The sequence below is a fragment of the Podarcis liolepis genome (genome assembly GCF_965112155.1).
Source record: "Podarcis liolepis genome assembly, chromosome: 3".
Taxonomy (NCBI): Eukaryota; Metazoa; Chordata; class Lepidosauria; order Squamata; family Lacertidae; genus Podarcis; species Podarcis liolepis.
In genome coordinates, this window is record NC_139557.1 from 42705898 (window position 1) to 42777986 (window position 72089).

At 41.9% G+C, this 72089-nt stretch overlaps 2 protein-coding genes and 3 long non-coding RNA genes across 7 annotated transcripts in view; 3 read left to right on the forward strand and 2 right to left on the reverse strand.

Annotated features, from left to right (window-relative positions):
- Positions 1-262: 262 nt before the first annotated feature.
- IBTK (inhibitor of Bruton tyrosine kinase) lies at positions 263-48951 on the reverse strand. The gene is made up of 29 exons (XM_083497452.1): positions 48719-48951; positions 38724-39392; positions 36709-36805; positions 35823-35947; positions 35202-35312; positions 34030-34200; positions 32118-32235; positions 28540-28720; positions 27782-27905; positions 26585-26759; positions 23687-23861; positions 22049-22657; positions 21785-21871; positions 20746-20828; positions 20620-20657; positions 15481-15577; positions 14036-14137; positions 13484-13601; positions 12123-12183; positions 11219-11346; positions 10424-10536; positions 8462-8610; positions 7511-7674; positions 6754-6846; positions 6342-6485; positions 3242-3376; positions 2466-2537; positions 2246-2378; positions 263-1284 (listed from the first exon to the last, which is right to left on the reverse strand). The coding sequence occupies exons 2-29, from the start codon at positions 39045-39047 to the stop codon at positions 1159-1161; spliced, it is 4053 nt and encodes a 1350-aa protein (XP_083353578.1). The 5' UTR covers positions 39048-39392; positions 48719-48951; the 3' UTR covers positions 263-1158.
- Positions 15586-20613, forward strand: LOC310704269. The gene is made up of 3 exons (XR_014524690.1): positions 15586-15859; positions 17525-19767; positions 20317-20613. It is a non-coding gene; the product is annotated as an uncharacterized lncRNA (long non-coding RNA).
- Positions 48952-49040: 89 nt separating the features above from the next.
- On the forward strand, positions 49041-50231 carry LOC310704265. The gene is made up of 2 exons (XR_014524682.1): positions 49041-49863; positions 49963-50231. It is a non-coding gene; the product is annotated as an uncharacterized lncRNA (long non-coding RNA).
- Positions 50232-59661: 9430 nt separating this feature from the next.
- On the reverse strand, positions 59662-60293 carry LOC310704266. The gene is made up of 2 exons (XR_014524683.1): positions 60078-60293; positions 59662-60043 (listed from the first exon to the last, which is right to left on the reverse strand). It is a non-coding gene; the product is annotated as an uncharacterized lncRNA (long non-coding RNA).
- Positions 60294-66363: 6070 nt separating this feature from the next.
- Positions 66364-72089, forward strand: part of TPBG (trophoblast glycoprotein) — a 10312-nt gene continuing 4586 nt past the window's right edge. The window contains exons 1-2 of one of the 3 annotated variants that reach the window (XM_083493941.1): positions 66364-66550; positions 67737-72089. The exon at positions 67737-72089 is cut by the window's right edge and continues 630 nt beyond it. In XM_083493941.1, coding sequence (XP_083350067.1) covers positions 68055-69233 — 1179 coding nt within the window. In that variant the 5' untranslated portion in view covers positions 66364-66550; positions 67737-68054 and the 3' untranslated portion in view covers positions 69234-72089. Of the gene's footprint in view, positions 66686-67736 lie in introns of all 3 variants that reach the window. The other 2 variants (XM_083493943.1, XM_083493942.1) reach the window with 2 other exon arrangements.

The window sequence follows — 72089 nt, forward strand, 5'->3', positions numbered from 1 at the left end:
CTGTGGCTGATGGGAGTTTGTAGGTTCTAGCAAAGAAGTGTAGCTATCACATACCTTTGGCCAAGGAGTAGTGAATGAGGAAGGGGACACCCACCTGGTCAATCAGACCAGTCAAATCAACCCTGTAAGTCAAAGGAGTGAAAGACGTTGCAGTCACATCAGGGAGGTGGAGATCAACAATCTCCAAAGCTTCCCCATCATTTCAACAAATGTTGCGATAATTGAAATTTGGCCTCCCCATACCCACATACACAAACTCTGATCGGACCAACAGCACTTTTAATACAGTTAACAAACATTCTTTTATAAGACTTTCCAATGACAAGAAAAATCATCCACAATCAGGCATAGGGTTTTGAACACAGAGTACCAACGCGTCTGTTACAAGTGAAAATTGTCAAAATGCAATGCTCATTTGTATGAATAGTTTTAATGCTTAATTAATAGCATGTGCTTTTCTGGAAACATTTTGCAGTTTAGCATGCTGCTACCTACCCCCATCCCATTTTTGCCATACAAGCCAAAATATGCCTTTTTTCTATTTGATCTGGACTCCCAGAACAGTAAAGTCTGCATTATTACAAGGGCAGTCTCAGAAGAACTTGAATACCTACTTAAACCAGCACAAAATGCCTACCCAGTACAGACTTGTTTGTATAAGGCATGATGGCAACAAGCATTGTCCAGAATAGCAAGAATGAGGCACCGAAACATACCAGACATTGGATACCATTGCTTCAGCAGACAGCTTTTTTTTTTCTTTTTCTCTTTTTACACACAGTAACAAAATTTAGGAAATCAAAATTTGTGGTATTCTGGCTGATCATTCATTTGCATTAATTCAACATGTATGCATGATATTGACAGTTCAGCTGTTGTTAACTGGAGAAAAAACACTTGGCTTTCCACCTTTTGCTAATTACTAAAAGGGTAGGCTCATACAGCCCTACTTATAACTACATATACTTAGTTTTAAGTATATGCAGACTTCATTCTCCATCTTCATAATATGAACCTTCGTAATATGAACAATTAGTAATGCAGTCGGATAAGGAAGATACATTTTCAAAGCAGGTATTATGTTGAAAAGAGATGGACACACGTTACTATCCTCAATCTTAGGGCACACATCTTCATAAAATCCAAGATTAGTCCAGATCAATGCTTGTTCCACATTGGAGCTGCTATTGGCCCTTGTGGAGACCTTTCAACCACAACAAACTCATCGGGGTTGCCAACTGCTTGATAGTGGATTAACAGGTCCTGGATAGCACGTTCTTCTATCTGGAAGAAGAGAGTAACAAAGGGGAGGGTGATACTTTTTGAAATCTGACAGGGCTAAGGATGATGTTTACACAAGCAGAGAAGAACAGATGTCACCAGACCCTTAAGCCTCAAAGTGCCCAAATCTTCTGGCAAACTCAGTAGCACGGCAAAGCCTCGCAAGACGTACCGGTAATTAACTGTAATCCCACATTATCCCAGATTCTTCCATTAAGAAAACAACACATCGAACTTCTCTTGAACCATGGCACAAGGGAACCATAAGCACATAGATCTATTGGTTAGGACTAGTTAAATCAAGGGAAGGGCCTCCAGTTGTTGTTGGACTGGCCTGTGCAACTGCTCCAGCGGAATCTCATACCAAACTGGGCCTGGAGCAGTTTAAGGCATTGGGTGATTTGTGAGTTTGGGGGGTGGACAGAATGCAGAGGATGCAGGAAGTCTGCCTGCATCTCCTTCTCCCCTGCCCCAACTGCATGCTTCGTTAGGCTTCAGAACCCTAATTAAACACAGTTCAAGGCTCCTGATTCGCTCTCTTCAGATTTAAGTTGACTAGATTAGAGATGCTCTGAAATGCCAGATCAGGCCCTAAATTGGATTCAGGGGGGACATTCCCAGCCCTGTTGTTAGACTCCCTACTCCAATCAGCCCCAGCCAGAATGACAAACAGTCAGGATGAGGTGAGCTGTAGTCCAACAACACCTGGAAGGTGGCGGAATTATGAAATGAGAAATAAACAAATAATACTGTACTGGCATTAAGAAAATACTTGACTTGAAGGCATGTGAATAACACAACATATCATAAACAACATAGCAGAATGTTATATCGGATTGTATTTTCAAAAAGTGGTTGTAAACAGCTTGTTGGGGCCAAAGGTCTTGGTAAAAATGTACTTAATAAAATAAAAAGAATGGTAATCAGCCACTCTTAACTTATTGTACTGAGCATTTTGCCTTACCTGGATCAAAGCTAAAGGTTTCTCTCTACTCCGGATGAGAGCAGCTTCTTGCTGGAGTTCTTCCTCGACAATTTCTGCAAATGTGATAGTTGCTGCTACAACTGGACTCATAACGGATGCTGCCAACCAAGGGCTGCAAGGTAGATTACCAAATGAAACATGTCACCACATCGCAGAAGACATTTTCCTACAAATACTTTTAATTACAAATCCAACTTACTTCAGATTTTCTGACAGTGTTGGTTCATTAAAATGTTGATTTTCAACCCTGACAGCAGTGGCAGTTGAGCATCTAGAGACACAAATAAAATATTAACAGAAGAACTGTTGATTAAAAACACCACCTAAGGAAGTAAAAAGGTTGCCAGCCAACATGAATTCTGATCTCTGGAATAGTATGAGGAATACATATTTTGACTAGAATTTGTTTTCTTTTTAAAAAAATAAATCCCACATTTTCCATTTTGATTAAAAACAACAACAAGGCAAGTTTTATTTATCTATAGAAACCAGGGCATCTATTTATGAAAAGTGGGGATAGAAGCCACCTACCTTCACTAATGGGATGGCATGGCTCAGGGTAGAGATTATTATTTTTAACAGCCACGCGGAAAGTAGACTATACCTCTCTCTCTATTGTTCCCCCTCAACTCCTTCATTTACATTAAACTGGTGTGCAAACCCAAAGAAGTAACATTATACACACATTGCACTTGAACTGCTTCTGAGAATAAGCTTCCTTAAGCCACTTCACTGATTAAGCTATCAAATTAGTCATATCTATACAATATTATGGAAGTACCGTAAGTGATCTATCATTTATTCTGTTCAGTAATTTATGATAGCTTTAAAACAATGAAATACAGCATGCTATCAGAACAGAGATTCAACTAAAATGAGATGCTCTGTATTTAAGTATTTAAATAGCTTTTTATATTGATGTGCACAACTTCCGTGCTCGCCAGAAATGTGCAAATAAATGTTATACTTTCTCACCTCAGAGATTTTTGATCTTGTGCATCGTCCATCACTTTAGCACAATGTTTTCCAGGACTGGCACCAACTGTTCTTTTCCCTTCCTCCAAGAGATTACGGAATGACTTTGGCGAAGCAGACTGCAATGAAGAAGCCCTTTAGGAGAAAAGAGGGATAAAGTCTCAAACCCTTGTACCTTTTGTGCTATATTTCAGTCACACCAAACTAAATGAATCAAACACTGCTATGCTGTAACTTCCAGAAGATCCTAGAGATTTTTCTGTCTGAAAATTATTTTACCAACAGACTAAAATTGTGTGAAAATCCTAATTAACACAAATCTGTTGCATGTCCATGGCTGTTTATTACTTACTTAAGAATATTTATATGCTACCAACCAACTGGAGTTATTGAGTCATCTTAAGTATACTGAAGACCCTACAAAACAGACAGGAGTTACTAGGCAAAAGTGCTTACTAGCCTCACCCAGCACTCCCAAACTTGAGTCCCTAGGTGTTGGACTACACATTCCATAGAGACTGGTTGGGGATGACAGGAATTGTAGTCCAACAACAACAACAACTGAAGACCAAAGATGGATGAAGGCTGCAGACACATACTCTAGTACTAATGCAATTGGGAACAGGCGGTAAAAGAAGATCTGGTTATTCCCCAACTATTCACAAACAGTGAGGCATCACTTTACCTTACCATTAGTTACACTGAAACATTGTTGCCCATTGGAGAGATTCTTTCAAGCATTTTTAACATTGTTGTAGATCTCTTCTGAGCACAGTCTAATAAATAACTTCTTTTTTAAAGGAACAAAATTTGATTTGCAACTCTCGTTTTGAGAATAATACTTGGCTTCAAGTTAGACTGACTACTGGTAATTGTTTTGCTGAACTCAGGACTGGGGCAGAGGTGGCAACTTGAATAAAATATTGGGCGGGCTAGATAAGCCTTGCCCTGCACAATCGATCACATGACATGGCACACATACCATTTGAATGACAATGGCTATTGACTTTGGAGGGCTCCGGCAGGCACCCTCAAATATTTTATGGGGGGTGGGGTGGCGGTGAAGGGACATTGGCCCCTAGAAGTTGGCTACTATGGACTGGGGAAAGCTTTTGCATGAGACTTGAAAGATCATTGAGGGCTGTAACCTGAGGTACCACTGTAATAGTATTTGGTGGGGGAATGCAGCATCTCTCAGCAAAGGTATTACTGCACTCCCCCACCAAATACTATTACAGTAGTACCTCAGGTTACATACGCTTCAGGTTACATACGCTTCAGGTTACAGACTCCGCTAACCCAGAAATAGTGCTTCAGGTTAAGAACTTTGCTTCAGGATGAGAACAGAAATCGGGCTCTGGTGGCGCGGCGGCAGCAGCAGGAGGCCCCATTAGCTAAAGTGGTGCTTCAGGTTAAGAACAGTTTCAGGTTAAGTACGGACCTCCGGAACGAATTAAGTACTTAACCTGAGGTACCACTGTATAATAAGTGCACCTTGAAAACCTGGTCAGAGGTATTTTTTGCTGGGAGTGTGTGCTAGTTTACCTTCAACCTTTTATTTGCTTGCCAACAATTGTGCTTCCAAAAATGCTCAACGCTGGGTTTGTTTTTATTAATTAATCTTCAAAGAACACTCCACAGTCCTAACTCCCCCCCCCCCCCGCAAACCATGAAACTAGAGGTTTCTTTTGGCAAGCATGGTTTAAGATATATTGAGTCTCCATGTCAACCAAAAAAAGAAGAAGAAGAAAGTTCCAGAAGGTCCCACACCCATCTGGCATGTTGTCTTGCCAGTAGAGCTGCTGAATTTCCAAGACAAGGATCTTGTTTCACTGCAAAACAAAAGTTCTGGAGAATGCCACATACTGCAAGCACGGAAACCACAACATGGTGCCAAATGTATGCATGTGAGTTCAGTTGGGCTTCAAAGCAGTCAGGGTTATACCAGAACTCAACAAGCTTAAGACAAATGCAAACTCTTTTCTGTCACTCTAAATTAGTTAAGTCAAGAATCCTTAATGAGAACCATGTTTGTTAATGAGGAATTGTCATCAATCCAGCAGTAGTGTTATTTTTATATATGGACATTAAAATAAATTCCATTATCCAATGAGCCATAATTCTTTTTAAAGAAAAAAATACTATAAGATTTCACACTGATGGTCTGCTTAAAGCTTTTAGGGGGTTTGCCATTTTCCATTTTTTGCAGCCAAAGGAATTTTATGAAGGAAGTTTGGCCATCTATGCCCACATTAAAATTAAACCAAAACTCATTCCACAGCTGAAGTACACCAATGTATGCCAGTGTAATGTATTGTAGTGGAAAGAAAAATAAATTTCCAACCATGTTGAAATGTCTGCTCAGCTATGGAGCTCACTGTGTAATATTGGCCTAGTCATCATCTCTCAGCCAATCCAAGTTCAAAGGGCTGTTGAGAATATGCAGTGGGAAAATGTCGTGTATCCTGAGCTCCTGGTAGGAAGCACAGGATACAAACATGACAGATATATAATGCAATTTTAAAAGGTGCCCAGTGTGTTCCCCCCCCCCTCACCTTGGGCTACTGTGGAAAACTACAAAACTTTGGAAATGCTTTGGAAAATGCAATATTCGCTTACTTTGTACAAGGTCCCAAATGCAATCTAAGACAACTCTAGTTAAAAAGAAAGGTGCAAAAGAGAAGGAAAGAATTCTGGCAAGACGGTGAACAGCACTAAGTTAGATGGGTCAATAGCATGATTCTGTAGAAGGCAGCTTGACCGAGAAAATATAGATGATTGCAATAGCCTGGTTTTCCAGACTCTTGAAACCCTACTGATCAGTTATTTCAAATTAACCTATCACACTTCATACAGAGTAGTCAACTCCTCAAAATTAACACTGCAGTTAGTCGTTTGTATATATAGGTTTGTTCATGAACCCTGAGAAAGCTTGCCCACACCAGAAAGAGACAATTCTGAAAATACTACTTGGGTTCAGATAAATTCCTCACTACTTAATAAGTTACTTAGGTGTTCTGCTCAGCTGAAACAAAGCTTATTTTAAAGACTGAAATAGATCCCAGCAAGCATTAACACTAAGGCATACTAAGAAACATACCACACATTCCCTGGTTTTGCAGCATTTTGGGGTGCTGGTGGCATGGCTGCCTCTGGCACAATCTCTGGGCTGTTATCCTTAGCAGCCATAGCAATCAGCTTCCTTTGCTTCTGAGAAAGCTTACTTCCATGAGAAGTGGGTCTACTAAAAATTACAAACAGAAACGTGAAGTAGTTTACTACAGCCTATCAAATCCCTCCTGATCTGTTTTTACACAATCATGCAATTAAAAAACAATATTTCTGAGGCAAGACAGGTGCTATATCATCAGGTAGATCAGAGCCCCATAAAATTATTTCCAAAGTTTCAAAGCCCCCCCTCAAAAATTAGGAATTTATAAGTAAGTTAAGAATTTAAATTAACACAAATAGATCTTATCATTTCTCTTATTAAATCATTTTCTTTTACCAACCCTGAATTTATCTTTGGCATGCTTCCACATTTTTGCATGTTTTCTTCAATTTCCATAATAGTTCTTAAATCCATAGCAGGGGGACTGGCAGGACTGAATGAAACAACAACAACACCACAACAAGTTGTTACTTTTCAAGACATCCATTTTTACTTATCTTCTGCTTGCCAAGTACCACTGAAATATTCTATATCTTGCATATATTTTGTAACCGGATGTATAATTTATGTCTCCTTCCTCAATTATGGCAAACCTCAAATAGAATGTTTTATATGTTTTTCAGGGAACACATGCAAACATCAGGGACACTTTTAGTTTCGCTGACGATGCCCAACACATTAACTTTTAGTTTGTGTGAAGTTTGGCGACTTTTCTTTCAAAGCCTACCATGAAGTAGATACTTAAAAGCCAGCACGTTTGGGCTGTAACTTTTACACAGATAAAGTTGTAGTAACTCCCAATGAAAAGGGGAAAGTAGCACTTTCAACACAGAGTCAATATAATTGCTTTTAACTTAATGTGCATAACTACCACTAAATAACCTGGTCATCTGATGTGTCAGAAAACATGTCAACAACTATGCAGGCCAAATGCCCTCTGGAATGTGAACTTCCCTTCCACAATGAAGACTCACAAGGATGGAGGAGAAATTCAATTCACATTTTAACTTACCTAATTCATGGTATCAGCAACCGACTCTATTAATACAGTTAATAACTCAGCACATGACACACGTGGGAACAAACAAAATATATACCTAAAAGAGCTGATAACCCAGTTGGAAGAGCTTGCGGAGGTGTTTTTGTTGTTAGGAATGCACTGTGGAAGAGATATTTTTTGCAACGATGTTCTCTCGGGTATTTTCACCTCTTTTTTAGCATTTGGAACGTGTGCACTGGAAACACACATTTTCTCTTTCACCTGAAGTCAAAGCACACTAAAATTACACAGTTTTAAGACACAATATGTGCATTTACAGACAAATCTGATGAGAACAAAACCAGATTCAGCATTTAATCCAAAGTAGATCCAGAGAGCTACTTCAGGCATGCCCAAGAGTTTGGCATGAATCTCATATTCTGTGGGATTTTCAACACCCTTCAGCTTTAGAAATGGTTTGCCATGCAACACAGTCTGGAAGGTCTGTGGCTTAACATGTCAAAAGCCCAGCATGGTGCTCTGGACTGCACTGTGAATGTATTTCAAGAGTGTAATCGTGTTCACAGTAAGTGGTGTTTATAAGAGCTACAGTCCTTCAAGTTTTAAGAGAATCCTTTTATAACTTATTCATATTACTGCATCCAATACAACTATTCAATTAAATGCAACAATGTAGCCATTTCGCTCCTTTAAAATTTATGCTACATTAAGCATAGAAGGTATTCTGTTATGTGGCATACATAAAGATTAGAAAGAAGCCAACTAAAGAAGAGACATAATATCTGCATTATTCAGTTACCAAATGAATATACATTAAATGTGTCTCATCACAGCCACACCAGAATTTTGAAGACCCATCAAGGTTTGTTTGCTGTTCAAGAAGATCCCCAAGCTTCTTCTTTTTGGGGTTTTTTTGGGTGTGTGTTTTTTTGCAAACTCAAAAGCAAAAAAAAAGAAAAGATTGGCATACATGTTTAAAAACATTAGATGCTGTGTTTTATTTAATTAGTAAACACTGAGGCAAACAGAGAAATTAAAATGCTCTAACCTCAACTTTATCTGCATTGAATCCTGCTGTGAAGTCAGGGGACTGCAAATCTCTGGGGCTATTCACTCCTACGTAGCTACCTTCAGAATCAGAGGTCAGCATTTCAGGGAGGGATTCAATGGAGTTGGTTTTATCTAGTTTCAGTATCCCTACAAGTATTAGGAGAGGAAGGAAAAAAGAAATGGTTAGTCTCTGTAATTCAAGCTTGATTAACACCATATCCTGGCAATGTAAGTTTCCTGAGATGCAAAAGTTTTTTGAGTTGGGGTGGGGATTGCTATCCTATGCCTTACAGCCCATCTGCTTGACTTCAAAAGATCCAGCTCTGATCTCACCCTTGCATCCAGGCGCATGCACACACCACCAACAGCTACACTTGCTACACCAGACAGTTTAGCAGATAGCTTCCTCACTCCAATCTCAGCATTTACTCCTCACTACTTATCTGTACAGGGACGCGGGTGGCACTGTGGGTTAAACCACAGAGCCTAGGACTTGCCGATCAGAAGGTCGGCGGTTCGAATCCCCGCAACGGGGTGAGCTCCCGTTGCTCGGTCCCTGCTCCTGCCAACCTAGCAGTTTGAAAGCACATCAAAGTGCAAGTAGATAGTTACCGCTCCGGTGGGAAGGTAAGCGGTGCTCCGTGCGCTGCTCTGGTTCGCCAGAAGCGGCTTAGTCATGCTGGCCACATGATCCGGAAGCTGTACACCGGCTCCCTCAGCCAATAAAGCGAGATGAGCGCCGCAACCCTAGAGTCGGTCACTACTGGACCTGATGATCAGGGGTCCTTTACTTATCTGTACAGTGGTACCTCGCATTAAGAACTTAATTTGTTCTGGAGGTCCGTTCTTAATCTGAAACTGTTCTTAACCTGAAGCACCACTTTAGCTAATGGGGCCTCCCATTAGCTAAACAGAAGAGTGTCTTCTGCTTCTCCTGATGCCCAGTGCTACTGCTGCCAGTGCTGGGGCAGCAGCCAAACTGGACGCTAAGGAATATGTATGCATGTATGTATTCTGACATCCCTTGAAGTTGTTTGTTTCTGCAAGGTCCTGTTGAGGCTCTGGGAGTCAACACCAGCGATCGGGTTATCTATTATGCATTTTATAGTTGTACTGTAATAATGATACAAACAAGCCATCTTGCGATACAGAATAACGTAACGAGTTTTTCAATTGAAGATTTCAGTTTGCTCTACTTTGTCATGGACTATTGAGAGGAAACTCTTGCTTAGAATGGAGAGAGTGAGAGAGACAGAGACAGAGAGAAACAGCCAGCAGCTGAATGCACCACATCTGACACAAGTGAACTGGCTTCATCACTTTTACTGCAATGAAGCTGCCTGCAACTGTCTGCAGAGGTCAGGGGAAAGCCCTGTCTTCTTTCAGCACAGCCCTTTGCAGCTTTGGGGTACAATTTACAGAGCTTAATCAAAACACTATGTATTATCAAGTCCACAGCCACAATGAAAGCAAAAACAAATGGCAATACAGTAGCAACAAGCCCCAGCAAGTCACTCACACCAACAACTTCTCAGCCTGGAAAACGATGGTCACATGATACAACAGATTTACAACAGATTTACAATATTACATGGAAAACAAAGTGGCAGCTGACACATGTGAATCAGAAACCTTCCGCTGATCCTGTCAGGTGGAAAGGGTTCTAGAGGAACAGGTAGAGAGCCACAAGTAACTCGACCATGGTATCAAGAAAGCATGCATACTAATTGCTTCCCACATGATCCATACAATATTCACAGTGTATTAGGTGACTAGTCTTCAACCATGTTGAGATCCATGCATCCCAGAGCTAATTCTGGCATTACAGAACTAACAGAAACCGAGAACCATACCTAGTACACTACTATTATGTGAGTATGCAGATTTACTTAAGTGATAAAAACCACTTTAAAAGCAATCTACAAATCAGCAGTGAAAACAAAGCTCATCTGCCACTAACCTGTAGAGGGTGGGCTCTGAATAATATCAGAAAGATTATACCCTCCTGAGCTGTCTGACCGTTTTCGTGGCTTCTTCTTCGCCTTTGCTTTTGCTTTTTTGAAAAGAGCTTCCCTGGTTTAAAGCAAAACACTTTTATTTAGATTCCACTTACTTTTTTTATTGTGACAAACAGAATTTCAACTTTTCTTACTACATTCTCCCAGGCCCAAGTTTTCCCACATTAAGGCCCGTGTCTTTTGCTAACCCAGTTTTTTAAAGCTATTTTAGACAGACCTTTTTTAAAAATAAAAATACAAGAATTTGTTTCCTTAAATTTAAGTGTCTGAGCTCTACAAATCATCCCCTGCTTTAACAAATACCGTTTCTCCATCTTTTCCTGCTCAGCTCTGAATTGGATAATGAGATTCACACTGGGGATTTACGATACCCAGGGAACATAACACAGTGCATTTAAAAGCAAATTACTCTCATAATCCTTTCTCCATCCCACCCCAGTCCCCCTTACTATTTGAACCAAAAGATGTATGGGCAGTAGTTTTTCCTTACCAAAGAAAATTCTGACATTTAAAAACTTTTATATGGAATGTGTTTACTGACACCAATCCACAGTGTTCCATTCTAGCTGCAGATTTGCTGCTTAGAATAACTGAAAACAAATAGGAACACAGCAGGTGAGAGGTGGGCAGAGCAATGCAAACCTGCCGCTGAGGCTCTGTGAAGCAACAGAGCTACTGCCACACTAGAAGCCTCGTCACTCACAGCAGTAGAAGGTGGAGGGCAGGCAGACACTTACTGAGTTGTTTGCTCTGCACTCAGCTCTTCTTTCAGGAAGACAAAGGTTTCTCCTTCCTCAGGCTCCAAGGAACTAATATCAGGGCCATCTTGGTATGGAGTAATTACCCTTCTGACCATAGCAGGAATCTACAACATCATAAATGCTTGTTAAGCTGTGCACTAGGAAAAACAGGTAAGAATTGAATGCATATTTTAAAAATCTGTGCTGTTGTGCGTTTTGAAATCCCATAAAATCCAGTTTGGAAGAAGAGTGACTAACCCCCAGTTTGGGGGCCTCGTTTCCCACTTGGGGGGGGTCTCCCTGCACCCAGACCCCACTATTTTTGGTGGCAGCAAAGAGAACAAACATTAAAGGTGACAAAGCACTGACGTGGACGGAGCCCAGGGCTCCCAGGTCATTGGACTGATTATTTCAGTCAAGAGGGCCACATACACTGCTGGTATATGGCTCCCAGAGGCTTGCCTCAGGGTAAATATGGTCCTCATACCAAAAATGAACAGTCACTCATCCCTTGTTTAAAGTAAGGCATGGTAGAGAAACCCTCCATACAATTAATCTAAGGATGTGTTGGCATATATAGATGATTCATAAAGTAACCTAAAACATTTGGCGTAATATAATCCAAGTAAAGTTGTAAATACCTGGTGAAGCCTTGACAAAGTTTCTAAACCTATATTTTATTCATTATAACGACAGTTCAGCAGACTCTGGAGGAGTCTTGCTTTAGTATCTGCTGGACTCTTTTTCTATTATGGCAATTTAAACCATGAGACAGATTATCAATGCTGCACAATTAGAAAATAAATTGGTCAGAATTTCTTTTAACAAAAGACATATCAAGACATTTCATCACTCAAGCTGCTTTAAAATGTAGCCTACTTAAATGAATAATAGTACTTACCATTTTTCTGTAGGAAACGGAAAGGTCCTTCAAAACGTCCTCACTTAAAACATCTAGAGCCCTAAGACAAACACACATTAAATGCAAATTCAAGAGTGGCTCGCTGATGACACTCAACATTTAGTTGTGCCCAAGCACAAGGAAATGAAAGGCAATCTTGATAAATTCTACTTAATTCATAAAGTATTTGAGTGTACTGATAACAGAACAAGATTCTAAAGTGCTGGGGATCGACTGAGTTGCTACAGACCTTAGACCTGTAAATGCCTGCTTGTGAACTGTCTCTTGGCTTAGTCCCAATTCTAGAATTTCCAGGTAATCTTTTTTTATTAATGGTACAAGTGTGAATGGGTGGAAAGAGTAAAGATACAACAGCCCTCCAGATAACAACTTCCCAAGACCAGGAATCAAGAAGAACTACAGGTGCTGCTGTGACGGTACAGAAAAGAGAATCTGCTGGTGAAGTATGCAAGGAGAAATGATGAAAGGAAAGAGAACAGACAAGAGCAGAGATTATGTAGAGCAACCTCTCCCAATCTGGTGCCCTCCATGTTTTTGACTACAATCCCCATCAAACCTGACTATTGGCTATGCTGGCTGGGACTAATGGGAGTTGTGGTCCAAAATATCTGGAAGGATGAGGAAGGTTGGTTTAGACATGGGATGCAGCCTGTCATTCAGAAGGCAGCAATAGCAAAATGGATCAAACAGAAGAGCGCAGAAGACTGTGAGAACAGGCAAAAGATCTGAGTGGTAAATATTAAGGGAACAGAACTGGGAAATCTAGAGCCTAGGCCCATGTAACTTGAAACTGATGTAGTAAAAGACAGGGATCCAGTACAGGCACAAACCCTCTTCAGGCATTACTGCTCCTGTGTTGAGTAACATGGCAGCAGGAAGTGGCAATACCATGAATAACTCCATCCACTAGCCTTCAGATGAATAGCACATCTAAGATGACAAAGCTTATCTGTACACAGCTGAATACTCAAAGGCCCTGTACACTACTTGGCGTGTCCCTGTTACTCAGCACATGAGCCTTAATGCCCGAAGGGAGCTATAGTTACTTTTGCCAAACCTCCAAAACCTATTAAATAATGGCTCCCTCACTCCATTCTGAAAATCTGTTTGAAATGTGACACAAGCATTCTCTTTAAAGAGCATGTGTTTATCAATGTCACTTGCTTGCCAGCTCTTTTATTTTAAAATGTTCATGTGTTACATTTTCAAACTGATTTTTAAAACTGGTGTGTTGATGTCAAAGCAGGAAACTCTCAATGCATGTTAATATACTACTCATTTCCCTGTGGGTTATGGTCTGAGACAGTAGTTGAGCATGGAGTGCCAGGGATTGCTTTTACCTTGTTTCAAGTATAGCTGCCATGTTTAGAACGATGAATTGCAAGCAAGATTGTTTCAATTGCTCAGCGTTGTACATAGCTGCAAACTCCAGAAGCTCAGCAGCATTCTTCAAAGTAACTGAAATTGGGGGGAAAGGAAGAGAATACATTTCCCAAGCCATTTCTGTTAAAATGCCACTTATCCACAATATAAATTTATAGTGCTTTGCGGTATGTTCTAGAGTATGAACATAGATCATCTGGGGCACTAACAAAGCCATTTGGACTTGCACAAATGGAATGCATTATCTAAAATTCCTCCATTCATGCTCCACAGGCACATACTGCAAAGGAAGATTTATAATGGAAACTTTATTTCAGAAAGTTTGTCCACCATTACTAGCGTTCCTTACAGCACAATTTGAACATCATTGGGCCTAAATGTTTTATTTTAACAGGCACACTACAATGATGTGCAATAAACAACATCATGTTTTGACATTCATGTGAGCTATTGTGTAACTTTAAAACAATAAGTAGCATTACTACAGGGTCAATCCAGTAACAACTCACGTTTTTCGGTAATGGCTACTTCGCAGATTTCTTTCAGTCGTAATGTAAGGAGCTGATCCGCTACCACAAGAATATTGCAGATGAATTCCACATTTTGAGATTCTGGAAATCATTGGAAAATTGTATCTTGAGCCTAGTTTCCAACTTTCTCTATTTATTGTCTATCTGTTAACTCAGCCAAGATTATAGTCTAACATAACACAGTATGAATCAGCCCACTCAACTGCAAACGGCTTCAGATGATTAGTTAGCCTGGAATGTGCAAGTCACTCTCTAGAAAAAAACCTATCCCTATTCTGTGTGCCATACTGAGGCTACCGAAAATGGTGCAGATCTCAGCTTTCTGCAACCTTAATCCAATGCCTTTGCAACTTCCCAGTACTTGTTCTAGTCCTAGCAGATCTAGTAGTTGCCTCAACCCTATTCTACCCTTTCGTATTTGTCTGGTTTAGGGAAGACAGGATGCCATTTTTACATAATCAGCCATCTGCATCTCTGTCATAAGGTGATTTGGAGTAAAGTGTTGTCAATATGCAGATGACACCCAGCTCTAAATCTCTGCTCCAATTAAACCAGGAGAGGCAGCTGGTGTGTTAGATCAGTGCTTGGAGAAAGCTCGGTCCTGAAAAGACATAGGTACTATGTGTCCCGACTGCTCGTGTTCCAGGAGGTGGGGAGATGACCGGCAGCTTAGGGGTGCTCCTGGATTTAACACTCTCACTGGAGGCTCAGGTGCTTAGGAGTGCCTTTTTTCAGCTACAGTGGTGGCCCCTTTTGTACAGAAATGACTTAGCCACTGGGCTCCATGTTCCGGTAACTTCCAGACTGGATCATTGTAATGTGTTCTACGTGGGGCTGCCCTTGAAGATGACTCAGAAACTTGATCCAAAATGCAACATGCAGATGACTGGGTGGGGCTCCTTCGGGTCTCATGCATGCCATTTTTAAATAGTTTCCCTGCTTACCAGTTCATTTCCAGGCCAAATTCAAGGTGCTCACTTTAATGTTTAAAGCCCTAAACCACTCAGGCCCCAAATACCTGAAAAATCACATCCTTCCCTAACTTCTCAAAGTGCTAACACAAGTGGAGGGTGCCCTCTTGGTTGCTCCATTGCCCTCAGAAGCTCAGGGCAGTCGCGGCAGCAGTCCCTTAGTTGTGGAATTCGCTTCCCACATAGGTATGTCTGGTGCCTTCATTGCACTGCTTTCAGCAAATGCTGAAGACAAACATCTTTATCCTGGCTCTTTACACTTGTTTCAAACTGTTTTTAATATTATGTAATACTATGTTTTTAATTGTTGGATTTACATGACATTATACCATTTGTGTAATTTAATCTATTACGCTGGCATTTTGCTACTGATACTATTTTCATCCCCTCCTCCTCCTCCTGTTCCCAGATTCCCAAACATGTAATTTATTCCCATTCTATTAACGTCCTTACCTTTTACTATAACAGCTTCGTCAGTGTAAATATAATCCAAGATGACCTGCAGGATGTCAGAGGGGAATGGCATTTCCAGAGCAGCACAACATGATGCCTAAATGGAAGCGGGTTTAAACAAACATTTCAAATGCCAGCCCACTTTAAAATCCAGTAGAAGCTCCTTGTGAACCTTTAGGGAAGTCATCAGATTTTAAAAATGATATATGCCATTACAAATAGTGCATGCAACAGAAAACTAGAAAAACTAATAGTAGTAGTAGTAACAACAGCAGCAGCAGCAGCAGAATACATAAATCTCAATCCTTTCCAAATAATCCAGATCACCATATATTGTGTTTACTCTTCTGTATTCTACTATATATGTGTGTGTGTGTGTGTATGTGTGTGTGTGTGTGTGTGTGTGTGTGTGTGTGTGTATATATATATGCAGGTTTTGGTGTCTTCGGGTGTCTTCCCGTGTAAGAGTTGGGGTGTCTAGGCGACGTTTCGACGAGGTCTCACTCGTCATCTTCAGGCTGGTGCTTTCGGCTTCTTGTTACTGGAACAGAGCAGGATCTCAGTGTTTGAGTTCCTATAAATACTGTTGAGGGGGTGTGGTGTATAGCCTCCAACGTTCTGGGCAGAGAGGAAGTTCCCAGGTTAGTGTGCCTTTTCTTCTTTTGTTCCTTAATTACTTGAGGGATATCTTGAGTGATTTCTTGAGTGATATTCTGAGTACCACTTAGGTGGGTCATTAAGTGTGGATTAGTTGCTAAAGCTTTCGTGTCTTGACCTCTTGAGCTTGTGAAGAGTTTTTCTGAGAAGATGGCTGTACTGCACTTAGTTGTGCTCTGGCTTGGCTTCGTGTATAGGGGCGAGCTGTGGTTTTGTGCCCTGTGCCAGCCAGATCTGTGTAGGGATAGCAGGGGGGTGCAGCATCCGGAGGTGCCACTATGGTTTGGCTACTGGATGGTGTCTGTAATTTATCTGTGGAGAGGGTCTGGGTTTGGGTCTGGTGTGGTTGATTGGTGATGGCGTTCTGTGTGCCTCTGGTTCTGGTGTCGGTTTTTGTGGGGAGGGCTAATTTCCAGATGTCTGGCAGGCGGGACGTGTCGTCACGCTTGTTCATGTTGTGAGGGTGTTTCTCTATCTCGATGGCTTCCATGATTATTCTCTTGTGGTGATGTTCCATGTTAAAGAGCAATTTGGAATCTGCAAAATTAATTTCGTGTCCTGTTTCTTTCATGTGTTGGAAAAGAGAGGAAGTTTTTTCTTCTTTTTTGACGGCATTCTTGTGTTCTGCGATACGTGCATTTATTCGTCTGTTTGTTTGTCCAATGTACGTGGCTGGGCAGACTTTGCAGGGTATTTCATAGACCCCTTGGTTTTCCAACTGGATTTTATCTTTGGGGTTTCTGAGGATATTGGCTATTTTTTGGTTGGTGCAAAAGGCTGTTTTGATATTGTGTTTATGGATCCCTACACAGATCTGGCTGCTATCCCTACACAGATCTGGCTGGCACAGGGCACAAAACCACAGCTCGCCCCTATACACGAAGCCAAGCCAGAGCACAACTAAGTGCAGTACAGCCATCTTCTCAGAAAAACTCTTCACAAGCTCAAGAGGTCAAGACACGAAAGCTTTAGCAACTAATCCACACTTAATGACCCACCTAAGTGGTACTCAGAATATCACTCAAGAAATCACTCAAGATATCCCTCAAGTAATTAAGGAACAAAAGAAGAAAAGGCACACTAACCTGGGAACTTCCTCTCTGCCCAGAACGTTGGAGGCTATACACCACACCCCCTCAACAGTATTTATAGGAACTCAAACACTGAGATCCTGCTCTGTTCCAGTAACAAGAAGCCGAAAGCACCAGCCTGAAGATGACGAGTGAGACCTCGTCGAAACGTCGCCTAGACACCCCAACTCTTACACGGGAAGACACCCGAAGACACCAAAACCTGCATTCCTGTACCCGTGAAAATCTACGAAAGCATATATATATATATATATATATATATATATATATATATATATATATATATATATATAAAGTGTCTTGGTAGCTTTCATAAAAATCAACATACTAAGAGGGTGGGTGAGCAGTGTTTCCAAAGGTTCCAATAGCCAGTGAACACTTTCCCCCTTCAATGACCTGAGATGCACATTTTACTAAAGGCTTTAGGGTATGAGTATGAGTGACCAATCCTCAAGGAAGCACACCTCCAACGTTTCTGCATGGGTCATGGTTCTGAGCATGCCTCTTGTTTGGAAGATGAAGGACTAGAAAGCCCATGCTAGGAATGATGCAATGGCACCCAATGGAGAGAGCTTGACCAAATTACCCACTCCCAACAGAAACTGATTAGGAGGAGACAGGCGAGAACAGTACATCATGCTGAGATGCAGAGGGTAAACCTCCTCTGCATTTATGCATGCTGGACTTATAAAAAACCTTGAACTTCTCGTGGTGCACAATGTGGGAAACACTGACATAGAGCACCCATCCCTAATCAACTGCTCTAAACAAACCAGCCAAATATAAACAAAAGGAAAAACTTCTTATGAAGATAGCATTCTGCAGTCATAACAGAATTATCTCAAGATTGTTGGCAAACGCCCCATTTGGGAAATAAAGTAGTAAGAGGTTCCATTAGATTATTCACAGCTATTAGTCATCCTCTGGCACTTTCAATATGCATAAACTTGAAGAGGACTTGATCCGACTTAACGTTTTCAACGTTTATTGGAAAAATCTCGTTTCAGACGGACTGCTGTAACATGGAAGGAATTTCAAGAACCAATTTCTGGGTTACTGTTACATACTTCAAACTCTAGTATTATGTGTCCACCAGTAAAGAGAACAGCAAGCCACAAACTTGTCATTCACATCTATCCATCGCCTAAAGCAAACTCAAACCGGCAGAACTTGCGCAAGTGGTTATTAATTAATTCTTTAAGTGTACAAGCATTACCTGTAACCAAAGAGGTCTATAACTACTAGCTACCAAAAGTCAACCCGCAGAATAAAATATCTATCCCAGCATGGCCAGTAGGAAGTCTAGGAGGACAGAATTCCATACACGTTAGATATCTGGCAGAGCATGTGGTAATATTCTGTTGTAAAGGTTCATTAGTTTCTAAAAGCATTTTCTATATGGCAAGGGATGGGGGAAGGGTAGTATGCAAAAAAATCTTGCTATTGATTATTTGGATCTTGATATTTGAATATGTGGTATTTTAGGAAACAACCAAGGCAAACACATTTCACAGGCATGGGTGGGCTTATTTCAATAAGAGCACAAGACAGAAAGACCCAGGGACCAAGAAGCCAATAACTTCAAGAAAGAATGGGGAAATTTTCTAATTTATTTAGGAGACCACTGTAAGCAGATGAAAACATTAGCAGGATTCTAACAACACTTGTAATGTAACTAATACAATGGACAATATAGAAAGATACAAAATACTGATTATGCAGTTGACAATAGGACCCATGGAGAGGAAGGTAGGAAGTCGAGGGATTCAGAGAAATCTGTATATATGGTTATGTATTTGGTAATGTGACAATTTTTTACTTCTAAAATAAATAAAAATTTTATTTCAAAAACGAATGAAAGAAAGACCCAGTTTGGACATAACAATAGGCCAAATCATGACTTGTTGTGAATGAGTGAGTCTGAGGGTTCCAGAGAGGAAATCAAGGCTCCTCCTCTGGTCCTGCTGCTGCTGCTGCTGCTGCTATGAACCAAGCCATAGCTTGGCTTAGTATGTCACCCAAACCTGGGCTTCTGGTTAATCTCACTCCAGGCAACCACAAGATGTAACCAAAGTTTGTTCTCTCTCTGGGAGCCTGTGTTTCCACACTAAGTTATGGTTTAGCTTAGAATTATGTGCAAACTAAGCCAAAATAAAAGGCTGCTGGGGTTATTTTCAAAGTATGGCTCAGAAATAAGGCATTTATAACTATTTCTAACCTACAAATTTATTAACTTCTGAAGCTGCCTTTTACCAAGCCAGGCCATTGCTCCATCTAATGATTAATCCATTATTATGTCTACTCTGATTGGCTGTGAAGCCTCTCCAATCTTAGGCAGAGAGGCTTCCTTACACAGAGTAAGACTGATGGTCCACCTAGCTCTGAACTGCATAGAAATTGATGTGGATCTCCAGCGTTTCAGCTAGGCATCTGTCCCAGCTCTATCTGCAGGTGTCTGGACTGAGCCTGGGACCTTCTGCATGCAAAGCATGTGTTCTATAGTCCCTCTAACCCTTTCCCCCCCATTTATTTTAATTAGGTAAAAGGTAAAGGTACCCCTGCCCGTTCGAGCCAGTCTTGCCAGACTCTAGGGTTGTGCGCTCATCTCACTCTATAGGCCGGGAGCCAGAGCTGTTCGCAGACACTTCCGGGTCACGTGGCCAGCGTGACAAGCTGCATCTGGCGAGCCAGCACAGCACACGGAACGCCGTTTACCTTCCCGCTGGTAAGCGGTCCCTATTTATCTACTTGCCCCCAGGGTGCTTTCGAACTGCTAGGTTGGCAGGCGCTGGGACCGAACAACAGGAGCGCACCCCGCCGTGGGGATTCGAACTGCCGACCTTGCGATCGGCAAGTCCTAGGCGCTGAGGTTTTACCTACAGCGCCACCCACGTCCCTTTTAAATTTTTGGTGTAGGGGAAAGCGCGAACGGTCCCCCACTACCACAAATTATGCAGTCGAGTTTCCTGCATTTGGGAAAATCGCAGGGGTCAGCACACCCGCAGTGCAATGGATGAGCCTCACCCTGGGAAAACCTCCTTCATGATCAAGGTGTCTCCCCTGCCAGGTAAGTATTATTTTAATTAAGCTGCCGTAAATAAACCACAATTAAAATCCCATCATCGAAGCAACATTCAAACTAATGTATCATAGCATAGCACACAGCTGCTATAAAAGGCCCCTTGTGCTCAATATCATTTATGTAATGAAGGGTGCACATGTAGAATTCACTGCTGGATAATTTTTATATTCTTGCCTTCTGCTTTGCAAGCCATTACAAAGTTCTCTTTCGTGAATAATTACTTTCTCCCCCACAATGCCTGAGTAAATATTTTTGCACAAATTAAAGACGAAGGGCAATGCATCCAAGCACTTATACAGGCACACTTACCTCAATCCAGGAGCTGCTCAGCATGCTGTGAAAATAGTCTGAAAAGGAGAGAGACCTCATTTTGACATGCATTAAAAGACAGATCTCTATTAATAACGTGGCCAAAGTACCTTACATTATACCTACCAAGTCTTGCACAGAGCACACATTTGTGACATGGGAATTCTTTTCCATCTACAGATTTCATGGTCACATCGCAGAGGTACGAGCTGCAAAACAATTAAAAAACCTACTATAACAAGACATTAAAATGACAAATGTGGTTTAATACAAACAAGGATAAAGTAAAGGATAAAGTAATAGGGGGAGAATCACCAGATTTTTTTCAGTGTTAAGAAACTGAACAGTTTATACAGGTTAGTACATATGGGGAAGGGTATTAATGACACAGGCTGGGACTCCCCCATGACACAGAGGACTCAACATGCCCCCACTGACCGCGGGAATGTGCAAGGGCCGACAGCAGCCCCGGCCCTCTGTGAAGAGGAGCGGCCTTAATGAACATAGAGACATATGGTCAGTAAGAGTTCAGCATATGGCCAGCTGCTTGGTTCTGTAGTGATTCAGACACATTTACAGTCATACCTCGGGTTAAAGACGTTTCAGGTTGAGCGTTTTCAGGTTGCGTCCCGCAGTGACCCAGAAGTAACGGAACAGGTTACTTCTGGGTTTCGCCGCTCGTGCATGCGCAGACACTCAGAATGACGTCACACGCATGCGCAGATACGGTGAATCGCAACCCGCAGAGGCAGGTTGCGTTCTGCTCATGATGCGTACGGGATTCTGGAACGGATCCCGTTCACATCCAGAGGTGCCACTGTATATACACTAAAGTGATGGCTCAGTAAGCATTTTACAAGAATAGGAGTAGCAAGGATTTTTCCTGCTTAAATTCATGGAGGTCTGATCACAAACATGTCGTATGTTTTATCCATGTGATAAAATGCACAACAATTATTCTCACTAAGAGAAATTTTTGAATGTATAGTTTGAAGTTTTATTTTACATGGTTTTCAAAAAAAACACAACTTCAGAAAAATGATAAGTTGAGACACTTGGGACTTCATACAAACTAGAAGACAGAATTATGTGAATTATTTGAATTGGCTTTCATTATATCCTATAGAAATCTTCAAGCTTCCATACTGCATCTTTTGAAACTCACCATTTTTTCTGGTTTAGCTTTGGCTTGTTGCCAGTTTTTCTGTTGGCAATGTTTATTCTTCCATTTTCTATTCTGACTCCATCTAGCCTGCAAGGAAAATGAATTGTTAAAGTGATAACAACGCTCCACTGTAAAAAGAATAATGCAACAGGATTAGGTGACAGGAAGAGTTATAGATGTTTATTCAACTTAACCTGAGGATCAACCCGTTAGAAAAAGAAAAAGCACGTGTGTGTGTGTGTAAAAGACTTAGCGATAGCATACCTTGAACTTAAGCTCCCAATTCCAAATTTCTTTGCAGCAACTTGCAACATTTTTATGAGATTCACTTCTTCCCCAACACTCTTACATTTCTTGGAAGCAGATTTTGGTTTGCTCTTCTGTTTTTCATTTCCCATGTATACTTGGTTACTTCTGTAAACCTCAAACGCAGACTTCTTATTAACATCTCCATTGATAGTTATTTTATTCAAGTTTGTAATTAAAGTGTTTTCATTCTCTTCCATTTTTTCTTTGTACACCGCTTTGAGCCTGTGACCATGAATGAGGAGATCACATGTATCCGTGTAAATGTACTGCAGAATGTACATAAACAAATCTGGGTGGAGTTTTTCTATCACAAAGAGATCACAGCCAACAACATCTTCATCTTTACGATAAATATCAGCAGAATCTATCCAATTGTGATCCGATTCAAAGAGCTTCCGGAAGAAGTCAGAGCGTGCTGCCAAAATGTACTTGTGCACAGGGAAAGTCCTGGAGCCAACTTGAAAAGTCACATCATGGATGTTGTCCGTAATGTCTGCTTCTCCCAACAATTTGCCAAAATCCTCAGAAAAACTAGAAGTCGAGACACTTGGGATTTCATACAAACTGGAAGAAGAGAGTTATAAGAATTATTTGAATTGGCTTTCATTTCACTTTCATTTCATTTCATCTTCATGCTCCATGCAAGAAAAGAAAAAGCAAGTTTCTAAGGCAGGAATTGGGAACTTGAAGATCTTCAGATGCTGTTGGACTAAAACATTAATAATCCCTAACCACTGGCCATACTGGCTGGGGCTGACTGGAGTTGGGAGTCCTACAACATATGGAGAGCTGCAGCTTCCCCCACCCCTGGTTCCAAGCAGTATTTGCTTTCCTTCTTCAAAACATTAAACGAAAGCCCTCAAGATGCATCATCACACATGAGTATGTAGAGCCCCATTGTGGTAGACTCGTAAATATATTGGATTCATGCCTGTATATTTTTAACAGTACCAGCAACGCTTCCCCAGTCCGCAGACTAATAGCTGTGGTTTAATGTAGCATATGGTGTTCCATTTGCAGAAGGCAAGACTGGGCATGTCATCCCTCTTTTCAGGAAGGCAAGAACATCTTCATCATAACCTCACGTGCTAAATATTAGTAAAGGACTGGCTTGACCAGAGTATCAAAAAGCACAAGTAGATCAAAAGAAAGAGCACTGCATCCAGGCACTAGTTTTAGAGGCCCTTGTGGTGAGTGCCCCTAAGGTCTATGAGGTGGGAGCCCTCGTGGCATTGGAACTCCCTTCCCAGTAAGTTTTCATAAGACTTAAAAGACCTATTTGTTTCCACTGGCTTTCCCTTGAGTTATTTTTGCTGGATTGAGGCTGGAGTGGAGAATGATATGGGAAGATTTGAACGGGTTTTATTCTTTTGTTTTTCAATAATTGTAATTTGTATTGCTATCAGTTAGTATGGATGGGCTTGGGCTTTGCCCAGGAAGACAGCACCGAAATGTTTTAAAATAAAATAAAAATATTGTTTTCAAAGCTTTTAGGTAAATTATCCCCATAAATTTCAGGTAAATCATTCCCAAAAAGGTAAATTATTCCCATAAATATCAGGTAAATTATTCTCATAAATAGCTGAACTATACCTTGTTTTAGGATCTGACTGTAAAACAGCAAAGTTGCACCCATTAGGATCAGTAGTAACATTAACAGCTCTGTGAACAAAAGCAAGCTTCTCAAGTCGAATTCGTTCATATACGTTGTTTGTATCGCAAGATGAAACCTCGGTTGAGGAATTCTGAACATTTGTCACAATCTCTGCTGTATTTGGAGAGATTAACTAGTTAGATAATCAGTTGAGGAAACAAATAGGAAAATGTTTTGCTGGAAGCATTGCACTAATTCCACTAAGGTTGAAAGGCAAGTATTTGGCTTTAGTTAGACATTTATTGAAGACTACTTTATACTTGATGTGATTTCCAGACAGTACAACTAATTTCATAAGAAGAGCCCTGCTGGATCAGAGAAACATCTACAAGTAGGAAAATAATATAGAACACTATCTCATTTAATTGCAGCATGAGTATAGGAAAAAGTTACAACTGAAGCTTCCATGAATAAAGACCCTGTGAAAAAAATAATCTCATCATCTTAGAGTGGAATCTTATATCCCTTTTTTAAAACAGATTCAAAATGTTCTGTTAATCGAATCATACAAATCCACCAATCATATAGTTTGAAGTCTGTACAGTGGTACATACACAAATTGTTTAAACTCCAAACTAATTTTAAGTTTTCTACAAGTTTTGGAAAATATTTTGGTACAGAACATCATTCAGTTGAACTTCCAGCTCTACTGAAGACTATAAAACATCCTGAATGTTGTATTCATATGCAGCAATCACTGTTTTAAATTTCATCAGCCCAACTACTCTACTGATAGATCTCTGGGTGATTTGCAATAGATTTGGGGTTCTCAAATTGTGGCTCATGAACCACGAGTTTCATCAGGTGGTCTGTCATGTGTCTGTGGATTTGTGGTTAAAAATAGGAGGTGGCACATCCATTGGACTGGATATTTAAACTGATTAAAACTGTATTTTTATTGCTTCTTGTATTTTAGTGTTTTACAATCTGAAGTCTATGGAATTCCAATTGCTACAACTAGTAGGGAAAAAAACATTAAAACTGCCAGTCTGCAAAGACCCTCAGCAATTTTGAGGTAGTTGAGAAACTCCTGAAATACATCCCCTCCTCACAAACATGCGCCTTGAACTAAATAAGCTTGGGGAAACCCAGAACGTATTTGTGTGAGAAAGGACTGGCTGCTGAGCTGAGCTCCATTTTGACACACAAAAATCCGTTTCTCAGCAACTGCTCAGAGCTTTTGCAGTGGGCTCACTTTGGTAAATCTTGTGGTTCTAATAAAATAAAGCTGATACCTGCCCCATGTCTTTATCATTATTTAAATAAGAATATAATTTCCCTAACATTTTTATGTAAGCTTGCATACTGCTCTGATGGCACTAGATGGCACTAGTTACTAGTATTTGCTCTGCGGAAAACAGTGTTTCCTTTTAATAGCAGATTTGGTGGTCCAGTGTCAGCAAGTAGAATAACTAAACACTCCAAACGAGATAGAGAATTCTGAAAATTCCTGAGAAATAGAGAAAGAAAAATGTTGCTGTTGGCTAAAAAAAAAAGGAACAGAATACCCTCAAATCCTTTCGTGCATGCACATGCACCTACCATAGGAACAGAACATTAGAAAGCCCTGTTAGTGCTACAAAAAGTCTACTGGATAATTAATTTGCTTCGACAGGGTGAATAAGAAGACATATACCTATAAAATAACCTGATGGAAGATTAAATCAGTGAAAACAGCAGGCAAGAGAAAATATTTAAAAGCTCCCTATTAGCCTGGAAAAGGCACAGAAGGTAGCTACTGCAAATAAAATTTTTGAACCTCAGGCTTTTTAATTCCTCCTTTTGCATGTTTTAAGTGGACCTGTGCCAGTCCTGATACTTCAGTCTTTGCAGTGCTACAGCGTTATGGCACTCAGGTTCACAGCTAACAATGTAGTTGGAGGAGAAGAAATTAAATGCCCCTCTTCGTGGTGTTAACTCCTGGGCATGGGACTGGCCTACCTCCTTCCCCCACAACCATTACTCTGCAAGAGGCTTAGTCCTCTGTCTGTGGGTCTTAGAGGCAACAAGCTTCTATTGTTAGAAAGCCAAAAGAAAGGACCGCCCAAAAGCCACAAGTACTAAGATCCTGTCAAACATTTTTTTAATAAAAAAACAAAACAACATAATTTGGTAAGACTCTAAAACCCATGACCACACAGAAGCCTTGTCTAGTGCTATAGAAACTTGTTTTTAAAATTCCATTACAAAAGGTACAAACGACAACCAAAATACTCAGTGATGTGTTTATTCATAGTTGTTATGGAGAAGGAGTAGGTAGGGAAAGCAACACAAGTTGTGCTAGATGTTGAATGTGATCCTTCCCCTACCCCCATGTTAAGGTTGGAGGTGTATGTGTCGTGTGTAGATTTCTCCCCACCATCCTCTGCTGGCAGAGACGAATGCTACTGATGAGGGAAGCTCTACTACAGCGAAGGAGCGTGGGTGGGGAAATATTGCCAGCAATTCTCTTTATGTTGGCCAGTGGAATCCCTGCAAAAGGGGCATTCTAGGACATGGACACAGCTTCCTTGGATCCAAAGCCAAGGGGTCCAAGCTACGTGAACCTAAAGTTGGCAGATCAAAAACAAAGAACTGCTCCCCCCCCCCCCCGCTTTCTGTCCTGGCCAGTGCAAGAAGCAGTGGTCAGCCACTCTGCACCTCTGTAGCCCCTTGTTAGAATTCCTGTGTCCTTTGAGTAGTACAACTGTAGACCTCTCCTTTTTATTTTTATGTCTTAACTCAGGGGAAAAATGTTGTGTGTTCACATTCACATTTACACTGATCGATCCAAAACTGCTCTCTCAACTGCTTCCGTTCAGCTAAAGTTAACACACTCAAAAGTCTACTTAAGTTACCTTTCTTCTCCGAATTTTTGTTCCCCTCCATCCACTTTCCTTTGAAAGCTTCACCGTCTTGTGTAACAAACATAATTTCATTCCTATTTAAAGAAATATCAGACATGTAGACTTGGCGGCCATACACCCATCGGCACTGCTTCAAAGGATTGTTGGCAGATTTCCAGCAAAACACCTAAAGATTTGTGGAGTGTGGGGTAGGGAGAGGAGAGAATGAGAGCAGTTTGCACATTTCTGCAATAATTTATCCCCCTGCCTTCTTTAATTGCTTTAAACTAAATTCTTTATGCACCAAGAAGCTACAAGCGCCTACTCCTGCTTCCGCAACCTATTTGGGGATTTGCTCACCATCTGTTTTGTCCTCATACAGATTTACACAATTTTAAGCGAGAGTTGTTCTGCTTCCCTAAAGCAGGTGTGGGGAACCTCTGGCCCAAGAGCCAAATTTAGCCTGGAACAAGTCCCAAATTGAATTTCCCCTAACCATGCCCCCCTGGCCCACACCTGATGACATTCGTGAGAGGTATGGGGCAGGTAAAGATGCTGCTGGATTGGCTGTGTGGCCAACTTCCTCATGCTAAACTCTACTGTGCATCAGATCCTTGAAGAAAGCAGCTTTGTCAGCAAGTCCCCCACCACCACCACCGCCACCTGAAAGTTTACAAAATTTGTTTGCTTTTTCAGTCTTAAGTAAAAGTGATCAAACTGCCTCACAGCTGAACAGCAAAAGGTTTTCGGTAGACAGAGATGCAGACTTGATCTAAGGGCCGAACTATGTGTGACATTAGTCACATTTAGACAAGTTTGTGTGAGAAAAAAGCCGGAGCAGATGAGGAACGCTTGATAATTTTGTTTGGTCCATTTAAGTCAAGGGCCCTGAATCACACTTCCTGGACTAATCAGATCAAAACACAGTGATGGGCTGAAAAATTGTGTATATAAAATGTATATTTTAGGATAAAATTCATTCAAAATTACCTATTTAGTAGAAAACTATACAAAAATACTAAATTTTGTGTGTGCTTATGTTTATCATTTGCAGAAGATGCAGAAACAGAATGGACTTAAGAATAAACATTTGTAAATCTGATATGGACTGAATAGACTGATCTGTTCATCCCTTGGAGAGGCATTCAATGTATGCCTTTACACTTTAGAAAGTGGGCAGCGGCGGCGGCACAGTACTGGTCAACTTACTCTTCCTGCTTGGTCCAGTGCAAGGATACAAATCCTCTGGCCTCCGTTTTCCTTAAGGTGTTCAGGAGCCACTCTGTAGTCCAAGTAGCCTCCACTAACAAGAACCTTCTTTAGATTTAGTTGCCTGGACAATCACAATACAATGAGAACTTCATTTACACAAAATACACACAAATCAAAAGTGTAAAGAAAATGAAACATTTACATAAAGAAAAAACCTAACAACTTTACTGTTAAAGAAGCTACAAACAAGCAACTGCTACCAGACTATCACAGATGCTAAAACCATTATATTGACCTTAGGACAAGATTCATCACAAGATTTTACCTTGCCCTCTTACTAACATGTTGCCCAATAGTTCATACAAACCATGTGACATGTGAAACATATTTGCCACATACATATGTTAGAAAGATATATTCATAAAGAACAAAAATAAAACCCGCTTTGCATTGTAAGACATAATAATCTATAAAAAAAGCACTGAAAAGAAGCAAAAAAGGAGGAAGGACAGCATTCAGAGTTTCCACCGAGTGCAAAATCAGTCCAAGAAAATAGACAAACTGAAGAGATTACTAGTAAAAGTAAATCCTTCCCCTTAACCGTACTAAGCTGGGAGTGGGTACCACTACTGAGAAAGCCGTCTGCCTGGTTCCCTGTAGCTTCACGTCAGAAGACCCTTAGAGCTGGACTTCAGTGTCCTGGCTGGACTAACAAGGGTAAATTCATAGATTTTTTTCTGAGGAAAAGCACTCACTTGGAAGCAATCTTCTTGCATTGATAGTCGGTGAGCAAATAGATATCTCCTCTTTCAGTAACACAAACTGTGGCACCATCACTTGCAGCGACAAAGGACATAGTAATGTCTTTGTGATGCAGAGCAGAGACTTGGCGAGGTGAAGTTACACACTTCTCTCCGTTAGGATCTAGCAAGTATCCTACAATGTAAGAGAACACTTTCAATGCCAACTTTTTCAGACCCGTAATTAATTGGCCCAATAGTTTTCCTGCTCAAAAGAATGATAGAAACAATTGCTGTCAATTCATATTTCCACGCACACACACTTAAAACTTCTGGAGCATCAGAAACAAGTTTATAAATGTAGGTCAACATATGAAGCTGCTTTACACTAAATCAGTGCATTCCCTGCCAAAGTACAGATAATTTGCAAAAAAGAGAACATTGAAATGGAACACTGGAAAATTTGGAGGATTTATGGGGTGCATGGCAGAAAGACCAACAAAATATATGAATGAATGTAGACTTAATTTAACCTGAACTAGCACATAACTCAAAGACAATGTGACAGCGAGGATTTTAAACAGTTAAAACCTTTTACATAGAAAATTAATACTTTTGATTCATAAAACATACACATAGCATCCTGGTGCATGTTTACTTGGAATGAATTCTTAATTTCGTTCTATTTGGATTTTCTTAGGATTACAGCTTTACAAGACTGAATCAGTTGTCATGGGGTTCATCCATTCTACATAAAGCACTTTTTAAAAAGGAATCTTGCTAATGATTCCAGAGATGGGGCTGCATGCCACTGATTATTAGCATCTTGAGTTAGCATAAGAATCGCCCTGTTGGATCAGCCCACTGGCCCATCTAGTCTGGCATTCTGCTCTCACAGTGACCAACCAGATGCCCATCAGAAGCCTGCAAACAGGACCTAAATGCAACAGCACTTTCCTCTCCTGCAGTTTCCAGCAACTGGTATGCATATTGCTTCCGATCATGGAGGCAGAGTATAGCCATCATGGCTAGCAGTCACTGATAAACTTACCTTCCATGAATTTCTCAAATCCTCTTTTAAAGCCATTGTTATAAGAATTCTAAAGAGCAGGTTTTTTTTCTTATAACACCATCCAAGTTGGCGGCCATCATTACCTCTTATAGGGAGTGAATTCATAGTTTAACTATGTGCTGTGTGAAGAAGTACTTTCTTTTATCTGTCCTGAATCTTCCAACAATCAGCTTCAACAGAATTCTAGTGTTATGAGGGGGAGGGGATATTCCCTTTTTTTGTATGTCAATAATAATTGTACAGTGGTACCTCAGGTTACATATGCTTCAGGTTACATAGGCTTCAGGTTACAGACTCCGCTAACCCAGAAATGTTACCTCGGATTAAGAACTTTGCTTCAGGATGAGAACAGAAATCATGCGGCGGCAGCGGGAGGCCCCATTAGCTAAAGTGGTACTTCAGGTTAAGAGCAGTTTCAGGTTAAGAACGGCCCTCTGGAACGAATTAAGTACTTAACCTGAGGTACCACTGTATACACTTCTATCATGTCATCTCTTTGTCACCTTTTTTTTCTAAACAAGAAATGTAACTGTTTTTCATAGGGAAGTTCCTTTGTCCCCTTGATCACTTTTGTTGCCCTGTTCTGAACTTTGTCCAATTTTGCAATATCACTTTTTTAGGTGAGGCAACAAGAACTGTACATCGGCAGTTTTGTTTGCATTTGCCTAATGATCCCTCGCATGAAATTTGCCTTCTTCACAGCTGCCACACACTGAGTCAACATCTTCACTGAGCTATCTAATATGAGCCCAAGGTCTTTCTCCTGATCACTCACCACCAGTTCAGACCCCATGAAATGAAGATTTACTTTTTGCCCCTATATGCATCACCTTACACTTCTTTGCACTGAAGTAATTTACCATTTTACCTCCTATACACTCAGCCTTGAGGTGCTTTTGGAGTTCTTCACAATCCCTTTGTTTTAACAACCCTGAACAGTTTAGTATTGTCAGGAAACCTAGCCACCTGACTGCTCACCCTTAACTCTAGATCATTTATGAAGCAATTTAAAAGGCACAGCTCCAATACCAGTCCTTGGGGAACTCTACTTTCGACATCCTTCCACTTACAAGAACTGTCCATTTATTCCTTCTCTCTGCTTCTTGTTACTTAATCAGTTCCCAATCCTCCAGAGGACCTCACCTCTTACTCTATGACTACTATGCTCACTCAGGAGTATTTGGTGAGTTCAGATGCCAAAGCCAATTTAGAACATTTCACTCTATGATAGGACTCTATGTCCTCACACCAAGCATTTTCACATTGTGCATAAAAATTACACCGTACAATTTTTGTTGTAAAACAAATTATGGCCTCTGCGTGTATGCATTTTAAAGAAGAATTTCAGTATCGACAGTGGAGACAGAGAATAAAGAGAGCTAGCAAGTTGCCACAGGGTGGAACAGAGAGTGCTGCCCAATCTTTTTCTGGTTTGAGCTTTTAACAGCATCATTTAGACCAAGGGGAGGTAGGGTCTGGATTCAGTTCAGCAACCCACAGGCAGTGCCTCCACCCCCACAGCTTTGGTTTCATTCTGGGTGATAAATCGCTCTGTTCTGCAGAGAATGATCTCTAGAGAACACAGAGAGCATTTTATCTCCTGTTTTGGAGATAAAAGATCTCTCTGGCTGATTTGAGAAAGCAGTCAATCTTTTCTCTGAGTGCTAATCACCACAGAACTGAAATCTGAGATAAAGCTCTTCACTTGGCTCTCTGAGAGTACATTGCAGGATTTCCCCTCCACCACCACTCAGGGCTGGAATGGTGAGGGGCAGAAATGCCAGGATTATGCAAGTGTGCGTGCATGTTTGACTTAACCATTCCGCTTTAAGGCATTTTTTAAAAAAAACTTCTGTGTTTTATCAGCAAAACTGACAGTCCAGCATTTACTAGTCAGCAAACCAACCACGCAAAGTATAAAATACAAAGCCACATGCTCAATAAAGCCAATTATTACAATATAAGCTAGCATAACAGATTTAACAGACAGGACAACATCCTGATATTTTGCTACCTATTCTGAATTATAATAAATTAAGAGACCTTGTCTCAAATTTTGAGATACCCATGTGGGCTGATAATAATCACTTTCCCCTTAAGATGTCCCTTGGTTTTTCGAAGGGATAAAACTCAAGTTCACATCATTTGCCCTCTAAAATGTTTAGCACCAAAGGAAACGAAAAAAGACTTAGCTGGTCCACTGTAACAGAGGATGCATTTGCTAAGTTCACTTATTCTTGTTGAAAAATGTAAATGTATTGACAAATAACAATGGGTTTTTCATATGAGTGCTGTATATTGAAGTCTGAATCCCTAGTACCCAAAATACATTTAACTTTACAGTCAATATATGAACTCCTAAATAGTCACTGGTGCAAAATACAGGTGTTTGACAGAGGGAGCTAATCTTAGTAAAGCAACAAGGAGATTTTAAGCTGCTTCTTAAAGGAATGGCAATGTTTTGTTTAAAATAATCTTCTTCCCCCAGCCATCACCTTAGATGTAAAACTCCCTCTCTCACCTAGCTGTCCGCCATTCAGTCCTATTGTGTATACCGCTTCTTTGGTCCATAGAACAGTATGGAACCTGCCTGCAGCCACACCAATCACTGTTCTGCCTTTAAGATTTTTTGCTTGAACCTATATGAAAAATCCAAACAAACACAGGTGTTAGTTTTTATTATCAAGTATTTACTACTATGCTCTAGCTATTGACAGAAGAGACAGCAATGTTTTTATTTAAAATAAAGAAATAAAAGCAATGTAACAATACAGACTACAGTTAAAAACACGACAACATAATCAGTGCCAAAATACTTAAAACCACAATGGCCGGCATCATAAGCCATTCAACACGAAGAGGAACAATATGCTTTTCAGCGTGTGCCAAAACTGTAACAAAGTCAGCACATGTTTTATTTCTAGAGGAAAGGTATTCCAGAGGATGGCATCAACACGGAAAAAGCCATGACAACCAGGAGGGCTTCCACTGTTGATGATCTCAGTGGCAGAGCAGGTCCTGAGTTGTTCAGAGCCCTGAATGTTAATACCCAAACTTTACACCTGGTCCAGTAGCAAACTGACAAGTAGTGGAGACTCTCCACCATCTTCTCAGTGAAAGTCACTCGGCAATGTCTCTTGAGTTTCAGGTGTGACATAAAAATGGTTCTCTTCTACCTGGCTTTTAACAGTTTCCAATGGCCTTCAGGTTGCTTAAGTTGTTACAGGCAGTTTTCATAGGTGCTTTGCCACAGTGTTGCAAGCACCAATTGTTTTGTAGTTTAATGTTTTGTTTTAGCCGCCTGATCTGCTCACTTTTAACAATGAAATCAAAAGCACACAGAGGTTTGTTTGGCAACTAGAATAGGACAATGCAGTAAAAATACTAAGTGTGTATCCTATAGCCTTGAAGACACTTTGAAACTGTGTTAGTTTGAACTGTTGCCCCCCCCCCCCAATCCTAAGAGCTTGAGATCGATAATACAATTAATTAGTTAGGTAACTTTTCCAAGATACAGTAAATTTTTCTTCTCACTCTCTTTGGAAATTCCACCTGCAGTTTCAGTTAAGCTTAGGAATAGGTCCACTGCTCACTTTCATTGATGCAGTCCCACAGAAAAAGGTAGAAATAAACCACAGCAAGGGATCAGCTAGTTGGCCACTTCTTGGCTGAGACCAGGGGTAACCAACTTGGTGTGCTCCAAGTGTTGTTGAACTACAGTGGCGCCCCGCAAGACGAATGCCTCGCAAGACGAAAAACCCGCTAGACGAAAGGGTTTTCCGTTTTTCGATGCGCTTCGCAAGACGAATTTCCCTATGGGCTTGCTTCGCAAAACGAAAAAGTCTTGCGAGTCTTGCGATTTTTTCCGCTCCCCCCCTTTTTCTAAGCCGCTAAGCCGCTAATAGCCTTTTAGCCGCTAAGCCTTTAATAGCCGCTAAAACGCTAAACTGCTAATAGCGCTAATCCGCTAATAGGGTTGCTTCGCAAGACGAAAAAACCGCTAGACGAAGAGACTCGCGGAACGGATTAATTTCGTCTTGCGAGGCACCACTGTACTACTTCCATCATCCCCAGCCAGCATGGGTGGTGGTGAAGGATGATAGGAATTGTAATCCAGAAACATTCAGGCTGCTCCTAGTTTGGACCGCCATGCAATGCTGCCAAGTACTGTTGAAAAATGCACATTCCTCATTTAAAGGATTGTGTAGGCTACGAATAAGTCACTGCCATGGAGTCGTCCAGGTGATTAATCATCTGATGTTTCTCTTAAGCAATCTAAAATATTTTTTTTCCAGCAACAGCAATAGAGAGCATGTATCAAGCAGCAGTATATCTAGCACTGACCAGCATGTACACATGGGAACATGTGCACACATCCATCCCTAATTTACAGGCATGCCAAAACTATCCAATTATTAAAAAGACCATTTTACCTGTCTGGGAACATTACAGTTAGGGGGAGGAGGAAGAACACCCAGCTGATGAAAAGTATTCAGGCCAAATGTATACACACATCCATCTTCTGTTAAAACAAGTGTATGATCTTTAGCTGCTGCCACCTGAGAACACTGGTGACCCATCAAGCTTTCCACAAGTCTGGGAATCTAAGAGAGATTAAGAAAATATTGCACCTGTGTTTCAGACATGCCTCCCTCAGTCAAGACCTACATCAACTTTGTCAGAAACAAAGCAAAAACATTTCGTAAAATATATTAGGTGACACACACAAACGTCTCTAATAAAAAGATCCTGAAGCTTTACTATTTATATGCACTAGAATCCTCCAGGCTTAAAAAACTATTTCCATTTTGAAATATTTATACACTTCAGCTGGCCATTATAGCCGTTCAAAATTTGTGGTCCCCACTAATCATGCTTCACACCCAACCACATGGTTCAACTGATGACAAGAGTTTGAATCCACTTAAAATCAAAGCCACTTAGGCTGGATCTAGACGCATCAAAGAAGTGTTTCAGTTAAACACGTTGTAAATTGAAACAGGGAAAACAGGAAGAGAAAAATGGGACTCCACAGCACCATCTGGTGACAAAATGTTATATCACATATACAAGGTATATAAACCGCCTTTTTTTTACCAATCTACACATATAAATCACTTTTCTTTACCAATCTAGCTGAGTCCTAAGTCACTCATGGTTAAACTCAAAACCAACACAACCCTCTTAACCAAGGGTTCAGGAGAATTTAGTTTATTTCTTGTGAAATTAAAACAATATGTTATCCTCGAGCATTGTTCCCATTTAGTTTAAATATGGCATAATTTAGAGGGTACTCAGTTGGAAATGTATAAGCGATATGATTTTCAGCAACATAGAACTCTGCAGAAGATCTGCACATGGAACAATTTGCATAGAAAATGATGCTTTTAGCTCTCTTGTTAAAGCAGCAGCTGCATGCTGCACTAAAGTAGCAGCTACTTCTGACAGTGTGTCAAAAGCAGTTTTTGAAGCACTGCAGGGGAGTTACTTAAAATAAATAAAAAATTTAAAACCCTGTGTATGTACAAAAGATGGCTCAGTGGGCCAAATACAATATTTGAAACTAGTTTCCTTTTTCATAACCTAATAATTTGTTTTAAAATACCAAGCAAGTCTGTTCATCACCATGACCCAAGCGTCCTCCTTGGCCATGTCCGCATGTGTAGACTTGTCCTTTTTGGGAAAGAAACACCGAGTGAAATTTACAGAGCACCACCTAAAGGAGAGAGAGGGAAAGGTCCTTAATGATGTTATTTGAGCTGCATCATGAATTAACATTACTTATTATCATCACCATGAAGTAATATATAACTAACAAAAGGAGCAGAGAAAATTCCAATAACTAAACCAGATTTTCTTCGGAAAAGGAAATGCTGAAATGCGTGTACTTACGCTAACAAACCAACTTATGGGAGTAGAGAAGGTGCTGAGGCTGCTTGCTTTCCTACCCACACCAGCTATTGAGATTTAATGCCAGGTGTATTGAGAGAGAGTGGAAGAACTGAAGCAGGGAATGGGCTGTTTCTGCTTTATAAGTCATAGAAAAAGAGGGGAAGAGGATGGAGGTCAGAAGTGAAGCAAAGACACATGATCAACTGGGATTCTGAGGTCTAAGACCTGGGACTAAGCCCTATATTTGCTTTGAAATAAATGCTTTGAAGTGGGGGACTTGAGGGAGTTTTCCATGCTAGTCCGGCATGTTTTGTTGCATATATATATTAATTACCTGTTTAATATAAACACCATTCCTAGGAAAGAGATCCACCAGCTCAGGATGATGTTTACTCTGTTGACCACCATGTCCCAAAGTAAAATTTATATTGTTTCCCCAGGTGTAGACATCTGTGGGATCTAACACAAAATCATGACTTCCATTTGAATCCTCATTCACATATGCACACGATGCATTATTTTAAATGCACTTCTACTTTCTGTTGAATGGATTCTTTCTAGATATCCTGCAAAACTAGATAAAAGGCCTAGAAAACTCAAGACTATGAGTTTTTTTATTACAACAAAATTACATACCTGAGCATTTACATAAAATAACATAATCCCAACATTCTCAAGATATACCATATTTTTTGCTCTGTAAGACTCACTTTTCCCCTCCTAAAAAGTAAGGAGAAATGTGTGTGCATCTTATGGAGCAAATGCAGGCTGCACAGCTATCCCAGAAGCCAGAGCAGCAAGAGGGATTGCTGCTTTCACTGCACAGCAATCCCTCTTGCTGTTCTGGCTTCTGAGATTCAGAATATTTTTTTCTTGTTTTTCTCCTCCAAAAACTAGGTGCGTCTTGTGGTCTGGTGCATCTTATAGAGCGAAAAATACGGTATATGGAAGAGAACTAAGTCACTTAAGTACCAAAAGGCATGCATGTACACACACAATTTCAATAAATGTAGGTTCAACATGCTGTTTTAAGGTACGATTTAGGCCTCTCTGGATTCAGAGGAGAGGCAAACCCAGCATCCAGCACCTAACAATTCACTGCACTTCATAAAACATACATTTTCTAATATATAGCTTTTTTCTGCATGTTCAAAACATATTTATTTCTTCATGTTCAAATTTATATTGGTAAGCATAATGATACTCTTATGGTGACATACCTGTATTCTTAAAAATGACATGGGCTGGTCTGTCCTTCATTACAAGATCCAAAGCAGACAAGCCTTCTTTATCCTGCATATACAAGTTGACACCATGCTGAGAGAAAAGGGAGGAGAGAAAGAGGAGAGGAAGTGAAAACTGATAATCCGGTTTCTTTTCTTATTTCATCCATCTTCTAATCTAAATTAGCTCATTCATATTTTTATAGGTGTCTGAAACCTCCAATAGACTCATAAACTGAAGCACCATCCTGCCAAGACACAGGTGATATTGGTGAACAGTTTTATGTTTTGGTTGGGGGATAAGGGACTCCCTCCAAAGATCAGATTTATAGTCTGACGATGGAAGGGTGCTCCTTCTACCAGCTGAGGCACCTCTAGATATACCCCCTCCCCAGTTATCCTTAGATGGGTCTAATGTGTTACAGTGGTACCTCGCAAGACGAATGCCTCGCAAGACGGAAAACTCGCAAGACGAAAGGGTTTTTGGTTTTTTGAGTTGCTTCGCAAGACGATTTTCCCTATGGGCTTGCTTCGCAAGACGGAAACGTCTTGCAAGTTTGTTTCCTTTTTCTTAAAACTGTTAATACAGTTGCGACTTGACTTTGAGGAGCAACTCATAGAACGCAGTGTGGTAGCCTTTTTTGAAGACTTTGGTGATTTTTGAAGCTTTTCCAAAACTTTTCTGACACAGTGCTTCGCAAGACGAAAAAATCGCAAGACGAAAAAGCTCGCGGAACGAATTAATTTCGTGTTGCGAGGCACCACTGTATATGCTGTGAGCTGCCTTTGATGGGCTAACTTTATGTAGGCATTGGGCACATATCTTGTTGTGCTTAAAGGGGTCCACTGACACATGATCTGTGTCATTTTTTTCTCAAACTTGGGTCCCCAGCTGTTGTTGGACTACAACATCCATCATCCCTAGCTAGCAGGACTAGTAGACAGGGACGATGGGAGTTGTAGTCCAACAACAGCTGAGGAGGCAACTGATCTATGAGAAAGATCCTGCGAGAGGCAAGCAAAGGCCACCTCTGAACATGGCTCAGCTGAACGATCTGCTCCTCTCACAGGGCCTTCTACCGTCAAGCGCTCTATGGGAAGGAGCATGATAATTAAGTGTTTATATGTATATATTTTTATTGCATTGCATTAATGTATTTTCTTATTTGTAAGCTGCCTTGGAATTATTTGGATAGCTAGGTAGCTCAGTTGGTTAGAGCATGTATCGTGAAAAGAGGGATATAAATAATTGTAACAAAAAAAGGAAGCAAGAACAATTCAAATTGGGGCTAGTTACATTTAAAGTTCTACACCAGCCTTGCCCAACCTGCTGCTCTTCAGATGCATTGTACTACAATTCCCATCAGTCCCAGGAGGCACAACTGTGTTGTAAACTGAAGTCCAAAACATATGGAGGAGACCAGTTTAGAGAAGACTAACAAGGAGAACCTAGAACTGTTCTTCAGTTGAAAACAACTTCAAATGGATCAAAAAGAAAACAATGAGGCAAACCTAGATCAAACCTGAAGCCATCTGTAGCTCACCTTGCCTCCACCTTGCCTGCAATGGCAGGGAATGATATGTTTTGATATCAGACTCAAACATTATACAGAAGGCTTCCTGTTAAGATCCCCCCCCCTACATATTATTCAACAGAACAATCTAGTTTGATTTTATTTGAACAAACCATGACAACCTGATAAAAAGATATGTGCAACTGAAAGAATGACCACATGGGATTTGGCAGAAGTGGGCGGTATTCCATCAGCACAAGGATTTTCACTTGTGGTTACTTTCCTTGCTTCTCCCCACATGCCCTCCCCAGGAGAGAAAGAACGTTCTGTTGCACAAGAATAAATGCTTGCACTAACATAAAGTTCACCTGAGCACTACACTGGGGTCCATCCAACTGCTTATATACAGTACAGTCTGATTTTGCTCAGTGCTTGGTTCCTAAAGTCATGAGGCCAAATGCATATTCATAACGGCACTAAGAATTGCAAAATACCAACCTTCAGTAGCGACCATGCACAGTCTATATGACCATAGAAAATGCCACGGTGCAAAGCTGTCCATCCCGACTCCTTGTCTTTTGCCAACAAATCCACTCCGTTTGTTTCTATCAGCCAGTCTAGCACCCCTTTCTTGCCACAGGAAGAGGCAAGATGAAGGGCGTTCCTGCCAAAGATATCCTTGCTTGTTGCAGCATTGTAGCAGTGAGAAGTGAGGAAGGCCTTGATTTGGCCTTCACTCCCTTGAGTTATGACAGAAACGATATCCAAAGCATGCTGCAGTGATCGACACTTCAAAGTACAGTCAGGCATCAAAGAACTCATCTTACGCTTTACTGCACTACTCCACTGTACAAGAGAAACCCCTGTAAAACACACACAAGGGAACTCTGCTTTGTGCCCCTTCTTCACAAGAAAATCATGATTTTCAGGTACAGTCTTTATTCAGTTGCAGAAAGCTGCCATGGGAATTATTGTGCTGTTAAGGCTTGGCACTTAAAAAAATAAATATTTTCATCGATATAAATTCAAGAGTTCATTTCTTTATCTACAAAATACCGTATTATAGTCAAGGAAGAAAAATTTCCAAAAGGCAATAAAGGTGTGAGGAGGGGGATTCCCCCTCCACACTGGCTAGTTCTTTCAGATATCCATAATTGCAAGGGAGATCTGCAAGAAGAGAAATGGGAGAAAAATGAGATTAGGAAACGTTCTGAATATCAGCAACTGTGTTTCAAGGATTTATTAATTGATTGATTGATTATTTTTTCCTGGCCTCCCTCTTAAAGGAGATGAGGGCAGCAAACAATGTATAAAACAAAAACAAAACAACATCTTAAACAGTTCCAATACAGATGCCAATTGGGAATTTATGTGAAACTCCACTCCACCCCCATCCCTCACTGGCAAAGAGAATACTACGTTAATTGTGCTAGAGCAAACAGACAATTTATATTATATGTGCATGCCACCCAGACATCACAGTGACATTTTACGTTCAACTATGCCAGATACAGGAGGAAGCACAAAACATTTGGATAGAAAACTGAAACTCTGAACTGGATTTCTAAGGCCAGAAAGATGTGCCTTCTGTGTTCTGCAGACACTTCAGTTTTTACCATTACACCTACCCCTACCCCCCATCTCTTTGGGAACCCTCACTCTTCAAGCATTTTCTTGTACCACACAAGCAATAACTAAATCATACAGACACACAAGCTATGCCTGCTTCTTCTTCGTGAGCCCTCTACATGAGAGGTCTGGAGGGGGGCAACACAAGAACAGGACTTTTCTGTAGTGGCTTGCCATTTGTGGAATGCTCTCCCCAGAGAGGCTCACCTGGTTCCATCTTTATATATCTTTAGGCGCCAGACAAAAACTATCCTTTGTAACCAGGCCTTTGGCCTTTAATTATCTGTGACAGTGACCTTTCAGAAGTGGGATGTTTTTAATGTATTTCTCTTTCCTCTTGGTTTGAAAGTATCAATGTGGGGCTCATTGTCTGTGTTTGACTGTAAGTCGCTTTGGGTTGCCCTGAGCAAAATAAGGTGACTGACAAATTTAATAAATAATAAAATAATAAGTACCAAGACGTTTTTTTTCTTTAAAAAAGATATGGAAATAAACAAGATTTAAACCACATGCTTCTATTCTATTTATACATACATTTAAGTATATTTAATCTTTGTCCCAGGTACTACATATTCACTAACTAATTTACTGACATATTATATGAACTTGCTTTTGGAGATATACTACATCCATACCTTGTTTGCATTTTTATATCCTCAAGTTAACTTTGTTCATCACTGCACTGTTCAAAATTTTCATAAATCACATGATGCTCAGGCAATATTAACTCTATCTCCCCCTTCCAACTTTGGCTTTCAGACTTGAGCAACAAGTGACATACATATAACTGAACATACAACTGAACTTATAGAAAACAGAAAGTAAATCCATCTCAGCATCTTATGCTTTGATAAAGTATCTCACTCTATGACTCCTAAGTCTCAATAATGTTTAATTTGTTTCAAAAAAGATACTGTAGAGCTGGAGCCAGTTCATAAATGGACAACTAAAATGATCAAGGGGTGAAACAAGTTCCCTATGATGCAAAGTTACAACATTTGGGGATTCTTAATTGAAAAAAGAAGCAAATAAGGAGGAGCATGATAGAAAGGCAAATATGATGCACAGTATGGAGAAAACAGATAGGGAGTTTTTTCTTCCTCTCTCATTATTAGAATTCAAGGATATCCAATGAAGGTGAATGTTGAGTGATTTAGGGCAGACAAAACAAAGTACCAAGGAAATAGGTACTTATACCTTATACCTAATCAGACCACTGGTCCATCAGCGGCTCTCCAGGGTTTCAGACAGAGGTCTCTCTCAGCCCTACCTAGGGATGCTGAGGACTGAACCTGGGACCTTCTGTATGCAAAGCAGATGCTCTAATACTGAGCTATGGCTCTTCCTTCAAGTACTTCTTCACACAGTGCTAGCTAAAACAAGATATAGTCATGGACACCAACGTGGATGGATTCAGAAGAACAGACAAATTCAGAATGGCTACTAGCCATGATGGCTATGTTCTGCCCCCACTGTTGGAGGCAGTATCCCTCTGAATACCAGTTTTCATGTAGAAGAGACAAAAAATCAAATGCTGAATTAAAATTGAGTGACCAAAACTGCAAAGCAACCAGGAGGCTATTGCCAGACATGTAACAGAAATAGACTCTTAACTAGGGACTTTTCTTACTTGCTCATTACCAGCAGTTGTGGCTTGGTGCCTGATGCAACTCATCATCATATTTGCTTCAAGTTTTATATGGTCTCTGACTTGCCCTGCCTCATATTTCACACACTCGTGTCCATTTTTAAATATGACACCAGCATGTAAACACACACACACACACACACACAGAGTACCCATATGGGATTTCATGCAATTGGTGTTCTATTTAAACTAAGGTGCCTATGCACATGTAGACACCTACGGACAGGTTTAAATGTGACACTAAGTACATAAACCTCACACGGGTAATGTTTTCTTTATGCTTCTTTATATGCCTGGCCTCATGTTTAATCAGGCAAAAAGGACTTGGGCTACAACCTGTTCTTTTTCATTTTTGAAGTGATGTGTGTGCTTACTGATTGCATTTCACAAGAACCTGCCTTCACTACTTTTTAATGTTAAAGTGTACTTGCAAATGAAGTTGCTCTGTGCATCTGTCTGTGAGACACCCGTACCACCACACCCTGTTAGCCCCTACACTAGCCAGCTCTCAAATTATGTAGGCATGTTGTTGGCATCCATCTGTCTTGAGAGACAATGGAAGAGCGCACCTACGGGGGTAAATTCAAAGAGAGTTACAGTGCCTACTGTTGCTGTAGAGACCAATATGGGAGACAGATGTTTTATTGCAGCTGGAGCAGATGAAGGTGTCCAGTTTCACTGTTACAGATGCACCATGGCATTTTTTTCTCTGCTCTTCTCCCTGTGGCCATGTAGGCTTATATGTATTTATTTATAAAATTATAAACCACTTGATTAAAAAAAAAATGGGCAATGTAGAAATAGCATTATATATAAGCACAGCTAACATAAATTTTGGTAATTTTCACTACAAACTCTCAAACTTCATAATTAGTGTTGATTTGGAAATATTTCACCCCATCAACTATGATATTTTCAAAGAACCACTGAGTCTTATCATCCTATTAGAGGAAAAGGGCAGAATATCAAATATTGGTTATATAACCATCAAATACTTGAAGTGGAACCAAACTATCAAATGCCAAAGACAGCCTGTCAATTTGCAATGAATTATATTGTATATTAATAATTCACACACACTCTGTAACATCTGCAGCACTAAGATTTATAATGGCAAGCATATTTTATCACTTATTTCAATGGCTGTCAAGTTAAAACTTAAATGCCTCCCTTTCAAAACTATACTTCTCAACTGGGAAGGGCAGTTTGAAGGGACAAAACATACAGCTAATGTATTGTAACTGCCAAACTCCACAATCCAAAAGTGGGTTAGCAGCACTTACTTAACTTGTTGAGTTGACAGTAAAGGGCACAGAGGGAACAAACTGGAAGGCAGGACAACATTAGTCAGAGTACTATTTAGGAACTTGCTATAAAAAAGGAAACTGCTGACATCATGAAGCATTTTTGACTCAGCAGTTCTCTCTTATCTGTTGCTTCACAGGTTGTGTAATAGTGATAGACAAATTCAACATGCAAATGTTGGCTCACATATCTGTTTCACTGTAAGCCAGCCTGCATTCCTTGCCAATGAAGTGGGCAATAGGTTATTATTTAACAGTAATATATCCACCTGTCATGGAAATAAGCACAAAACTAAAAATCTCTAGGTAAGACACATCAAAAAGAAATCTTAATACAAAGCAGAATTCAAGGGATGATGAACATTAAAACGAAAATGACTATCCAAGCAGATCAGGTCATGGGGGGAAATGTATGCATTTACTGGAAAGTTATGATTCATCTCAAATATGATCAACACCAGATGCTTCCAAAAGGTAGAAAAGTGTGCATCTAATAATTTAAAGAAATACAGGTAATCTCCTACATTGCTTTTCGACTACTATCTACAAATATCTTTTACTTATCAAACCTTTATTAGGCATTGTGCAAATAAAACCATAAAAGAGGAAATAACATATAAAAGCTTTGAAATATATATAAAAGGCAGCAGTTGGCTACATACATATATATATACATATAAAATCAGTGGTTTTCGTTGTTAACCTGCTCCTTGGAGGACTGCTACCAAAAACTCGGCTACCCCCGCCGTTACCCTTTGGTCGACGTCGGATAGGCAGAATCCCACACATTCACCTTGCTGGGGTTCCAGACCACCCAAAAGAGGGGACAGCACGCGTTGACGTGGGATACTGTACAATGGGCAATGAAAGAGAATATGCTCTACAGTGTCCGGGACATTCATAGAACATCTACAAATATCTTTTTACTATGGTGTTACAGCAAAGGCAATCAAGTAGTGTTACAAAGTAAGTAAATTTCATGTTTTGTAAGCAAACAAATAATATTTGCAAAATATTTTTAAAATCACACAGATGTTGACCTGAATTATGTTGTCCCTACAAGGTTCACGTTGCAGCCAATCAGGGAAATGCTTCTTTTATGACTAAACATGTAATCAATAGCAACAAGTTTTCATTTAGAATCAAACAGTTAAAAGGCTCATTGTACACAAAATTACAGTATAAAAAGGTAAAGGGACCCCTGACCATTAGGTCCAGTCGTGACCGACTCTGGGGTTGCGGCACTCATCTCGCTTTATTGGCCGAGGGAGCCAGCATTTGTCCGCAGACAGCTTCCGGGTCATGTGGCCAGCATGACTAAGCTGCTTCTGGCGAACCAGAGCAGCGCACGGAAATAGTGAAGCCCAAATTACATTTTTGCTACCACACTAGTAAAAACAACCAAGAATACCAGCAAACCTGTCTTGTAGAATCACTTACACTAACACAAGCTCTTAAAACCAGTGTGCCTTACTACCAAAGAAGCCATTTGCTCTGTAGGCATTTTTTTGCAAAGCACTTATTTTTCTGCTTGTGCCGTGCAGTGGCCCAAATGTAGCACCTATATTTATGATTGACAGACACCTATTTCACAGCAAGAACTTTGTGTAACCTCTTGATTTTTAAAAACTGTATGATTTTAAGAAGCTAGTTCTAAGTCATTCCTTGTGCAGCAGAAGAGGTCTGGGGACTGGTCTCAGGGAAACCTCGAGCCCTTGTTCTTGGGCAAAATCACTCCAAAGACTGTTTCAGAAGAGAAACTGGAAAGGAAACATGGGAGTGGTCTTGTGTAACCCCGGGTCCCTACTGCCCACTAGTGGGCGTTTCAGGATTCTAGGTGGGCAGTAGGGGGTTCTAAGGCACAAGCTGAACCTCCTTCCATTGAGCACTGGTGGGCAGAAAGGAAATTTGACCATCAAGAAAGATGCATTAGTGGGTGGTAGGTATAAAAAGGTTGACTACCTCTGGTCTAACCAATGCTGATGTAAAGTTGCACCAACAAAATTTAAAGAGAATTTAAAGGGGCAAGCAAAGCAATCTCTGAACTGTAATAGTTATAGCAGGTAACGGTATCAGGTAGCTCATTTACTTGTACAGGTATTTGTTCTATTATTGCAATCACAGGAAGTACAAAACAGAACTACAAAACTTATTGGCAAAGGAAACAGATCAGGCAATTTAAAGCTACAAATAAAAAAAAACCAATTCAAATTTCCCCATGAACAAACAGACATATTAACTGGTTTCAAACAGTTGGAGAAGTTATACATGACCATCTTGCTGCTCACATCAATACATTGGCTGCAGCATCCTGCAGCAGCTCCACATCACGTACATTGTTGTTGTTATTTAGTCGTTTACCGTATTTTTTGCTCTATAACACGCACCAGACCATAACACACACGTAGTTTTTAGAGGAGGAAAACTAGAAAAAAATATTCTAAACGAAATAGTGGATATATGATTTTTGTGGTTCATGCTGTAGCCACAGACATGTGATCTGACAGTGAGTTTGGAGTAGCCCAATGCAAAAATCCTGAGGATCCATGGGGATCCATGCTTTGTAACCATGGAGGAGGGAAGGAAGGGGAACCATGGATCCTCTGCTCACGAATGCAGCATATCCCCCCCCCCCCCCGCCACCCGCAGGCATTCGCTTCATAACACGCACAGACATTTCCCCTTACTTTCTAGGAGGAAAAAAGTGAGTGTTATGGTGCAAAAAATACGGTAGTCGTGTCCAACTCTTCGTGACCCCATGGACCAGAGCACGCCAGGCATCAAGTGCATTACAATGATCTATTCTGGAAGTTGACAGAAGATGTATAACTGAAGCCATACTATCCATGTTCAGAAAAGCCTGTCGTAATTGGTGCACCAACTGAAGCTGGACATAGGCACTCTTAGCCATTAAAGTCACTTGGGACACAAATGTCAATAATGTTCTAGGAACAACCTGCAAACTACAAACCTGCTCCTCCAAGGGGAGGTAATATGGTAATAGGAAAAAAACAGGAGTGGCCAGTCATGCAAGAAAGACTAGAATCATTTATTTGTTCTAATGCCAAACAACAGTATGCTATGTACCAGCCCCACAGTCCTTTCCACCCATTAAAGGAGAGAACCCAATTTAAAGTGTCAACAACCATGCAACACAACAATATAAGCAGGCATTGGCACAGACTCTGCCCCCCCCCCCGCCCCCACAACACCCAGATGTCCACAAACAACAGCAAGGGTACAGTGAGGAGACTGTGAACAAAGAAGTCTCTGATCAAACCCCAGGCCATTGCGGATCCCAGGAAGTCAAAAAGCAATACCAAATAGCTTCTATCAATGCAAGCTCTTGTCCTATAGCAGAAACACTCCAGAGGAAGAGATATGGTTCAGTAATAAAACACATGTTTGGATACAAAAGGTACCAGGTTCAATCCCTGGTATCTCCAGGTAGGACCGAGAGAGGGTGCCATTTGAAAACCTGTAAAGTTACTGCCAGTCAGTGTGGGCAATTCTGAGCCAGAAAGACCTATGGTTTCACTCAGTATAGGGCAGCATCCTATGTTTCCTTAAGGCTGAATTCTCAGTAGTTATTAGTGCACTTGCTTATATGGCTTATGTTATGCTTCCTTCAGATTGTTTGCTCAGTTGAGTTGCCAACTTGGAAGAAGTAGAATCTTGGATTGGACATGCTTACAATATTAAATTCTCTACTCCTTTCTCCTCATGCTTTTAGGCTTTTGACTAGGGAATAATCAAGTAGCTAAGGTTTTGCCTTTAGTCCTTTGAATATTCAAGTTCAATAAAAAGGAGACTTCCAAAAATCAGCACAATGTCTTCATTCCCAAGGAGTTATTTTTAAATCACTGCTCTGAAACCACCACTACAGCTGAGCTGCTACTCTCAAGACATTCTGAATTACAATTCTCATCATTTCTACTGGCTAAACTGGCAGGAACTGAGAGATGGAGTCCACCATGCATGGAGTGCACAAGGTTTGGGGGAAGGCCATTGTAAGGAGCAGTTGAAAATGGCTCAAGAGGAAATAGACAAGGTGTGAAGGGGAATACAGAAAAACGCTGGTTTGATGTCATTGTCTCCAAATTTGCATTTAATCACTACCACCCCCATCACTACTTGTGCAAGGTGATAGATAAGGTGTTAGTGGGATACATGCTTAGATGAAACAGTATATCTAGACCTGTGGTTCCCAAGTGGGGCACACACCCCACAGGGGGGCAATTTGATTTTTAAGGGGGACAATTTGAGAATGAGTTATTAACTGTGAATGGCCTTTTAGGCTTCCTCCACGTGAATAGGTGTTCACTTTTTGAATAAGAATTATATGTCATGGGGGGCGGGGAATCGGGATTTTAGAGATGCTTAGGTGAGGCATGGCCAAAAAAGGGTTGGGAACCACTGAACTAGACCCATTTAAATCTGCATTCACTCCTGGTTTTGCAATCAAAACTGCCTTGGTCACCTGGTTAATGGCATTTGTTAGGGAAGTGGAGAACCCTATTGATATCAATACCCTGCTCTAGATGCAGTTGCACTCCCCCTGGAAGAGCAGGTTTGTAGTTTGCAAGTCGCTTCTAGAACCATTATGGACATTTGTGTCCCAAGTGACTTTAATGGCTAAGAGTGCTTATGTCCAGCTTCAGTTGGTGCACCAATTACAACAGGCTTTTCTGAACAGGGATAGTATGGCTTCAGGTATCCATTCTCCGTCAGCTTCCAGAATAGACCATTGTAATGTACTTGATGTGGACCTGATGCAGGATGCTGCAGTCAATGTTTTGATGTGAGCAGCAAGTTGGACATGTATAACTTTTATTCTCCAACTGATTGCAGGTCTAATTCAAGGTCCAATTTCATAAAAATTGATTATCAATGCAATATTAAAACAACAATACAAAATAAAACAATAAGATGTCATAATTCATTAACAGACTTGGGGCATCTTGTGAACATTTCAGAGTGATTGATGTACACAATCAAGATTTAGAGGTCTGAACTCTGCCTATACAACCAAGAATATTAGATTCCTTTTGCTCACTGTATTGTCAGTACTTTTCTTTCTAAGCTGTACATTCCATTAAACAGAGATGACCTGCTCTGCGACAGTGTTCGCAATAAGTTATCCCACAATCAAAGTAAGGAGAGCAAGGTGTTCCTGACCTAGACAGTGTAAACATTCAAGGGGAAGGTGTCCTCAGCATTATCTGTCAGAAATAAACCGTCATGCAAAACAGCCCTCAGCATGTTGCCCTTGGAACCAATGAAAGCAACACTGCCCAATGGAGTTTTGCAGCGGAGTTCAAATTACAAGTCCTATTAGCAAAATGTTAAGGAACCACAGGGCACAGTTGTGGCCCTGAAAGTCAATCCTGCAAACTAGGTGTAGAAGCATCCAGAAAATGTATTTCCATATACAAATTCTTCTAGGGGGAAGTGGAGAGAGAGGGAGAGAGAGAATGAGAGAGAGAGAGAAAGACGAGGGACTCTTTGCCCCTATATAAAAATACAAGTGCCCAGCTTCAGTTTTCCTTAAGTGTGTGTGTGTCCCACCCCACACCTCCTTCCGAAGATTGCCATCTTTTATTTTTCTGGTAGAGCTTCTGCAGTCTGGGGGGGGGGGGGACAACTGCATGGCGAGGAGAAATGCAATCGGTGCAGCTCTTCCGTTCAACGCCTGCCCATCCTTGAACAGTCTGCACCTGTGGAATTCCTGCCTGCCATGCAGCTGCTAGAAGACCCCAGGCCACTGCCTGGGCGAGGGTCGGAGGTGGGGAGGTGGGAGGCTGGGAGACGAGGTCGGAACGTTATTTCATGCCTGCCTTCCCTCCCGCCGCCGCCCTCTCCCCCCCCCCAGCAGGAGTCTCCCCCCCCCTGCGCAGCACCTCCCCCCTCACCAGTCGCTAGATGAATGGGCTGGGACGGTCGCAAGAGGACACGCGCTGGGGGCCGCGCAAGCTCATCCTCAGTGTCTCCGAAAGGCTCCGGGCCGAGCCAGGGCGACTGACGGCGGAGGGGAGAGAGCGGAGCCCAAGGCAGCCAGGGAAGGAATCGGCCACGGCTGCAAACCCCTCACAGAAGGAGACGGAACAGGGCAGGTTGAGGACAGCGGAGCAAAGGAGCGCGCGATTGGGCGAAGCGCTGAGTATCGCGAGCGCCTATTGGCCGGCGGGAGCCAACGCTCCGGCTGGCTCTCTGGAGCCAGAAGCTGTAAGGGGCTGACGCGCAATAGGCCCTCTCCGGGCAGGAGGGAGGGCGAAGAGCCCCCCACCCCAGAAGGGGAAGGGCTGAGGGACGGCTTCCCTCGCCGAGTCACCGCCGCCGCAACTGTTCGGGTTGCCAGCGAAGCGTGCGGCGGCTGTTTCCCCCGAAGCCAAGCCCCTTTAAATAGCTTTAAACTGCCCCGGGCGAAGCAGCAGTTCGGAGAGAGCGCAACCCTGTGCGTGTTTGCTCAGGTGCGGGGTCTGTCCAAAGGGGACTTGCTCTTCAGGCTTGGGATCTAGTGAACCACTTTCGCCGTTTGATGCAAAGCCGCCCCTTCTTGTTTCAATGGGTGTCGCCTCAGGAAAACTGCGCACCGCGACCCCTCCTGTCTTATGTCCCTTCAGGAGTAAGACACACACACACACCCGGGTTCAGATCAAGGTGCAGAGAGAGGATTGCAAACTTCCACTAACTCGAAGGAAACCAGGAAGGCTAACCTTAGGAACTATAAGCTCTCTGCTAATTTTAACCGGACTTCTTTGGTGACCTTCTTGGGGGGGAACATGACTCATGCAAAATGCGGACTGCATTTGTAGAAGGAAATCGTTGGTGGCACACAGCGACCACACCCTCAAGCTTTTGGTGTTGAGCCCCTGCAAGAGCTTTTGGAAAGGCTGACAAAAGAATTAGTAGATGGGGAGTGTTTCTGAGGTCAGAATTAGTACTGGGGTGTAGGAGAACAGAATGTGAAAATAGATCTGAAAAATGAAGCATCTGTATAGCATTGCATCAGAGGAGCTTTTCCAATGGCTTTAAAAGGCCTGTTTCAGCTATTTCAGTAATCTTTGTTCAAGGTTAAAAAATATATATAGTACAATAGATATCAAGTCATGGCGAAAACCACTGGGGTGATAATTATTTTTGTTTTTATATACAGAAAGACATGCACAGAGCAACTTGGTTCGTGCCATAGACCACATTACTGGCAAACAGAAGTGCATTTTAGGTTAATGCACAACTGGAAGAATCCCTCAGGTCCTCATTGCTTGATGACTTTGCAGGCGAATGTGTGAACGGATTCATCTTACTCAGCTTATCTTTTCAGCAGTGCCAATTGATGTGATATTAAAATCAAAGCTATAGTGGCAGACTTGGTTCAGTCCCATGCATGTACATCACTTCCTTCAATAAAGCCTATTAATTTTGGCCAATGCTGTTGATTAAAGCTAAATCAATCTAGATTTGTTTATGTTAATAGAAAAGGGCAGGTTTGATGTCTTGTTTTCCTAAGTAAATAAATACTGTGCATTTTGTTGTTCAAATTTCATACCTGTCAGTGACGGTATCTGCCACACCTGCATATATGATCATTCAAGCCTCCAGCATTTTTATTATTTTTAATTTCTAATTCCCTGTCATCTTTTGGATCAGAAGAGGCCCAGCCTCCAGCCAAGAAATCCCACTGTTGTTTATGTTTAAAAATGGGGTTAATCAGAGTTTTCAAGGCCAATAAGGTAAGGAAGGATATTCACAGATGCTCAAGCAATTGGTAAGGGAAAATTCTTTTTTTCCCCCACTAGATGTCACTATTGAGATATAGGTCCTCAAATTCACCGTTGATGAAACACACCAGTGTGTCTGGAATTGTTAAAAATGCTTATTAAAAGTACCTGTTTTCCACTTTTTGGTGCAGAACTAAAGTTAGATGCTATAGCAAAAAAAAAAAAACAACCAGCGAAATACAGTAATAAATTTATGAACACATTTAATTTGCCATTCCAGCATATATTGAAAAAAGTGGCCTTTCCTGTTAGCACCATACTCATGCTAACGTTGCAATGTTTGCCACTTAACCACTTCTCTGCAACCATACTTGCTGAGCTAGCTTGAAAGGATGAAAGCATCTCAATTTCCCCTGTCACAAAATATTAGAGATTGAGGGTTGGGTAATGTGATATATCCACACAATAGAAGCATTAGCTTGAGAAAAGATCCTCTGAATCCTACACAATAGATTGATAACTGCGCAGATATTGCATGAAGACATCCTGAAGGAGTTGCCTTCAGTTGTGCAATTCTTTATCTCCTTGATAAAGATGTTGGATGTCAAGGAGATAAAGAATTACACAACTGAAGGCAACCCTGTATCAAAAGGTTTGTAATGCTCTATGTTTTCAGTATGCTATAAGCTGCCCAGTGGGAAGGGGAATAAAGAAAATCATTATCATCTTAACAGGAATATGGAGAGGTCTGGGAGAGTGGGAATTACTTTTGTTAATTCAGGGATCCAATTAACACTAGTGCATACTATATCAATTTCTGGCCAACATAACAACAATAATTGGCCCAGTGAGATGGAATGAATTATGACCGGCAATAAAAACCACAGACTCAGAATTGTAACTGAAATGAATCAGTCATTTTACTGGTGTAAAATGCTTTAAGACAATAATGATATTAGTATCCTCGCTGATGACTTTCAAGTATTGCTCGGATATCTTTTTATGCTGACAGACCAATGCAGTTGTCCAAACTTTCTTGATCAGCCGGTCATTTTAATTATTATTTTAATTTGTTGTAGTCTATATGTTTTATTGTATATACTGTTATATACTGCCTTGATGTTTTATTTAAGTTGGCAGCAAGCAAATATTATAATAGATAAATATGACATCTGCATGAAATAAAGCAAATTAAAACAATATAGTAGAAAATAATATATGTATGGTTTAATAATAAGAGTAAATCATGGTAATGTCATTAGTTTAAAAATTGCAATTGTATTAACAAAGCAATCAAAGTCACCAACATTGTTAAAATAGTCTCCTAACACCCTTCAGCCCATCTAGTTGTGAAATAGAAGTTATAAATTCACAAGCATATCCACAGGTTGGAATAAAGTTCAGAGTTACCAGTCTGGGGCAGTACATATTGTGCTCTTTGCCTAAGCAGAACAGAGCTGACTAGGCAGCAGGTTGCAGGAAGGAGGGTGAGGAGACAGAAAATTATTCTCTATACACTTTATATTGATCAGGAACTGAACCAGGAGATGGACTTTCCATCTTTAGCATTAATGCCATTCTTAAAGTGGCCCTAAGACTATGAATTACCAAAATCAAGCAGGAATGAGACTTATGTAACAGGGACCCTTGCTTGATCAGCAGTTCTTCACACAAGGCAACTGTGACACACAGCAGCACTGATTTTCCAAAACATGCCATGGTTTCTCCTTTGTTTTGGTTTCATGGCTGTTGCCTTCTTCAGGTAGATAAGATCTCATAATGCTGACAACCTTGGGTCACCTTCCAATCATATCATCCTGAAGGATGCCAAGGTCTCACGTGACCAGCAGTGAAGTTGACTAAGCAGCACAAAAGTGACAGAGTGTTACACATGCCATCTATTTCATGGCTGCTGTAGTGATTTCATGCTCTTTATTCAGCTCATAGTGGTGAGGAGGAATGAATGAATGTCCCCTCACAGTATCTGCTTTATATACATTATGAACACAATGGGCTGCACGATTGGCTAATTCCGGAATTCTACTGTAAGCCAATCAGGTTGTGGATTCACTTCTATCTGGAGCAGGATTGGGTGGTTCCTGCCAACCAATCATACTGCTGCATTGTTCTAGGACCAATCAGACTGCTGCATTCTGAATCCTATTGTTCTAGGACCAAGCAGACTGCTGCATTTTGGATCCTATTGTTCTAGGACCAATCAGACTGCTGCAGTTTGGATCCTATTCAACTCAGTACATAACAGTGTGCTTGAGGTTCGCTGTAGTTTCTGATTCTAGAGGCCTAGCAAGGTCCATTTTAACAACTTTCAACTGCATATGTTTAGGACCCAGCTGTAACAAGATACATAGTGATCTTCCTGACCCTTTTGGCATAGTGTGTATGCTCATCTTTCTAATTACTCCTGGCTGAACATCTGCCTAGGAATGTTGTTTAGTCTTGAATAATTTTCCATCATCTCTCTGCACCACTCATATTTCACCTGTGCTCAGCTGTGTTGTGCCCCTAGCTGTACAGATGGATTCAGACTGAATTAGGGAAGCCCCAGGACATAACATGATCCTGGGTGATCACACCATCAAACAGTGTCATTCATTTAAGTACATGGGGCTTAATTTTTGCAAAAATGCTTTTATGGCACATTCATTTTTAGGCAATTAAAATTTAGTTTTCGATCACCCACTGTGGTGGATGACCCTTGCTCCGAAAAGCGTGGTCAAAATTAAAGGGTTCAGGAACTCAGACAGGACCAAATTTCATGAAATCATACACAAACTTTACTAAAACTAAACTCTACGGGAGAGAAAAGCTCCAAATAATTACACAGATTAAAATAGCTTGGAAGGTAAGAAAACAACACTAACTTATCCAGCTAACATAAACGCATGAGGTTGCTATCAAGTAATAAAAGTATGCATAAATATCAGGATTACTGTATTAAGATGAAATCTGACTATAAAAAGGTTGCTTACCTGTGAGAATTTTAATCCTGCCCCTCCCTGTTAAACGTATTCACTCAGCTTCAACTTTATGCCCACAGAAATAACTGACCGCTAACTGCTTTTAATAAGCTAACAAATAACCATCTTCGTATATGCAGATCAGGCAAGATCAAAACAAAACAAAACAAAACATTGTGGTATTGCCTTTTGTACATCTCACGTAAGGATAGAGTCTTCTATTCATTTCAGAATTTTCTAGGTAGTCAATCAGACGACTTCAAAATTAAATGGCTGCTGGTCAGTATAGGCAAGTCTGTTACCAACAGGGAACTATTATTTGTTCTAGCAGTAAGTTACAGACTAATTGTTTTGATCTGAAACTGCCAAGGGGATTTATTATTATTTAAATGGTTTGGGGAAACTCTGCAGTTTTAAGTTTTTAACAAATTGTATTTGTGAAAAAGTATCTGCTGAACAAACGTCTTTGATTATCTTGTTTCTGAGAGTTACATTGTAATAGCAATTGACTAAAAACAATAATGTCATGGGAGTTGACCTATGTCACTCTCTAATTTTGTCCCCAGGTAGAGAATTTATTGAATAAAAACACAGACAATATTCAAGCAAGAACAATACTCTTTTTTAAATTTGACTTTACTGCAGTAAAGGTCAGTCCCATAAAGTAATGGGAACCGTAATGATCACAGGTTTTACACAGCTTTTATACTTCGTCACAAACATCTGCCATATGGGGATAATACTGTAATAGTATATACAAGGAGGGACTGTTGTGTGAAAAACTGAGATAGCATGAAACACTGTACATATACTCTAAAGTGGTATATAATTGCTTAATATTGGTATTATTACTAACACTCGTTCCCAGCTGAGAATTAGTGTGTGTATTTGCATACCATACAAAGAGAGAAACAAACTTTGTCATCAGTATAACAATACTGTGAAACACTTATGTGATTCAAGATTATGGGTTGATTCCTTTAATTACCTAGATCAACATTTGTACATATAGATAGGTATGTCATCACATTATCTAGAGCAGATCGAAGCTGGAATAATGGTTTGAATAACTAGATGCCAGTATAAGATGATGATGATTTTAACAGAGCCAGTGTTAAAGCTTTAATTACCAATACTTCAGAGGAATCTGGGGGGAAATGCTTCTGATTTATGATTGCCATCATTCAGTCCTCTGTGATTTCTTGAGCTCTCCAGTCCACAGAATAAAAGGCAAAAACCTCCCACTCTTACAAGGTTCCCCAGATGCAAGTAGAATGTGTCATGCATTAAAGTATTTTCTTCATTTCAGTGAAATGTTCTTTTATCAATTACTTTAATTCCTTTCCTCTACATCATTTGCCCAATGAAAAAGATTTTTCAGCAAGAGCATTTAATCTCATTTCCCGGAGTGTTTGGGGCATAGGAGGTAGCTGCAGTAGAAAGGGGTTTTAGAAAAATCCCTTTGGCACTTTTGCACAGGTAAGCCAAGAAGCAAGGCCATTCAGAATTAAGGAATCGGCAGAACTAAATTCAGGAGGTCAGCTCATTAGCAACGCTGCTTCAGCACATGGAACAACAGGCTGCCGTTAGAGATGGAGCTTTAAAAAAATGGCTTAATTAGTGTGGGCATGATAAATGGTCTTTGCAAACATGCTATATTTAAAAAGAGCAAAGAATGCAAACCCATATGTGGAGGTAATGAGCCACAGACAGCCCTTCTCTCCCACCTACAGTGGCCCCTTGCATTTTGGTACCAATGCATATAGATTCTTAGTTTACCCTTGGAGCCATCATTTAGAGGTAGAGCGCAGGCTTTGCATGCAAAAAGCCTGACGTTTGATCCCTAGCATCTCCAGGTAGGTCTGAGAAAACACTCAGGTTTGAAACCCCAAAGAGCAGAGCCGCTGCCTTTCAGTGTATTTAATACTGAAGTACATGAACCAATTTTGTCAGGAGAAGGTTTGGACCTTAGTGTCTGCTGTGGGGTGCTTGTATCTTTCATTAAAGTAGCTCAGGAAAGAGATGCTTTTCCAATTTCTTTTCTATCATGATGGTTGTGCTGGTCTATTTGGTCCCAAAGTGGCACCACATTGTTCTGAGTCACTCCTGATGGCATGAGACTGTTGAAAAAAATTACCGTATTTTTTGCACCACAACACTCACTTTTTTCCTCCTAGAAAGTAAGGGGAAATGTCTGTGCGTGTTATGGAGGGAATGCCTACGGGTGGCATGCCTACGGATTTTCCTCCTCTAAAAACTACGTGCGTGTTATGGTCGGGTGCGTGTTATAGAGCGAAAAATACGGTAAGCTCCAAATAGTTTTAATAATAATAATAATAATAATAATAATAATAATAATAATGTGTAGTATTGCCAACTTGTAGTTCCAAGTTCTAAAAGATCTGTATTATTTGCATTATTGTACAGTCGTACCTTGGTTTTCGAACAGCTTAGTTCTCGAACGTTTTGGCTCCCGAACACCGCAAACCTGGAAATGAGTGTTCCGGTTTGCGAACTATTTTTGGAAGCTGAACGTCGGACGCGGCTTCTGCAGCTTCCTTGGTTTCTGAACGTTTTGGAAGTCGAGCAGACTTCCGGAACGGACTCCGTTTGAGAACCAAGATACGACTGTACTTTTATTCTTGTTTTGTTCTTTTTATCTATCTTTTGTTTTTGATAGCAAACCAATGTGAATGGGCATTTGCCTAGAAAAGCAGCCTAAGAACATTAAAAATTTTGTTTACTTATTTATTTTAACCAGATTTATATAGCACTTAATTCATAAAACAATACAAAATGTACACAATACTGCTAAAATCAAACATTTAAAATGGATGAACATAAACCTTCTCAAAATATAGGGTAAAAGATACAAAGGTTTGAAACATATGAACATACTGAAATTACATACATTATATTACAAATAATATATAAGAGTCAGAGTTCATTTATTCCACCTCTGAAAAGTGGCCTGTATGCAATTAAATTAGCAGGTGTAAATTTGCATTGCAGGCCTGTGGCCCTGAGTCCTTTAAGGAATGTCCCTGCATATAAGGAAATCATAGAGAAAAGTTGAGGTGGGTAAAAAAAACTGCCCTACCAAAAACTCTCTTACCGTCCACATTGCAGTAAAGGAAAATATGGAGCATATTCTGCCTGTGATTCAGCTTATGGAGAGTGTGCCAGCGGCCACAGTCCTTATTGCTGGCCCTCTGATGGAGTACATCACTTTTGGAGGTCACAAAATGTCAATCTGAGTAGTTACACTATCAGAAAACTTCCATTTCTGTTATACTCAGTAAAAGACAGCATACAGAGGTTTAAAAGTTCACTCATTTAAAATAAATTAAAAAGCACAGACCTGCTTGTTCCCTGCAGTCATGCCTTATAAGAGAGAAAGAAATAAGAAGGAAAAATGAGAGAGACCTCACAAATAAATCGTAATTGCAGGCTTTATGTTAGAAATAGACAGGCCCCAAAGTGAGATAAAAATAAATCTGGTAGTTTAATGTTCCGAAATGAACACAAAAGGCTATCTTCAAGGAGCTCGGAGACAAGATGTTTTGAGGCACTGGTGGAGCTGGCTGGCACTGTAGCCTTTCAAACAGTTAATGAAGCACTTTGTCCCTATATGGAACTTGAAAGAGCAACACAGGATTTGAAAAAAGACGTTTGGGACTTCAAAAACTGGGGCAGGAACTGTAGTAGTAGCTCAGGGGCAGAGCACATGCTTTTGCACATAGGAAATCCCTGGTTCTAATCCCTGGCAGTTTTGTTTCACAGGATAGGATGGGAAAAGATATGGAAGACCTTGGTCAGTCAAGAGCAGACAAATGCAGGGACAAACAGTCCTGACAAATAGTCCAGTTTAACTCCCTGTGTTCCTAAACGCAGCAGAATAAAACAAGTGCCTTAACAGACATGCTGACTAGAACCCTCTAGCATTCTGAGAGCCCATCTGCACTAGACAAGGCAAGCCGTATCACACCACTTTAAACGGTTTGGGCTTCCCTCAAAGAATGCCGAGGAATCTAGTTTGTTAAAGGGCACTGAGAATTATTTGGAGACTCCTATTCCCAGAGCTCCTTTCAGAGCTATCATTCCCAGAGTGATTCAACAATCAATCCAAGGGAACTCGAAGAATTGTAGTACTGGGAGCGGAATAGGGGTTTCCTGACAACTCTGAGCACACTTAACAAACTACAGCTCCCAGGATTCTTTGGGGTGAAAGGCATGAAGTCGTGTGACACTGTTTTAAATGTGGGGCCCAAGTCTCTCTTATTATGATTACCTTATTACAGTTACAAAGTGCAGACTATTTGCTGTTTATTTGATTCACTTTTGCAATAGCAGGAGTGGGGAACCTCAAGCCCAGGGACCAAAAGTGCCCACCCTATCTCTCTGGCTTCTCAATCTAGCCTCTCCTCAGGCCAGATCTCCTCCCCAGCCACATCCCTTACCAGCCCTGCTTCCCACCCTCCTTGAAGGTTTGTGGATGTGATGTGTCCCTGAACTCTGGTAATGCCTGTTGTTTGCCTGGATGGAGGGCAGAAAGCTGTGTGGGTGTGGATGTAGAAACCAGCAAACGATAAAGAAGAAAAACTGACATTTGTTGCTCTGCCCCTCACTGGCATATCTCCCCACCCACCAAAAGGTCACCTAGATAGGAATGAGGCCCTTGTACAATGTCACCAGACTCCCCACCCATCCAGCCAAAACACCTTTTTCTTTAAAAAAAAGCAAAATAGGTTGTTCTGCCACACACAAAATATTTGAAGGAAGTTTTAGGGAAACCAAAATGGTTTTATGGAACTAACAAAATTCCCCCAAGGCTTTTTGTAGATATCTATCTAGGGAATATCAGAAGCCCTCCCTGTAAACTATAAGGATCTGAAGTAAGACAGCTGCACGATGGGACTTAAAGTGCTCAGCTTTGGCTGAAATGTGTGTTCTTCATTTCTTTCAAATAAAACTATATGGGAAATGAGTGTGTCAATTATTGCTGCTTTCTGTTTAATGTTTACCTTTAACAAGGCAAGAGATTCAGGTCTATTAGCTTTGACCCAGTTATAACTGTTTTATACAGTATCATTTAGATGAATGCAATAGTTTGAGGATAATTACATTACATTTAAAAGGCACCTTTTCATATTACATCTGAAATTTATTTTTGTACCCTATCATGTCACGGAGTAAATAATGACTCACTATAAAGTAAATTATAGTTGGATGAGCCATCCCTGATATTCTACAGTTATTCAAACCTATACAGTAAACAAAGATGCAGTTAAATCAGTAGATATTCTATTTATGTACAGCAGAATTAAGTTATTCATAGTAAATACTGCAAGCCCCATTAAATACTTGGGAAATAGTTTTCTATTTTTATAGCATATATTGACATTTGTTAAGCTAGTTCAGATACCTACTGAATCATTTACTATTCTCTCATTAGTGGACCAGGAAGACAGATATCTAAGGCCGCTGATTGGCAGAGTTTTTTAAAAATTGAAGGAAAAATATACACATCATGCTCTCTGGCTTCTTGATGCAAAGAGTCTTTGTTGGATGCTATGAATTGTCTTTCTGCAGTTTCCTCCTTTGGACAGCTGACTAGTGAAGTTTGTGTGCTATTGGTGCTGGTAGCACACAAATGGCTGTTCTGCTCCTCTTTCCTTGCTAATGCAGCAGTAGCAGCGCTAGGTTGGGTTTTAGTACTAACAGATAGCACTGGCACCCAGAGCTTATTTTTCAGGGGTTTGAGGGCTCAATCCAAATTCCAAAATCCACTTCCCACAGTGGGCTTTTTGATCCGTATACCAACGTGTCATGCTAAATTTTAAATGGTGGGAAATAACTGTATGCCAGAATAGTTTCCCAAGTTTCAGCACATGGAATACAATGCAAAATTTCTACAATTTTCCAAGTTAATGGGGTTGCAAATGGATTTTTTCCCCCTGGAAATAATTAAAACAGAAATGAATGCTAGCCTTTCAACTAGATTCCACTAGATTTCCAGAAGAGGCTTTTACACTGTGTGAGAGTTCACATAAAACACAGAAATGCTCAGGTAAAGAGACATCCGGAAAACAATAAAGTGCTGCAGCCTAAGTCTACAAATTATAAGAATACAACAGAAATATTCTTTTTTTAAAAAAAAAAAATACTCTTATAGACATTGTTCATTGCATTTTAAATGAAATAACACAGTCCTATCCATTTTTCTTAAGAGCAGCAGTGTTCCAAATTGCAGCGGATTTCTGAAAGTTTTGACACAGAATCATACCCCTGTGCTACTTTCAAAGTACATTTGTGTTTCCTTTATAGTTGACCCTCTTCTACTCTATTTCTGTAACAGAAACAAACTTCATTGACATATTGCGAGCCCTTCCAGACAAGCTGCTTATTGAACACTGATTTGGGATATTTAGATGATTCTGGCTATTTAATGAGCAATCATTCTGATTTGTTTGCAGAAAGGCTAGACGAGACAGTGTAAATGCAAGTGTTACCCCACACTTTCATTCATTCATTCAGCCTTTATTGGCATAATACCTCACACTTTCCACTGCATTTTCCCTTCCATGTCACTTTCCATGTCTCTAAAACTCCAGTCTTCTGGAGAGGCAGCTTTGTTGCACAAGAGCTCCAAATAAGCTTCAACTGTGCAACCTGAATTTGCCAGTTCGTGCTTGAATCCCACCCCAAAATAGTGACAGCCTGAGAGGACCCTGGAACCAGATGGAAAGAAAATTATTGCTCAATGGAAATCCAGAAGAGGAAATCTCAGCAAGCATACCTGCCTAAATTCCTTCCTTTGCACAACTATTGGAGCCCTGTGCTCTAAAGCACAGGTGGGGAGTCTTCGGGCTTGTGGGGGAGACTTTGCTTCTGTTTTTAGAACCCCCAAGTCCACCAACTGGAGGCAGGTGTAAAAAAGCAGGTGTGGGGGTTGGAGCCTGATACACAATGGTGGCTCAGGTGGTAAAGCCAGTTCCCTTCTGCATTCCACCCATCTGGCATCAGTGGCAGACCTTGGGGTCTCAAATTTCAGCGGCACCCTGTACAATGCCAAAATTTGGTGCGCACACCTCTCTCCTTCAATTGTACATAATAGCTGCAGCACCTCCTGCAGTGCCCCCTGAAACTCTACACCCAGTACCACCTTTGCTGGCATTCTTTGGACTACAACTCCCAACAGCCCCAGCCAGCAGGGGGTTATGGGAGTTGCAGTGTGCAAAATTTGTAAGGCACCAGGTTAGCGATGGCTGCACTAGGATGACCTGTCTATATCATTATAAGCGTACATCTTATTCTACCAGCCTAATTTAGAAGGTGGAGGAAGGCACATTGCTCTTATGATTGGGAGTGGGAAATCCTGGCTGGCGTAATACAGCTCATCCAGAGATCTGCCAATTGATCCTGATCTGCCTCCTCCCCTGCTTTAAACTGCATCTGGTCATTCCTCTGGAGTGCTGCCTTTTGCAACTTAGTTCTCATCGTTCCTATGGGACCTGAAAAGAGTAGAGTAATGCAGTCCGCAAAGGCTGTGCCCCCAATCTGCCAGTGCAGATGTTCCCCAGTGTCACTTCTGTGTCAGCCACAAAAGGCCCTTAGTACAGAAATGTACTATCAGTGGGCCAGGATCCTGCCAGAGCAGCATTAACAGGGTTCTGTGTTACCGGGAATCCAGCCTGTGTGTACAGATGGGCAGATCAAAATTAAAGGTCGCCACCAGAACGGGGGGGGGGGGGGGCTAGCTCAGTCGGTAGCCAGTCAGCATACAACCAGCTAACTCCTCAAGTGTGCTTCCTTGAACAGTAACCTGCCAATTGCACGGCCTTAAGATTGGTCAATAAAATTGTTTTGTAACCCTGTTATGAAATGGCATAACTGGATCACTATGAATGAATGGCCAAATCATCTTTCAGAAGCTCGCAGGCAGCAGAAATAGACCTCCTGAGCAACGTGATTAAGATATAAATTTCCACTTTGGCTACTTGGGGATGACAAAGAAGCCTATAGGACAGGGGTGGAATGGGAGGGGGGCAGGCAACCCAAGCAACAGCCTGCGGGGGGAGGGTTGGGAGGTACTAGCTGCAAACCCCTGAAACAAAAAGCCAACAAACTGAAGCTCAATCCAGGTAAGACAGAGGCAGAGTTAGTGGGCGATTCCCTAGAATGGATAGATGGGAGACTTCCTGCTCTTGATGTGGTTACACTCCCTCTGAAGGTCCATAGCTTGAGGGATCCTCCTGGATCCTTTGCTGTCTTTGGAAGCTCAGGTGCTCCTTTACCACTGGAGAAACATTAAAATGCAAGGGAGAGCAACGGTAGGGATTCCCAGGTGAGGAGGCTGGGAGTGCTGGATCCAGAGAGACTGAAGAATTCAGAACAGATGGTGACAGGGTGAAGTGTATAACACCCCCAGATTGCACATAAACCACAAAGTCTGCAGACCGAATAAAGATGAAAAATATAATTAATAGAAAGTAATATATTACTGCAACAGGTATGTAAAAATACATGGCAATCAGACTCATATTATACGCAGAACAACATAGATTTAGTTTCTTTGGCATTTGAGTCAATCTGGCCCTCAGGACTATTCTTCTCTGTAACCTCCCTTCTCCTCAGGCCCTGCTCTGCAACTTCCTTGAGTGCCTACGCCTCCCTAGAAAGCATCCTTTTGATAATGCTTCTTGCCTGCTGGGATGGAGGAAGGCTGTTTAGAAGGGGAATGCGGCCCTCAGGCAAAAAAAAATCCCCACCCCCACATGAAGATGAAGCTTGTGGCCACTGTGAAGCAGCAGCAGCAGGAGTGGCCATTGTTTAAGGCAGGGCTCTTTCAGCCTCCTTGGGACGCAGGTGGCGCTGTGGGTTAAACCACAGAGCCTAGGACTTGCCAATCAGAAGGTTGGCAGTTCAAATCCCTGCGACAGGGTGAGCTCCCGTTGCTCTGTCCCAGCTCCTGCCAACCTAGCAGTTTGATAGCACGTCAGTGCAAGTAGATAAATAGATACCGCTCCGGTGGGAAGGTAAACAGCGTTTCCGTGTGCTGCTCTGGTTCGCCAGAAGCGGCTTAGGCATGCTGGACACATGACCCGGAAGCTGTACACCGGCTCCCTCAGCAAATAAAGCAAGATGAGCGCCGCAACCCCAAAGTCAGCCACAACTGGATCTAATGGTCAGGGATCCCTTTAGCTTTAGCTTTCACCCTCAGTGAATGCTAGCGCCTGATACTGTGGAAAGAGTATGATCAGCAAACCCTGATCATGGGCTAATGTTCTTGCTCAGAGACTTCCGGGATAGCGCGAACGGGTAATGGCGGACTCCCTCCGAGCTCCGGAGGGAGTCGGCTCCGTTGAGGACGGGTCTTGCCGTGCCGGCGACACGGGGACCCTTAAAACCTCAGGCGCGGATGCCTGAGGACTTGGTGACTCGGTGGGCACCTTAAGCGCCCTCCCCGACCCGCGAAGAGCCTTTTTAAAGGCTGCGGAGTGGACTGGGGAGTGGCGTGGTGCTGAGAGTCCATCGCTACCTCGGCGGAGCGAAGCCGCGAGCCAGGACCGAAGAGCGCTATCTTTCTTCCTGAAATTGGACTGGAAATGTAACCCGTGAGTAGAAGGAAATTTCGGCACTAAAAGATTTTATCTTTGAATTTAAGTACGATCGGGGGGACGTGTTAAAAAGGAAGTCCACACTCCCCCCCCCCACTAAAAGACTCAAAGCAAAGAGAGACCACTAGGTCGGAAAAGACGCTGGTGTTCAAATAGATAACTTTCATAAATTGGATTAAGAAGTATTTGCGCTGGAGAGGAAGAGAGAGGAATTTCAGAGGTCTGTTTTTTTTGGTTGACCCCCCCCCCTAGACCCGGGAAGTGCCCTGTGTGTGAGCCCGGGAAAAAGAACAAGGAGTTTGACAGCTGTCAAAAGAGCTGTCAAACGGGAGACTAAAGATTGGAACTGTGTTAATAATATCTTTTTGGATTAAAAGTGATACATTAAAAGTGAACTGATTGGAAACAAGGTGACTGTGAACAACAAAGTAACGGATTGGTGGAAAAGAACTGATGGAAACCCCCCCTGGAGGGAACTAAAGACATTGCAATGGCTGCAGAAGGGAAAGTATGGGCGGAGATAGAAAGAATGTTTTGTCTTGTGGGAATCCTACAAGAGCACAGTACTCTCATGAGTGAACAATTGATGACCTTCAATTTTGAATTAAACAACTCTGTTGACGACACAAAGTGGATGGAAAAAAACTCTGCAGCTGCAGAAGAAAAGATAATCTTGGAGCTGGGGGAAAAAGAAGAAGAGAGAGGAGAGGAAATGCAAGAGGAAAAAACCAACCAAGAGCCTGCAACCTTTGGAAACAAGGGAAATAAAGAAGATGACCAGTGGATTACAAATCTGCAGAAGGAGAGAAAGATAAAGGAAGAAGCCCCTGGAATAACTCGAATTTTGGATTATAAAAAAATAGACATTTATGATTGGGACTTCTTCTTTAAGTTGGAGTATGGGAGACTGATTGATCCTGGCCAGAAACTGCTCCTGGTTGATTCGGAAAGAGGGGAGGGGTGGATGGTAGAACCTCCTCGAGAAGAGAAGGCCAACAAAATGGACTGCCAACAAAACTGGTGGAGAGAGACCAACTGGGGCTTAAGGGCCTCGGATGTGAGAAATCCGGGCTAAAATGGTTTTTTTTTTTCTTTAAGGACATCGGTTTGGGAAGGGACGGATACCGGGGAAGGGGGGAGGGGAGAGTAGAGTAGTGATAATCTGAGATTTAGAATGGAAATATAGGATTTTTGGCTTAACATTTCAAGGAGGGAATTTATGGGAGAGAATTTAGGCCGACTCTAGAGAAAGTACTTAATGTTTAAAGTTAAATAAGTAAAATTGGGCCAAGAAAAAGTAATAAACTTTAAGAAAAGACAAGAATAATATTTAAGAGACGGGAGAAAATAATTTGCTGAGACAATTAAGGAAATTGGAAGGTGGAAAGGGGGGTGTGGGGAAGTCAAGGCAAGAAGGGAATGAAAGTAAGCTTATGAAATTATACGTGTTTTGTTGTGTTTTTATGTTTGTATGTCTATTAAAATGTGAAAACCCAATAAAAATTTTATAAAAAAAAAAAATAATAATGTTCTTGCTCAGATATGAACCTTGGCCGGTTGTCTGGGGGTTAGTCATATGCCTGCGAGTGCCAGCTTTCTCTCGGCCTCACGGGGTTGCTGTGAAGATCAATTCAATGTGGCGGGCAATGGGTGCCGTTCTGAGGCTCCTGGAGCAAGGTACAAAAAGCCAAGTAAGGCTGCAACCTGAGAGTAAGGCCATATCTACACCATACAGTTAAAACACATTCATACAGCTTCAATAGACACAGCCTCTGCCAAAGAATCCTGGGAGCCGAGGTTCACCCTCACAGAATCGTAGACTTGGAAGGGACCCAATGCAGGAATCTCAACTAAACCACCCATGACAGGTGGCCACGCAGCCTCTGCTCAAAAATCTCCAAGAGAACCCACAATCTCCTGTTCGTTCCACTTTCAAACAGCTCTTACTGTCAGGAAGTTCTTCCTGATGTTTAGTCGGAATCTCCTTTCTTGTAACATGAAGCCATGGGTTCAAGTCCTACCCTCCAGAGCAGGAGAAAAGAAGCTTGCTCCATCTTCCACATGACAGCCCTTGAGATACCTGAAGAAGGCTCTTATATCTCTCCTCAGTATCCTCTTTTCCAGGCTAAACATACCTGGAACTCCGCCAACTGTTCCTCATAAAGCTTTGCTTCCCAGACCCTTGATCATCTTGGTTGCCCTCCTCTGCACAGAGCTACAATTCCCAGCACCCTTAACAGTTCCCAGGATTCGGGGGGGGGGGGGAGCCATGGTGTGGATGTGACCTAAGGCACTACTCAATTCAATTCAACTTCTGAACTTCTCTGAGGCTTCTCTGTTAAGGAGTAAAAAAACAAAACAAATCAAAAAAGTATATAACACTTTAATTAAAACCAGTGTCACAGAGTTTGAGAAATCAGTCATGTCACTCGTAGGTTACTTCAGGGGAATTTGAGGAAATCAACCTCAGAACTGTTCTGAAGCCTTGGGAAAAGAAAGAACACCGAGTACCTGTATAAGCACGTAAAAAGGTAAAGGTAAAGGTACCCCTGACCATTAGGTCCAGTCGTGGCCGGCTCCGGGGTTGCGGCGCTCATCTCGCTTTATTGGCCGAGGGAGCCGGCATACAGCTTCCGGGTCATGTGGCCAGCATGACTAAGCCACTTCTGGCAAACCAGAGCAGCGCACAGAAACACCGTTTACCTTGACCTTCTGATCGGCAAGTCCTAGGCTCTGAGGTTTAACCCACAGCGCCACAAGTCCCTAGTAGAACCTTAGAGACCAACTAAGTTTGTTATTGGTATGAGCTTTCGTGTCCATGCAAGAAGTGTGCATGCACACAAAAGCTCATACCAAACAAACTTAGTTGGTCTCCAAGGTGCTACTGGAAGGAATTTTCTTTTATTTTGTTTCGACTACGGCAGACCAACACGGCTACCTACCAGCAACTACATCTAGGATTGTAATGCAAATAGATCTCCTTCCACCCTACCGCGTGCGCCCTTGCTCAGTGCCAGGTACGGCTCAATCCTGGAATCTGTGGCGCGAACAAAAGCAAGCCAAGTCCCTTTCTCTAACCGCGAAGGCGTTTCCACCAAACGGACTGAGGCTTCCGAGCGAACGCTGCTCCCGAGACGCCGCTCGCCACTAGCCCAGCAGCGGCGGCGGCCGCCGCTTCGGCTCCAGCAGCCTCCGCGCGCCCAGCGGCGGCGAGCAGGATCCGGCGTCGGCCGAGGGCGTGGCGCGCGGCTTCCCCCGCGGCCGCGCCTGCCATTGGTTTCTCCTGGCAGCGGAGGCTGGGCCAGAGGCACGGCCAGGGAGTGGGAGGGAAAGTTGCTGCCTGCGCCATGTAGTTCGCACTCGGCGGCGGAGTTTGCACGGGACTGGCTGGAGAGGGAGCCGCGCGCGCCAGGAGAGGCAGCCAGGTAAGGAGGCGCGGGGAGGGGCGGCCAGCGGTGCGAGCAGGGCCCATCCTGCTGCTGCTGCTAGGACCTCGCTCCTCGTCGCCCATCCGCGCAGGAAAAGGAGCAGACAGAGAGACGAGTCCGGATTGGATCCAGGTCAGGCGCGATCTTGTCTGTACTGTACCTGCGCCCAGAGCCGGCGCGCTTTGCTCGGTACCCGACGCGCGGCCGGACTCTGCGCATCTTTAGATTCCAAAGTGAAGCCCAACTAAATTCGATGGGATTGATGGACTCTCAAAGTGAGTCTTTGTAGGGAGAAAAGGAGGTGGAGGAGCCGCGGGAGGGGGGGGATTTTCTTTTGTGAGCGTGGAATCTCTGCGGAATCTCGAGGTTTCCTGGCGGGAATCTAGTGGAAGGGGAGAGAGAAGTTGAGAAAGGAGCCCAGGGGCAGCAGGGACTTTCCGCTTTTCCAACAGAGGCGGGAGTTAAGAAAACTTGCAAGATCGCCCGGTTATACAACGTGATGGTGAAGGCGCGCTTTGAAGGGGTGGGGAGAGGGGGGTAGTTCCGTAGTTCCAAAAAGCTGTGCGGATTAAAACGTCACGTCTCTAAAAAGGCACAGGAGAGAAACTTGGTCTCACGGAGTGGATGAAATATGTGACCTTGGAAAGTGGTGGGAAGTTTTTTGGGGGGGCGAGGTGGCTTAAAAACTGGACCAGAGCGAAGTCCCGTTGGGTTGGTGTGTTTCCAGCAGGGTCCAGTCAGATGCCTGGGAAAGATCGCGAGAAGGATATAAAAAGTAGTGGCAATCCTCTCTTGTTTGCAGCCTCTAGAATTCAGACAGTTGCTGCTTTTTGCATGTGTTCTTCTTGGCTGGAAGGTGACTCTCCATAGAGGAGGAGGAGACAGAATGAACCTAAGGCGAGACTCATGGTCTGCTGTTAAAAATTCTTCAGATGTGAGGTGTCCCCCTCCCAACCTATTTCACAATGTAGTAAAATCAAAGACAAGCCCAGACTGTCTTTTGCAGTAATGCTCAAGTTCTACTTGGTTTTGTGGCTAGACGTGGATGAGTAGGGGCAAAGCTTTCGAGAAGGACTGTGTAGAGGTGGGCTGGAGAAAGGAGAAGAGAGCGTCTGCAAGCGAAAGTGGCTTGGCATGCGATGCTTCCGTGACTTTCATACTTTCTCTTTGTGGCTTCTTTCAGGGGTGGCTGGATGTGAGAAGGAGCAAACGGAGGACTTTGGGGGGCCCCCGAGAGCTCCCCCACAAAACAAGACAGGAAGGAACTGCTCTGCATCGTTGGCTGGGCTCCTGCTCACACCCTGGTGCTGGTGCCACACGATCTAAGTCGGCTGCGCTGAAGAGGAGGGGGTTGCTTTGCTCCCACTTCTCCCAGGAGCATTGACTGTGCCGGGATTGACCTCTTAGCAGGCTTGCATTCTCCAGCTTTCCCCAGCTTGCACGAAGCAGACGAAATTGCTGTGTGAGTGCCACAAAAGAGCAGCCCCTGGCAGAGGCGGTGATGCTGGGGTGCTCTCTTTGGGGCTCTGCACCCCCCACACCAACTGGGGAGAAGAGAGGAGCCGGGTGGCTTGAACTGCTGCTGCTGGTGGTGGTCCTCTCTGGTTGGGTTTTGGCTCAGCAGACAGCTGATTGCCCGGGAACTTGCGACTGCTCCGAGGCAGCCAGGACGGTGAAGTGCATCAACAGGAACCTGACGGAGGTGCCCGTGGGCCTGCCCCGCTATGTACGGAACCTCTTCCTCATGGGCAACCACATCCAGAACGTCTCGTCCGCCTCGTTCCCCCCGGAGACCCTTCTAGAACTCAGCAGCCTCAACCTGAGCGGTAATCGCCTGCAGTGGGTGGAGGCTGGGACCTTTGCCGGGCTGCCCAGCTTGAAGCAGCTGGACCTCAGCGACAACTCCCTCCTCGAGCTCAGCCCCATGGCCCTGGGCAACACCAGCAGCCCCCTAGAGGAGCTGAACCTGCGCAACTCCCTCTATAACAACAGCTATGTGACCGTCGTGGCCCAGCTGCTTCAGCAAGAGGCCTTCCTCAACTTGAAGCGCCTGGACCTCTCCGAAAACACCCTGCTCTACCTGCCCCAGGGCATGTTCGCTGCGCTACACAGCCTGCAGCACCTGGACCTGCACAACAACTCCCTGGTGAGTCTGCACGGCGTGACGCTCGAGAACCTCCGTCAGCTCCAGAGCGTCAACCTCAGCGGCAATGCCCTCAAGCGCCTGAGGAACAGCACCCTCCTGCAGCTCCGAGGCCTTCCTCGACTCACCAGCCTCAACCTCACCCACAATGCCTGGGTCTGCGACTGTGGCATCGAGGACATGGTCAGCTGGCTCAAGGAGAGTGACCTGGTGGAGGCCAAGTCATCCCTCAAGTGCTCTTACCCCAAAGGGATGGAGAACAGGTCCTTGGTGGCCATTGATTTTTCAGAGCTGAGCTGCCCAGAGCCGACCGATAACCAGACTCAGCTGCAGACCTCTTATGTCTTCCTCGGGATAGTCTTGGCCCTCATCGGTGCCATTTTCCTCCTGGTTTTGTACTTGAACCGCAAAGGGATCAAAAAGTGGATGTACAATATCAGGGACGCCTGTAGAGACCACATGGAGGGCTATCACTACAGGTATGAGATCAACGCAGATCCCCGGCTAACCAACCTCAGCTCCAATTCTGATGTCTGAAGATGCGTTGCAGGGAAGCAGGCCAAGGGGCGCAATAGCTATGCATGGAATGTAGACTTTAGCTTTACCCCCCTGAAATGTGTGTGCTTTCTGCTCCCGGCATACACCCTTCGAGGCATCGCAGACTTGACATGCACCATACAGAGAATTATGCCTACCTGTACAAGTTGCCATTATTATTATCCACAGTCGATTGTGCATGATATCAGGCTGTATGTACGAAAACATGCTGCTGCTGCTGCTGCTACCGCCTCCCTGCCTGTTTGCTTTGCAACTTGCTACCAGCCTTTGCTTGGAAACATCTCTCTCTCTCTCTCTCTCTTGGCACCTAAAAAAGAAAAGGACATTTTCACTCCCCCCACCTCCACCTTCTCCCACTCTGATGTTCTCAAACCACGAGGGCTTATTAAAAAGTACGATTCAACAAAGGCTGCCTCAACTTCTTTTGGGAGAAATGTTTGGTCCATCAGTACCCATGTTGCTTATATGCATCCTGAACGGTGAAGAATCCTTGTAGTGCACATTTAGAACATGCCTTTTTAAAAAGGGAAAAGGAGAGTTCTTTGTATAAAGAAGCACATAAAATAGTGAGCATGCAAATAGTTGACAAATTTACATGGTAGGCGGGGAGAAACTGAAAACCTCAGTACAAGTGTTTGCAATTTACATGAAAACAGGATTTTTTTTAAAAAGGGAGGGACCCTATAAACTGCATGTGAACTGAGTTTGAACTTTTAAATAATTCAATAAATGCTCTTACAGGAACTTTTGTTTTGCTGAAGTTTGCTGTTTTTAATGCTCTGATCTGGAAATGAAGCACAGTATGGAATGGACACAGTTTCTTCAGTGGGGGGAAAATTATTTCCCCATTACAAAACATGGTGGAGCTTTCAAATGTTAAGATATTTGCTTGAATTCATTTTTTTCCCCATTGCTGTCATTTACCTTTCAGAGAGACTAGGAATGTACAAAACTATACTGATTTGCACTTCTTTATTTTAAACTGCATGCAAACAACCGTCTCTTTCGATAAGCAATGTTGATTTTCATATCCTGTTCCTAGAATGTGGCAGCTGTTCAACTGCCATAACTCTGCTGGTGAGGGCTCATTAAATTGCCGCTACAATTCTGAATCTGATCCTTAGGACAGTCATTGAAATTGGTGGGAATTGCTGCTGAACCATGCACTCCTGCAGTCTAATCCTGGGTATATTTGCTCAGAAATAAGTTCCAGTGGGTGGGTTGTTTAATGTATTAATTTCATTTGTGAATTGCTTTTCCCAAAGTATTCCAAAGTGATGCAACTATTAAAAACACCTGCAATTAAAAACATATATAGGCTGGTAGGGTTTACTCCCAGGTACTTGTCCATAATCTTACAAGTTCTGTGGATTTCAGCGGGAGGGAAATTCATGCATTTGCTTAGCCCATTCTTTTTGAAATGAATTGGACTGAAAGGGGCTTATTCTTGGGTAAAGTGTTTAAAGCTTTGAGCGATAGGCTGCTGTGATAACTACACGTACAGACACATTCCACACATGCTTACTTGGAAGTAAGTTCTAAGTTCTACTAAGTACACTGGCTTACTCCTAAGTAAACAGGGTTGGAGCCTGGCTAGAAAATAAATATTGTTGTGTCTTAGTTCTCACAAACAGCAAACAAGCCGGTGGTGAATGTGCACGAACACATCAGTGCTGCTTGATTCACTCCCCTCATACAGAAAACTGGCATATTGGCGCTGTGGGGTGTGTAAGCGTGGAGCAGCCTTTTCCCAAAAAATGCCTGGTTTTTTATGCTAGGGGTATGGAGGAGTATGCAATCCTGTGAGCCCACCGCTAGCGTTTCTCAAGTGGTGCAGTTGAGAACCCCATTTGCCACCTCTGCACATTTGTGAGAACAAAAAGGAAGTTTCTAATTAATGCATTTAGCTTTTGCGGCTGGGCAGTCGCTTGTAATCTCAGTGTTGATCCAAAGGCAGTATTGAAGAAGCCAAGTCTGTAAATACAGAGACAGGTATGTGGGGCAAATTTCAAATCTACCTGTGACATGTATTGCATCGCTCTCTTTTTTACATTGTTACATGATTTGCATCACACACGTTTATAAGCAGAAATTGCATTTACTTTGGATGCTGCAGATGTTGCAGGGTTGCAGGAAACAAAAGTGAATATGTTGCTCTTTCTGGCCAGTAACTTAAGTAGCAGCAAAAGGAAACTGCGCAGAATGTTGATGCCGCTCTCTAAACTGGCTCTTAACAGAATTCTGATAAACTAATTTTAAGCGAAGCTATTTTATCAGGTCTTGGTAATCCACGTAGTAAGTTCTATGCTTAGTTTTGCTTGTGAAATCTAATTACTTCAGCTAGGTCTGATAAAATACTGCAACAACTTAGCAAAGCAATATTGTGCATGTTTACTTGGAAACAGATCCCAGTGTGTTAATGGCTCTCATTCCTATGTAGGTGAGCATAGGGACTGAAGCCTAGTTATCATCGTTCAGCATCCTGCAGAACTTAATTTTACAGTTGTCCTCAGTTCTGGTGTTTTTAAAGTGTCCCTACCTAATTTTAGGTAAAGCTAAGTCTCTTCAAGCTTTTTCCCCCCACTTGCCTATTTAAAAGTCAACCCCCTATTTTAAGACTCAGGGGTAAATAGAAACTCTACTACAATTTGCTTGTTAGCTTTTAAAGACATAATTCCTCTAACTGTAATCACGTTCTGCTAAATGTAACTTAAAGATTACAAGTGCATGAGAAGAGCAATTGAATTTTTGAATACAGGAGGTACCAATTTTAAAATAATTTTAATAATGGTGTATTTGTTGGGCCAGTTTGAAAAACTATGGGATTTTCACAGA

Excerpts from the sequence above, each read along its gene's own strand:
- IBTK (XM_083497452.1), bottom strand. The coding sequence starts at position 39,047 with ATGAGTTCTTTGATGCCTGACTGTACTTTGAAGTGTCGATCACTGCAG. Across the intron at positions 26,760-27,781 it reads CACTGGACCAAGCAGGAAGA|GTGTTTTGCTGGAAATCTGC; the intron begins GTAAGTTGACCA and ends ACAAATCTTTAG. Across the intron at positions 13,602-14,035 it reads AGTAGCCATTACCGAAAAAC|TTACTTTGAAGAATGCTGCT; the intron begins GTGAGTTGTTAC and ends CCCCAATTTCAG.